The 72,089-nt window shown below is 37.2% G+C and overlaps 1 long non-coding RNA gene across 1 annotated transcript; it reads left to right on the top strand.

The window, feature by feature from the left end:
* The first annotated feature begins 22,146 nt into the window (after positions 1-22,146).
* On the top strand, positions 22,147-67,356 carry LOC119507564. Its single transcript, XR_005211306.1, has 7 exons — positions 22,147-22,395; positions 22,883-22,998; positions 23,991-24,093; positions 47,262-47,382; positions 48,390-48,474; positions 66,606-66,657; positions 67,182-67,356. It is a non-coding gene; the product is annotated as an uncharacterized LOC119507564 (long non-coding RNA).
* The last annotated feature ends 4,733 nt before the right edge of the window (positions 67,357-72,089 follow it).

The raw sequence follows: 72,089 nt of genomic DNA, 5'->3' as shown, positions 1-72,089 counted from the left end.
CTAGGCAGGCTTAGGCGGGCGCGGAGTGGCGCGGAGTGACAAAGCGGCCGCTGCAGCCGCCGGGGTGGGATCCCAGCTCGCCCGCCAGCCTTTCGACTAGAGAAGGCGTAAAAGTTTGACTCATCCAGAGCTCCAACACGCCTTCAGGTAAAGGTGGAAGTATACATTCACGCTGTATAGACAGATGAAGGGTTTGTTTTTAAAATACTGATTCTCAATTTAAATCTCACAAAGGAGTTTGGGAAGCGGTGCTGTTTGGGGTGCTTTTTGCGCTTTCGGGTCTCTCCAGCCTGCAAGTCGGGAATCGGCGACCGCCTAGTGAGCAGCAGAAGAGATGACTTTAAAGAGCAGAATAAAGGCTTTCCTGTGCCTGCCCCCCGTCCCTCCAACTCGAATAATGGAGAGACTGTCAATGCACTCTGTGAGCGGCCGCCCATTGTACACAGTTGATGGAGAGGAGACAACTGGGAGCGACAGGGACTTCTCTCCCTTGCCCGTCTCAGAAATAAACTTGCCCATGTATCCTGGTCAGTTAAAAGATGAAATAAATACGATTAAAGCAGACCCCTCAAAAGCAAACTTTCAATATACAAATTCTAAATTTTAACTCCCGAGACTGTACAGAGGCAGGGAGTGGAGGACAGAGGAAGACAGGCAGAGAGAGAGAGGGAGGGAGGGAGGGAGGGAGACAGCGAGAGGGAAAGAGCGCGGAGAGAGACGGAGCGTGTGGGAGAGGAGAAAAGAGCAGGAGGAAAGAACAAACGCCAGGCAACCGGAGGCCAGCTGGACTCTAGGTCCGCGGGCCCAGTCTCCTTCCGACCTTGGACCTTGCGTCGTGGGCACCAGAAACGAGAGTCGGCCAAGCCCTGATCCAACCAGGCGAGTAAAGCAATAATTATTGTTTCTTTTGAACTCGGGGTTGGTAACGTGGACAGGCCGGGAGGCGGCCTTGGTCCTTACAGCTGAGGCAGCCAGAGCGGAACGACGAGAACTTTCCGCGGGGTCTGCGGGGCAGCTGCCCTCGCCCGGCCTCCGTCCCCTGCGGCGCGAAGGCTGGGATCGAGGCCGCCACGTCGTCTTGGAGGTGAGGATCGCGCCGGCGGAACATCAGTGCAGATTCAAAAGAGGGCACCCCTCTCCCCGCCCCATCCTCTATCCCCTACCTCCTCTCGGCGGGAAGTGGCTGCGGGGCCTCCGGGCTCCGGCGGGGGCAGTATGACCAGTACATTTAGCTCTCCCTACGCCTCCGCCGGTGCCAAGTCCGAGCGGACTACCGAGCTAAGCCCGGCTAGCCCTAGTGCCCACGCCTAGCCTGGCTGGCCGGCCGCGCCGGGGCCAGGTGAGCTCGGCCCCCGCAGCCCACCTGCGGGCGCCGTTTATAATGCGATCCCCTAATGGAACGCTATCCCCTAACTTAACACGATCGATGGCTGCCTGTTTGATGAGGGCGATAATGTCAGCGGATTAAAAGAGGCACGAAGCCGCTCTCTTGAACCGGGAACCCGCAGCAGCGTGGCGAGAGAGCAAAGGGATCCACAGCCCCGAAGCGGAACCAGATTCCTTGCGCCTCAGCAAGCGGTTTGGGGGCGGGAGGGGGGTCGCCTCCCAAGGGTGGGGACCGAGGGGGTGTGCATGTGTGAAAAGGAGAGCCTCAATTAAAATGAACAAGAGCGCCTTCCTCGGCGTTGGGCAGCGGCGCGCGTTTGCGTCAGAGGGCGCGCAGGGCGGGCGCAGGGCGGGCGCGAGGGGCGGGGAAGCCTGCGCCGGGGGCCGCGCCCCAGAGCTGGGTGGGCAAGGGAATAAGGCGGCCTAGTCAAGCTAGGCTGTTCAGGGGTCGCGCCCTGCAGGCGAAGGGCCAGGCAAGGCGGAAGGGCCAGTTGAGCCTCTCTGGGAGCGGCGATGCCCACCCACTTCCTGGTGGGCTCCTCCCTCCACCCCTCCGCACCCAACGAGCCTCGAAACTTGGGGGAGGCCCCTGGGACCCGGCGTGACCGGGGAGGTGGGGAGAATATAGACTCTCGAGGCTGCAAGCGAAGTCACCAGCTCTTCAGGAAGGAAAGGCAGGAGGGGTGCAGCCTTGGGCCCAGTCCGGGGAGGTGCGCGGAGCTATGGAAGCTCTCTGCTTTTTTGGAGAAGGGGAGCCACTCGCGCTCCTCCGCCAACTTTCTGTAGCGATAGGGGGAAGGGAAAAACCGAGGCTTTTCAAGGAGGTGACTGTACCCCTCTGGTCTCTTTCTGCCCTAGTGGCACCTAGGGTTGAGTTTCTTCTCCCGACCCAGTGCTCCCCAACTAGGTTTGCACACCAGGAAAGAGCTTCTGCTTGCTCTCACAGCCCGGCCTCCAGCAAAATGGCTTCCGTGGAAGGACTTAGGGGGCAGCCAAGGTCTTGGGGGAGCTCAGGCTTGCTCTCTGCAGGGTCGTCGGCTGTTACTGGTCCAACTTGGAACACTCGTCCTGAGCCACATGAGCCCCTCAATGAACCAAGAGATAATACTTGTTGGTGGGCGCACCTAATAAAAAAGTGATTAAAATTGGTGAGGACACTTAGGCCCCCAAACTTTGAACTTCCACACGTCACTCAGCTGCAGGAGTAGAAAATGCAGTTGCATTTTCCACCCTTATTTCATTCATCCTCTCTTCTCCAGATCATTCTCCCTCTCTTCTCAGGCCCTTTACTCCCAGAACCTTAAACTAAGTCTTGGCGTGTGTGGACGTAGCTCTTGGACCCAGAACGTCCGTGGCCCTTGACTCAGCACCCTACCGGAAGCTGCCAGCTGGCAGCTCAACTCTTTCCCGAGGGCTGTCTCTCCTGGTTAGGCCCATCTGGGTAAGGGAAGAACCTCGCTGGGGCCTGGACCCCTGGGGCCTCCTTTCTCGAGTCTCCCTCTGTCCTCTTGATTCCCACAAGTCTGTCCTATACACACAGGGTCTCCATTGTGTCCCAGGACCCTACCAGAAAGTATCCCTCCACTTAGGGAAGAGGAATCTGGCTGTTCCCTTACAATGCCCTTTGCTCAGTGTTAATCACTTTTTAAAGGACCTAACACACAACATTTGATCCCTCCCATCTGGACAGCCAGTAAACAGTAGTGAACTGGTGGGAGAGGGAGAGAAGCAGAGATGTGGGGCCAGAGTCCCGATCTAAGCAGGTTTTATAGCTAACACTCCCTCCTCTCAATATCTTTCTTATAACAAGGCTGAATCATTCTAAACTAATCCAATGAACTCTTTGAAATTGGCATTTTGCTCTCCCAAAACTCACCCACCCTATCATTCATTTTGGCTTTTTGGTAAATCATGTGGAACAAAGGTGGTCTTGTAAAAACATTTTCTAATTCCAGTTCAAGAGCCATAAGACCTTACAAATGACCTGATGTGTGTAGAAAATTCTGCCCCATATCTCGCTCCTACCCCTAAATCATTAAAAATGGTATTATTCTGTTTAGAGAGACCACAGAACAGAAAGAATTTTGTTTTATCAAGTCCATCTGGAGAGATGAACAGGCCTGCAGTCACAGAAAGAAAGGTCAGTTCCTCTGATCTTGTTGCAGACCTTTCCCAAAGAGCTTATTTTAAAGGTGCTGAATCAATTAGTCCCCCTTGGCATGCGATTAAGGCCAGGAAGGAATGCAGTTGAAGATGATGTATTTAAAATGGTCTTGCACAGATCTTTTGGAGGAAAGGGTGAGGCACAAGAATGTCCATTTAATGTTTTGTGATTATTAAAAAAACAGAAACAAAATAAACCAAAAAACCCCAGACATCTCAGAAGTGGCTAATCTCCCCAAGATTTAACTGTCTGTATTGTGGCTGCCCAGCTGTAAAAAGTTCTGCCTTTGTCAACACAAAAACAAAGGTGGAAAGGCCAAGTTGGAAGTTGAACTTCTGCTGGACTGCCTGCTCTTAGCCTGCCACAGATCCAACAGGCTCACATGCTCACTATCACTCTGGTAGCCTAGGCACTTTGTCACCTTTGGGTCGAAACACTCAGAGTTAAGTGCAGACCCACTTTACCTTAGTAAGGGGTTGAGTTTGCTAACATGAGCCGGCCATTTAAAGCATATGTTTTGGAAAGGAGATAAGGGAAGCACTTCTCTCTTTTGTCTGGGCACTGACCTTTGGATGCAAATCAAGTCTTTTTAGAGAAGGCAAAGTGACAATCATTCCTACTACACCAGTGGAGCCAGGGCCAAATATTTACTTTTTGTAAAAAATCAAGTCTGGGCTATCTAAATACATTTATGAAAAAAGAAAGAACTAGAGACTCTTATATTGCAAACATATTTCTTTATTTTAAATGCCTTACTTGAGTGAAGAAAAACTGCATGGCTATTTTTCCCAGGGGAAGCAGGTTGTGTTTGGATGAAAAATTGAAGTTTTGAAATGAGTTTGAAGGTGGTTAGAGTACTCTGACAATATAATCAACTACACTAGATAATAATTTCCCTTAATAGTTACCTGTCAGAGCACCTATTTTTTTTTTTTTAAACTACAGTATTAGCCCATCAGAAGTAGATCCGAGTTGGACATTTCACTGACTAAAGACTGCTCGAATATATTTAAGTCTTTAATGTCACTTTATTCACTGCCTATAAGATAAACCAATGGGAAAGTATTGGCTCACAAAGTCAGCAGCTCTGCAGGTAACTACAGTTATGCTGCAATTGTAGGTACCTATCAGAAAATTGATCTAAAGAATAAACCTAATATTTCCTTCTAAACTGTCAGCGGAAAGTTATGTTTACTATAGTGTCCTTTATCAGTGAGGAGAGAGGGGGTTTAGGAAAAGTTTAAACCAAAGAGAATGAGCAGAGAATAGCACTGATGCAAACTACATGGAGCAGTAAGCAATTACACCCTCTACTATGCTATGCATATTTTATTTACCCATTTCAGAGGTAGAAAATAAACCTAGCCCATCTACTGGGGGAGTTAATAAAGTATTTCAAATGCATGATCTAACAAAACTCAGGGATAGTTCTATGTTTTATTGTTAACCCATTGCATGAAATCTTCTAAAGCTGAAAGGAAAAAGGAAAAGGCTTTTGTGTTAGTTGATCCTTGGCTATTCTAGGACTCAGGTTGGTGTGAAAGGGATGAGGAGGTCACTTGAAATCTCCTTTTATCTACTATTTTCTCTCTGGATCAGCAACTTTGAATAGACATCATCTAATCACTCTTAATGGAAAGAAACTATGGGAGCAACCAAAATGCCTTTACTCCAGAAGTGAATACATGTGTGTGGACAGCTAGCTGAGCTCACATAGACCTGCATCACTGCACACACGCGCTTAGAGATTTTTCAGGGTGCTTGGGTGTGTACATAAATTTTCTCATAAATTCTGGGGGAGGGGGTTATGATTAGGTAGATTATTTTGCTCTCACACATAAGTTTGCACATACATCTACACTAGGATTCTCTATCAAGTCCAGGCAATATTTTCAGCTGACACTTTTCCTTGCCCTCTGGGATGTCATATTTAGTCCTGGAAAAAAAAAAAAAAACAAAAAAAATGCAAACTAGTGAAAAGCCCTTTTAGTGAGGACATTTTATTTCTTTGGGGTTTTCAAATGGAAGTCCCACTGATAGGAGGATTTCTCCTCAGAGAGTGGAGACTGTGAGACAGGTGGGAGGTAATTGGTAAGACCAAGACCTTTAGTTCCAATTCCTCCCCAAGATTTTTTCCTTTTGGTCTTCCTTGGAACTGGTTAAAACACATTAAAAAGTGGAAAACAATGGCCTGACATTAGACAATTTAAGTTTTTCTTGCTATAGATACATATGTTCAAATCCTTGAAGCTGAAAAATTAGTTACAATTTATTGAAATTAGAATTATTGTAGTCAGTCTTATACGCTGACTAAAATATCATTCAAATTATCTTTCTTCGGTATTAAATTTAATTCAAAAAGGAGAAATCCCCCTTAGGTTGTTAAATATGAATGATTATCTTGAGAAGGGCATTCGATTTCTGGAATCAAGAGCACTGGGCTTTACCTCCTAAGAAGCACCCCCCCCCCCCCATGTTCTCTTAAGTAATATTTCCATTGCGCCCAGAGCCTGGGACACTTCGCTGTAAATTTCTTTACGGGAATACTCTGTTTCCAGGGCTACAAATTCCCATCTCAACCTGCCAGCCTCTCCGCCCCCTGCTCCAGATCGTAGGGACTCTTGGCTGTCAGGGATGGGCCCTTGAGTCTCCCTCCTCCGCGGCCGCCCTTCCCCCCAGCCTGCTGGCGATGGCAGTTCCAAAATTCGAGGTTGGGTGGGGGAAGATTAATCCCTCTTTAACTCCTCTCCTTCCCGCCCTCAATTCTGAACCCCAACGGATCCGTTTCCCCGGGATTCCTGGTGAATAGGAGTGTAGAAGCCGCCCTGTCCAATAAAGATTAAATTAAGTAGAAGAATCCCAGCCGCTGGATATTTGGAAGATCCGGTGGGGCGTCAAACCGACGTTTAACACATTTTTTCCACTCACTGTGCACAAATCCTGGACCTGTAGGGTTTAACTTTCGAAAGGAAGGAAGAGATAAGGAAAGAAGGAAAAGAGAAAGAAAAAAAAAGGCAAAGAAAGTCACCGAGAAAACCCAGTTTCAAGGGGGAAGTAACTTTGCGTTCAGAGCGGCTGAAAGCAGAAGTGGGGTGTCGACCTTTCCAGCCTTTCTTTTTCGGAACCACTTCGGGAGTTGGAGGCTCCCTCTCCCCGCCTAGGGCTTGGAACTTTGCTATTTTGGCGGGTCTGACCACCCCTTGTGACCGGGTGATGGCCTTGGGTTATGACTGGGTGTGCAGGCAAGGGGTGTGCTCAGAACTTAATCATCTCCTATGTGATTTTTTTTTTTTTTTTAAACCAAGGTTTTAGTAGCACAAACTGAGCAGTTACCGCCGTTTGCGTCCAGCAGGACAAACACTGGCTTTCTCTGTTGGCGTTCAGCTTGCTGGACACTGACTTGGGCGCCAAGGCCGACTGGGTGCCGCCTTGTCCGAGGGCCATCCGGGCCCACAATGCGAGCTCCTCATTCCCACCTGCTCCTTTAGTCTGTGGGCGCAGGCTGAAGGGGCAAAAGGAAAGTCCCTTCGTGGCAACGGCTTGTCCGTGCAAATACAACACTGAATAAATTAACCTCAAACCAGCTAGTTGGGGTGTAGTAGTTTAGCAGGACTAATTGCAGACAATGGAGCTGAAATGACTTTTCCAATTAGCTGCTGGTTGGAGTTTAGTTGGAGGAACTGTCAGCTCCAACGATGGGTAATTGCTTTATTGCTCACAAAACTATCATCTATTTAGAACATATGTGCTAATTGCTCTGGATGGGCGTCGAAAAAGAGACCATAAATCTAATAGCACTTAAAAAAGTCTATGGTGCTTGTAAGCAATCCCAGTCCCTTGCACATTCTCTCTACAGCTTAGGTTGGAGTGATGGATGGCTGTCTTTCAGGAAGGCGAAGTTTGTACTGGAGGCTCAGACGCGATGCTCTGGTCAAATCCGGCGCGGGAGAGCGGGCGTCCGGCGCCTACGGTGCGGAAGCGATAAATCACTGTCATCAAAACCAGCCCCCTTTTTAGCATGCACTTTTTTTTTCATTTTCGAAAAAGATTACTTCAGAAATCTTTTAATTGGATTATGCTGGGAAATTAATCTCCTTTAGCCTTGGCTAAATTTACTGTGGCCATTGTCAGGAGGAAAGCCCGTAACTGCAGTGAGAGCCACGTCTCCTTGCTCCCTCCTTTTCTCAGTCCTCCAGGGTCTCCCAGCTGCGTGCGGCAGCCTTGCCCCAAGTCCTGGAGCCTGTCCTCCCTGCCTCGGGAGTGGCTGGGGTGAGAAAAGATGGAAAGACAAGTCTGGGCCGACGGCCATGGCAGTCCCCAGTGAATTCCCTTCGTCCTAAACGCCACGTTTCTGTCCTGGATTCCCTAGCTCCATATTTGGTATCCCCACAGCACCGGGCCTTCATCCACACCTCAATTTCTGGGGTTCTCGGAACCTGCTACCATGGAAGGAGGAGGCTGGAGTGGCGGGAAGAGGCGGTGGGCTGTGTTCCGCGACAGCAGCAAGCCAAACTAACCTCTCCCGTCCCCCGATCTCCAGCAGAGCGCCGGGGCCTTGCGAACACTCTCCACTCGGGGCCCTATCTCCTGCGCTAAAAACGTACGGCTTGTTCTTGGCGTTCTCCCTGGCACAACTCTGGAGACACTTCCTGTTAACGTACAGAGCTTGAGCTCCGAGGGTCTGCCTCCCTTCCTCCCGGTTCCGGCAGCACTAGCTCAGTGTGGGACCGCGACCTCTCTTCTAGCCCCGCCGCCCCGCGCCCTCAGCCTGGTCCAGCGCCGCTCAGGCTCTGTAGCGAAACTGTGGGTCGCGCCCCGCCACCCGCGCCTCTCAGCGGGAGATAACAGCATCTGCCTGAAACGGGATACCTACTTTTGCAGCTCAATTTAGCTCTTACTAGCAGCCCTCTGAGTTGTGGTTAATTGATGGGGATAAAGGCGTAATGCCTTGACAGGGAGATGCCAACGGTCCTTTAATATACTTTCAAAAAAACAGCCACCCCAAACATCGGCGACTCAGTGCTCAGTGGGGAGGAAAGGCAGGGCTCTGGAGGCTAGAAAAGCGACGCTTGAGCTGTTTGTACCTGGAGGCGTCATTGCTGATTAAGCCCTGGCTCTAAGGGCTGGGGCACCCGGGAGCCGCCAGGGCGCGCAGCTTGGGCTGACAAAGGGGTTGTTGCATGGCTGTGAGGAGCAAAGCGAGACAGGGATCCCGAAGAGCTCGGGCTGATAGGTGACCGGAAAGACTGAAAGCGGAGATGCCGCCCCGCCAGGGCTCTGCCATTCCATCACCCCCACCCCTGAGCGGGGCTGGATCCCCCACGTCAGGCGCCTGGGTTTGCCCGCTCTACCCAGACAGAGACACCGCTACGGGCGTGAGCGAATTGGCCAACGGGCGGTGCTCAGCGGGAAAGGGTGGGGCTCCGCTGGCTCGAGAACTTCCGAGGGGCCCCAAAGCCAGGAGATAGAGGCACAAGCCCGGCTGGGGGTAGGGTGGGGCGTGTGTGGGAAGATCGTCCGAAAAGCACAGTAAGATCACAGGAGCGCAGAGCACGTGTCAGTGTTTATGCCGGGTCTGCACAGAGTCCTAGGGACTGGCGTCCTGGGATTTATCTGTGCTCCAGCTGGGTCCCGCCACTGGGTCAGGACAGCCCCCGCGCACTACCCTCTTCTCTCTCTTCAGCACTTTCCCTTCCCCTCACCTAATTTCCCTTATTTCAGATCTATCCGAGTTTCTAGACAGTCAAAGAAGTGTTTTACGCCACGCAAGCCCCGAACAAGCACTAAAATGGAAAAAAAAAAAAAAATCAAAACGCCTTTCTATTTGCAAAGGGAATCCCCTCCAGATGCTGGCGGTATAGTCCCTAGCAGGTTTTGCAAGTCGCCAGTTTTAAAGTTTGGTGACGGATAACCTTGATGCTTCAGGTTCGAGCTCCCTCTGGAAGCGGAAGGAGAAATGACTCCAATCACCGTCAGTATTTTAGCTCATTGAGCGATCGCAGGTGTTTCGGCTGGTGCTATTATCTGCTTTCCTCTGTGAGCCCATAACAGGGATGAAAAGAGTACCAAGAAACTTGGTTTCCCCAAACCCCTCTGGCAGAGAAGGCGTCCGTTGTCACACTTCGGGAAGCTTAGGTGTCAAGGATTTGAAAACATGCAATTAGGAGTCCCAACTCGCAGAGTGTGCTTGTCTTGGTGTGGTCTCGCCCTTCCGCAGTCACTGACTAACCTCATCTAGTGTGGTACTGCCCTCTGCGGATCGCTAGGAAATCGAGAGTCACTGCCGATTACCCGTCGAGCTCCCGAGCCCTCCGCAGCCGGAGCCGGACAGGAAGACGAGCTGGTTTTCGGGCGCCTCAGAGTCAGGGAGAGAACCCCGGCTCCGGGTCCATGTCCGAGCAGGCAACTCCTGCTCAAAAGTTCTCGCTCCGGACGGAGTCGGTGACCCAGGCGCAGGTCTCCTCTCGTGAGGGTGCCTGTAGCTTTCCTGAAGGCCCAATGCCTTCCGGCCGCCAGGGTTCTATGGTGCGGGTGGCGGTGCTTAGTCCGTCATGGCCCTCTGACCAGCGCGGCCCTGGGCGCTACGTGCCCCCAGATTGGCCAGGTCCTCACCGCAGTGTGCAAGGACCCTCACTCCCTCAAGGGCGATCCCTTGCGAACTACCCTCCCGCGCAGGAGATCCTCCTCACCTTTCCCTCGAGGTCAGGCAACTACAGCCTAGCGCGCGGCCCCACCGGCAGCAGCTCCCGGAAGCGAGGCCCACATCCGGGGCACGAAACCTCGCGCGCCGGGTCGGCTGCTGCGCGCTCGACGGAAGTGCGGGGTCTCGCAGCGCTTGGGGCCCGGGCCGCGGTTTCCGAGCCCTGGGGACCTAGCCCGGGGAAGAGGCCGCGTTCTCCCCGGCGACTGGGACCAAGGTTATTTGTGTGCCGAATGCCCCAACCCCGCGAGCAGGCTGAAGGGTGCGGCTCTGCGCGAGCTAAGATTCAAGAAGGAAGCCGGCCTGATGATGGGGTGTGTGTGAAGGGGAGGTGGCGCATCCTCCCGAATCCTGGCTCCGTGCTTCGCGTCGGCGCAGGCGGTTAGCTTCTCCTTGGGTCGGCGCTGCAAATCTGTTAGGAATGGGTTCCTAGGGAATGTGAGCTAGCCCTTGTCCAGCCTTGGAAGGTTCAGGGAACCACCGTCGAGCGGATCCCCTTTGCGAGTCTCCCCGTTATGTTGCTCTCCGCTCGCTGGATAAAGCGCTCTGAGCTTTGCAACTCTAAGGTTCTGCCTAACAGTTTGCCCTGCCTTGAACAACTAGCTCTACAGGTGTTGGGTTGGGGAGTAGTAGAGATCAAGGCCTGGGGCAAGGTTAGGGAACTCCAAACTCGGTTTTCTAGCTTACGGAGGAGCTTGCTGTTAAATCGCTGGAAAATCAGTGTTAGTTAACTTTGTGGCCCTCGGATATTTTTGAAATCTTCAGTTTACAATGCAGGAAACAGCACGGGGACATTGCTGTGTAGTTCATAAAAACGATCTTGAGAGACTACATCTCAAGAGTTTTCCCAGAGATTGTTTTAAAATCTCTCAAATTAGAGCCTTGGTGTATATCTCGCCACCAGTACACAAATAGTATCTTCCTTCAGACAGGGATTGAGAAACGGAAATACGAGCACCCTACGGCCAAATTCTGTGAGGACTGATTGCAGGGGAACTGGTGCTCCAGATGTTGCACTAGAGGCGCTGCAAGTGTGAGCAGGTAATGTGGAGAAGAGTGACATTGTTAACAGAAAGCATCTAATTAACAGTGACTTCATTTGATTGGAAGGATGAAAAAGCCTTTTTAAATCAATCCAGATTCACTGGCCTAAGCTCAGCCAATTTATGAATATGGAGCCTGACTGGAGTCTGCTTTCTTTCAAAGATGTCATCTTAGGGGTAATAGCATAGGTGAAGTCATTTGGTTACACTGTGGAAACTTTTATAGTACCTTCCTTGGGAATTTAATTCAGTGCTTCTTCATTTTATTAGGAACAGACTGACTCCATCAACTGTGTTCTCCCTGTTTAGAGAGAAGACTGCTTGAAACAATTAGGTTCACCAATTAGCATAGCTTTACTGACCCCAGCAGCAGCACCACTCAGATTATCCATTTCTTCAAAGACAGGGAAGAACTGGAGCACAACATGCTTCCCAGGTGTCCAGATTGGGGAAATAAGGCTACAAGCAGAGTAACATGGCAGGACAAAAACGTTCTAATAGCCCCCAAGTGTTTGTTTCAGCAACTTTGGTGCATTTTTCTCCCTTTTTCTGATTCTGGATCCTGTAGTACTTCCTTACTTGACTTAGCCTTTACAATCTCTTTCCTTTCATTTTATTTTGGCAGAATTGCTTTTAAGAAAGGGAAATGTCTTCTCTTCTGCCTTCCTGCATGCTAATGATGCTGTGGAAAATGCTAGGGTCCAAAGAGAGGCAATCACTTCTGTAACCCTGTTAGGTGACAAGGTAAGGGCTCAGGACTTTGCATTTGGGGGAGGGGAGGGATGGGGTGTCTCAAAACCTATGAGGAGAGGCCAGAGGGTGGATATGGGGGGGATAATCTATTGCTATTTCTAATTTTGCAAGGCCTTAACACATCCTCTTCATTGTAACCTCCATGAGCTGGTGGTCACTATTTTCAATAAAAGAAAATGTCTTGAACCCAAAGCAGTCTGGGAAAGAAGGGGTTTTGCTCTTGCCTCTGTCAAGGGTAGTGAAGGTACTAAATTTACATGGCTCTCTCTTGCTCCTCTAAAATATATATTCTTCTTAAAGATTTCACTAGATTAAATTGCTGACAGTTCATCAGTAGCAGCAACATTGTAATTCCTTAAACCATATTGAATCAATAAATACTAGATCCATGTGTTGAATTAAAAATGCATCAGCATGGTCAGGACTTAAAATCACATGACCTTAGAATCAAAGATGCCACTTCAACAGTGTCCAGTTAGCATTTATTTAATCTTCATTCTCTGTTTTGGGGTTTTAACATTTCAGGGACCACTGTGACAGGTTAAAAAAAAAATTTTTTTTTGTTTGTTCATTTTTCTTTCTTGAAAATCCTTTTCTTTGATTAACTTCACATTTAACCATGAAAATGCTGCATGCCTTTCACAATAGTGCTAAACTGTGACTTTATAGTTCCTGCTATTAGCTTTCATCTAGGGAATATACTTCCACTTAGAACACATTTCTCTGGTAAGACATACTCAGGTACATAAATTTCTACACAAGTATAAATAAATTTGGATGCATATATTTTTGTATATGTGTAAATAATATACTCAATGTGAATATATTGCTGAACATTCTGAGTTTATTTTTTAAAAAGAAACCACATTTACATTTATTTTTAGCACTGCCAACTGTATCATAAGCCAAATAATTATTTGTAATTTTAAAACAAGGTATTTATTCATTTATAAACCTGATTTGTTTGTTGTAATTTACACCACAAGAGGTTAAATAAAAATTTTCAAGTCTTTAAACTTAATGCAGTACTAAGGAAGTTACACGTCTTAAAGGGTTACATTTTTCACATATTCTATGTGTGAAAAAAAATACCTCAATGTGATTTACCAGGCACTGGTCAGTTAAGTTGCAGATTAGTAGGTAAATTTATCGTTAGTCCCTACTGAAAAGGGAATGTGTTTAACACCTGGAAGTTTTATGGAGAAAGTAATATCACTCTAGCCAGATATTTTCCCATACTGATTAACGATGCTAATTATTTAAAAACGTTCACCTCCTATTGATGTCAGCTAACATAAATGGGACTGAATTCTGAAGATATAGTCATTGACCATGAGTTCACCACACTGTGCAAGAAAAATCTTTATTTGATGAAATAGGCAATCAACTGAAATCTATCCTCTTTAAATAAACTGATTCCTCAGTATTTTCCCAGTGTTAGTGTGAGTTGTTGTCTGTGATGTCCCCTAGGGCTTTTTCCTCTGCTCTCTGATTTGGTATATAAAAGCAGCTCTGAATGATGGATTACTGTGTCATTGCAGCCTGCAAAGGATTAATTTGTTTCATTGATTTCTCTTTAGGCAGATTGCCAGAATTTGCTGCTTCCCACCTTTCCTCAAGACTTCTAGGAGTAATAGCCTAAGACAAATCAGTTCCTTCTTGTAAAAATAGATTCATGAAACTGAGAGTCCTAGGAAAGCTATGGCAAACTTTTTTATTGGTATGCTGGAATAGCATTTAATAGGCTACTTTATTTGCTTTAAAATATTTTTAATTGAAAAATTTATTTGAATTAATGACTTAAAAATATCATATTAGTAGATCTTAAGTAAGCATCTATGTTTTCCCTAATTTTTAAGAATTCTGTTTAACTCAGAAAAAAAATCTTGTCTAAGTGATTGACAAATATTTTTTCTTTCTGTTCCAGATTCCAGCATCAAAAAACATGTCAACATAACTGTAAGTCAGTTTGCCTGTATTTATAAGATTACTTAACCTAAAGAATTTTTAGAACTTTTGGATAAGGACTGACAGCATTAAAATATAGAAATAGAATTCTTTTAAAAAATCACATTTTCTGACTTAAAAAGTAATATTTGATCATAATAGAGAATTTGCAAAAATTAGACATTACATTTTGTGTATTTTCTCTAAATTTTTTTCCTCCAAGCATTTATATGTTAACTATATATATTTTAAACTGTTGATACTGCTTTGTATCCTGTTTTTTTTTCAGTTAATATTAATCCAATGAAAAATTTCCTATCTCTTTAAAATTATTATTTTTTTATACTGACTGTATAATGCTTTAATATATCTAACTTAATCATTGCTTTACTATTGGAGAGTTAAATTTCTACTTTTCTATTATTATAAATGAAATTGTGATGAATAGTATTTCAAATAAATATTTAATCATCCTTCTGGTTATTTACTCAAAACATATTTTTAGAAAAGAAATTACTTGGACTGAGGGTAAGGACTTTTTTTTTTTAAATGTTGATTGCCAAATTGTTTTTCAGACAGTTCTACCAGTTAATACTGATAGTATTTAGAAAAAAAAATCTCCGTAGATGCAGCATTCTAATTCATGTTGCATGAGCAGAGAACACGAACAACACTCTTTTCCTTGTGTTCTGAAAGCAATAGTAGCATTTTGCATATGCTTAAACTCTCAGAAGTATTTTTCCAACTGCAGATGTGAAATAGGCTGGTTATACAAATCTATTTGTTTCCCTTCCGTAGTGCTGATAATTATATTGATTTAATGATCTCAAGTTATACTTTTTATGCAATTAGTTGTGTAGTAAAAACTAATATTGTCATGTGATAATGTCTTTTTTCCCTCTATTGTGCTGTGGTAGTAGTCCATGCAATATCAGCAAGTTTATGCTTTTCTTGTGCTTTTTTGAAAGGAAAAAGGAACATCTGTTTCCATTGTATATCTACATCATAATGATAACAATTAAATACCTTTTACAGTAGTATACAGTAAATATATTTTGCAGAATGACCTATACTTTCTTGATGGAAAACTTCAGAGATTTTAGAGGCACTTAATTATTTAGGTAGATTCCATGTAGAGTTTTAGAAAGGCCGTGCTTATTTTAGGTAAATCATTGCAGATGCCGTTTATCTCTGAAAACAAACACACAAACAAACAAATCTGTTGATTAAATACTAGGTTTTCAGATGTGACTCCTGGATATATTTCTGTTAGGCATATGTTTAGAGTACAATTTATTAGGTATCTCTCCCAATATTCTTAAATGAATTAATCATGTTGCTAATAGTGGTTTGCATTTACAGTTTATTTTGTGTTTTGTGCCATTTATGTAATTTTTATATTTTACTCAGCTGTAATACTGGAGATGGTTATAAATTTCTTTATAGCCTATTTCTTTTTTTTCTTACATTAGGAGGATGCATTGATATTTACCTTTTAAGCTTGGTGGCAGAATGTTTGAAATCACACATATAGCTACTTCCATTGGTCTTTAAAATTCCAGAGAAATGTTTTCATTCATTTCAGCTTTTGGTTAAAGATGTTTTGGTGGTTACTTAAAAAAAATTATTAGACAATATGTTAGACAAAAATGGTATATATAAAAAAATAAATGCCCGTGCACCCTAAACCCAGTTTGAGAAATTAAATGTTACAAGTACAATTGAAGCCCTTCCTGATTGGATGCCCTTATGACTTCTTGAAGAGATAATCATCATCCTAAATTTGATAGTTATTTTTAATGCTTTTTAGGTACTTTTTTACATGGTCTAAAAATTTGACATGGGAGACTTGTCCTTTTACATGAATTTATTTTAAAACATTGGAGCTGTGTCTGCTGTTGGGATTCTTTTAGTCTTGTGACTTTGGGTATATTTCTCTGCTTTAATGTCTTCATCTGTGAAGTTGGTGGTAAGTATACGTGATCTCTGATGTCCTTCTAGCCATAATTACAAATTTTGATTACCTCTTTTTTCCATATGAAACAAAATAAAATAAAACCAGACAAACAAAGAAAGAGGCCCAGAGTGGTTAAGTAACTTGCCCAAAACCAAATCATATTAAAACTCAGTTCTCTTAACTTGCATTCAGGTACTCTTTTTTCACTCTCCATTGCCTGTCATTTTTGTGTACTGACTGACATTGCTATAGCCTGTGATTAAAGACTATCCACAGGCTTGTAGGATTTTGTTATTGTACTTAAGACAACTGAGAGAGAGATGCTTTTTTCTCAGAATATCTTTTCTGTAGGGAAAAACACTGAAGTCACATTAGTCTGAAGCTACTTACAGAATGAGAAGACTCTGTGTCTCTGCAGAACCTGTGAATCCCTTCTGTATTTGCTGGAAAAAATGGTATTTTTGTATATAATGAGGCTTTTCCTAGGCTCCTTATCCTACAGTTAATTTTCTGATCTCTTCAATGTTACTGGACCAGGAAGATAGGGATGGGCACAAATACAAATGTCCCTTTATATGTACATGTATCTAAATTGCAATGTATTTTGGCCATCAGGACTTTAACAAATTACTTTCTCCTTTCTTATTTGGCTTATGCTATGGTCAAATCACAGATGACTTTTCATTTGAAAATGTGTTTGTTTTTTGTTTGTATTTAGCTGTCAACTTACCAGAGCACTAAAGCAAAAATAGCACAGAATAATGTGGAAACACATTCTTAAAATCTCTTTGGAGAAAAACCCCATTCTAAAAATGGCAACTTAGAATTACATGCACGTACTTTCTCTTTCAGGTTTTTACTCTTACAAATTTAATTCATTCTTTGTTGAGATGAGTAAGCTTGAGTCATAACATTCACACAGTGCCATGCTGCTCCTATGAAAAAATAGCAACATAACTGGAGGTTGGATTTATATATCTTATTATAAAAGCATCTTTTCCCAAATCTGTTGCCTCAAGATCAAAAAGTTGGTTTAATAAATTATTTGCTTTCTTCTATAAATATGTATTTGGAAGCTTATAAAAGTATTAATCGTTCTCTTTAGGGAGAGCAAAGCTACTACTAGTACTGTTAGTAGCTTTGTCAGTGCTATAAATATTCTCAAGGTAGTTCTGTTTTAACAGGTAAACCATGTAATACCTCTGTCTCTGAGTACTGTAGCTCAGATTATCTTATGTGGTCAGCAGCCCCTAGTAGAAAAATTTCTTTACTATTTTAGTTTGTGGGCAAGTTACCTATTGTTACCTATTGGGCAATTACCTATTGTAATCAGGTACTGGTCTTCAGCACCCCTTTTATTTAGGCAACGCTTTATTTGCTCATACTCAATATGTTTTCTTTCATTTCTGTAGCATTTCTGTCTGGAGGGAAAAGTTTTTTTTGCAGTGTGTGTGAGAATATTTCAAAGGCTAATTCTTGTCGAGTTGAAACTTCTGGTGAACATCTGTAATGTGTAATATAAGGAATTTTCTACAATGGTTAAATTTTTTTATATTGCCTCAGCAGGTAGGTGGAATTCAAGAGAAAAGGTATGGATAAAGGAAACTAGTCTGTGAGAAACAAATTTTCTCCCTGACAAGACTATGAACCTGGATGATGGTGGTGAGAATACCATACTTTAACCAAACCAGCAATGCTGAAACCAGAGACTCCAATGAGACGCAAGAATATGTAGTCAATATATAGTCTACATCTGTTATCTCACTCTCTTAGTTATAATAACTCTCTGTAGAAAGGTGGTATGATGTTTACAGAAACTGCAACATAATCTGGTTAAAAGGTCACTTTTTGCCATATATATTACCATGGTTATAGGGACTTAAATATCTGCACTGCTTTTACTTACATTTTCAATGACATCACTTTAGACTAAGTTGAGATTATTTCTAAACTAGCAAGGACTATTTACCATTGACACAGCTACACAATTTCAGCTATGACTTCAGAACTAGTTTGTGAGTAAAAGAGGGGGAGAATATTCTTTTACCAATGTTAGATTTGCACATTGTAAAAATTTTCTCACGTCCTGTTTTGAATTCCCAACACTTCAGGTTTTTCCCATTATTTGATTCTTAGGAGAATTATGTTACTGTTTTGATTATTGTTCTTGAAATACAGAAAGTCAACACATATTTATGGAGTTTTTGTCATGCTTAAGGTATGTGAGGTAGATAAAGGCAAAGACTTTTACCAGTAATTTAACAGATTATATTTTCTTAATATGATGTATTCATGTGATTTTATTAATATTACTATACTTTAAGATAAAAATTACTATACTTTAAGATAAAAAAGGATTTATATTTAGTTTTTCCTTACTGTGCTCTTTTTTACCTTTTGAAAAAAAATTCTTGGAATTGTAACTTTGGCAACAGCCAAAATTATATTAATTGTGATAATAAGAAGTAGAATAAATTGAATAAATAGAATATGGCATTTACTAACTTTAAATCACTTTTTTAAAATAAATAAGATCTTAAAAGTTTTCTTAGTACTCTAAAGCATTTTGTTTAGATTAAATATGCCAATTTAATTAATTTCTCTGCAAATAAAAAACATTGCATAACAATGTTTTCTGGAAATTGGTCTTTATGTTGCTTATTTAGCTAGAAGCAGGTTCACTTTTTAAAAACTCGGCTAACAAAGTCTGTTTGAGTGAGTTAGGAATTGCACATTTCGTAAATTTTTTTATGAATATGTATTTTTAAAAAATACACCTTCATAAATTTTTTAAAAATACCTATGTTTGGTCCTGACCACACATTAGCTTTAATTCTAATACTATTGAATTTATTGTAGCATTGAAAATGTTTTTGTATTTCACCAAAGTTTGTTAAATGATGCTAAGAATAATTATCACTTGGCTGTCTCACAAGGAGAATTGAATGGGTTGTTGATAGTTTTTCCAACAAATTTGACCAGTGCAGTTAGCTGTTTTAGATAGAATTGTTAACAAAAATACCAACATTCTCTCTATAACAGTTGCAGTCTTTTGGAACTTTATTTGTAATTGCCTCTATTTGTTTATATGTAGATGTAGACATAAAGTTTCAGTTTACAAGTATTGTAATTAACAGTGGGAGTATAACATGTCTTGTGCTGAGTGTTTGCATGCTATACCAAGATCTGTTTGAATTTTGGTTTTCTGGGTTTTGCATTATTTATACATTTCTCAAAACAAGTATATGAATTCCAGATTAAGTCCCTTTTTAATCAGTTACATTTTTGAGATGTTTAAGATTTATATTTAAAAAGAGGCAAATAAACACATCATTGATACCTGGTAGAAGGTTAAAGAGGATTTGCTATATTATTAGAATTAACTTGATGTCAGTCTAGATTGTAAAAGTGTTCTTTTTTCTTTGCGGGGGGGAGCTGACTAGAGCTTAGTGATTTTAGGGAATAATGGTTTGTTATTGTAGAGCTTTGAAAGCTGTATACCAACTAAGGCCTAGCCAGAGTCAAAAGTCACAAAGATTCTATTTGTATTTCAGTTTTACAATTAGTGAGTTTCAATGTGCTTTAAGTTTTGACAAATAGTTTCAAATTTCTGAAAATCCTGCATTATATAGTGAGGAATTAGCCCCAAACAGTATTTTGATGTATAGTATGTATGATTGAGACTTTGATTCTTACATAAGCATGCTTAATTATTTGTGCCTACCCAGGAGAAATGTAAAAAACCCTTAATTTATGAATTTCACTTTTTATATAAATAGTAAAATCCTGTTATTACATGCTAAGAATGTTATATATATTATTTAATTTAATCCATTTATGTAACATGGAAAATCCCTAGTTTACTGATGAAGAATTTGGAGATCAAAAGTGGTTAAGTAATTTGCTCAAGTCACATAGTAAGAGACAGAGGAAAGATTTGCATTGAGGTATGTGTCACTCCAGAGCCCGTTCCTGTCATTGCTGATGTCATTGCCCCTTATCAAGTAACTCATTATGCTATGTTTTGATTCTATCATGGATCAAGTCATATTCTTACAGGTATATAAAAGTGCATAGAGCAACTCTCTCAAAATAAAGGAAAAGCTGTATGAATTCATGTTATGTTCATGTCCCAATATTTATAGGATGATAATATTCTCCAGGGTTTGTGTAACATTGAATGTGTAAATGGTATTATATGGGATGAAGGATGAATCATTATCCATCCTTGAACTTTTTGGCACTTGGTTGACTTAGCTATTAAGTAGCTGATGGCAGTGAATTTCATCTTTTCTGCTTTCTAATCTTCAGAATGTTTTTGTCTTTAGTGACTGTCAGGGAAAAAAATCATTGTTTGCTTCAGTAGGCATGTTTTCTGAGATAATAGATATGGAAAGCCTTTGGTGGTGCTTGTATATATGTTGGCAGTTTATAAGAGTATTGGTATAATTATATGCATGTATATCCATAAATGAGTCGTAGCTGAATGTTTGTTTTGAAATAGAACTGATTGTGCACATAGTCTGTCCTTGTAAGAATTATAGGGAGAAGAAATTGGAGAATTATTCAAGGTAGTTTTCAATAAATTAAATATGAGTGGATGTCAAAATGTGTGGGACAGGTATTGCACGATTGATAATGCACATAAGACATCAGTGTAGCTGAGCCTATGATGAAGTTGAGGTGGGGGCAGGAGCATGTTGCAGAAGCAGAAAGAACACGGGTTAAGGGCCTGGTGTGCAAATGAGTATTTTATGTGTAGTGGGCTGTGGGGGTGAATGGAGGTTTTGGGGCTAATTATGTTGTCAAGTAATTCTGGCTCTTGCTCTTTAGGGTTAATGCCAGTTTTAGCTATTTAACTTCAAGCAGTTGCTCCAAAACTTATTTTAAATTCTAATGTGTAGAAAATTTGGAATGTATCAGTAACAAAAAAATGACTTGTTAGCCCCACTGCTCAGAGCTAGTCATTTTCAATATTTTGGCATCATGATGTAATTCTTGTTAAATTCCTGCCATGCCTTTTCAATGAGATACTATCACACAAACAGTTTTCTGAAATAAATTAGAGTCTTTAGTACTCTTTAAATATATATCTGAATTTGAGACCCATTGAGTAACAGATCTAATGGCCATTGGTGAGGGTTGGGTCACTATAATTCCATATACCCTTAGGTCATGCCTGCTCTGTCTCTTGTCAGGTTTGGTCTTTTGCCTTGTCCTTCCTCCAGTCTTCCATACGGCTGCCAAGTTCTTTTTAGTGAATGTTTCACTCTTCCGGGTTAACTCCTTTAGTAATGTCCTACTAACAGGATAAAGGTCCATCTTTTTAGCATACAGGACATCTCTATGATCTTTCCCATGCCTTTTTCTTCTGCGTCACCTCCTATTTTACTAAAAGCTACTTGTAGTTCTCATAATATTGTGTACCCTTTTGCACCTTTTTAATTTTTCACTTCTCTACCAGGAATGCCCTTTCTCCACTTGTCCCTGTATTCAGCTACTACTCATTCTTTTGCTCTCATCTTAAATTATATTTCCGCTTTGAAGCCTTTATTCTAAAGCAGTCTTTCCTTCCTTTTAGTATGTGTAGCATCTTCTACAAAACCTGTTGTAGAACTGATTATAGCATATCATAGTGGCCAGTTTTCATCTTTAAGACTTCTTACTATACTGGGTTATAGAAAGGAGGAATTATGTTATTCAAATTATGTGTTATTCAAAATTAGTATCAAACCAAATTAGTGTCCATGGCAGTTAGCATGGTACTTAATAGGTATTTGTGCAAATATTTGCAAAAATGAATAATAATAGTATATTTTCATCTAACATTGCCCTGCCAGGAATAGTGGCTGTAGTTAGAGGCAGTGATAAATTTTAGATTGACAGGTGAGGATGTGAGATGGCTGGTTTCAATTTGCCAAACATTTATTAAGCATTTATAATTTGTAAGGTCCTCTACTGGGCATTGTAGGAATGGGAAACCAAAATGAAGAGGAACTATAGGCGTTTGCAAGCTAGTAGAGGACTCCTAGTCTTGGTTTGGCAAGTTGGTGGGTGTGCTGGTTTGAAACTGTTATGGATGCCAGAAGAGCCGTGATCTTTTAATCCAGTCTTGTTGAGTGGAACTTTCTGATTGAATGTTTCCATGGAGAAGTGACTCACTCAACTGTGGGTGAGACCTTAGGATTGGATCATTTCCATGGAGATATGGACCCCGCCCATTCAGAGTGGGTCTTGATTAGATTACTGGAGCCCCTTAAGGAAGCTGACAGAGAGAAGGAGCTTAGGAGAAGCTGAGAGAAACATTTTGAAGAGAAACTAAGATCTACAATCCAGAGTTTGCGCTGGAATAAGCTGGGAGCCAACACAAGCCCACTCCCTTGGAGACACTTGGAGATGCTTGGAGATGAAGACGGAAAGACATTTGGAGATGCTATTTTAAGAGGTAAAGCCCAGAGTTTGCCCCAGAGAAGCTAAGAGAGGACCCCCAGATGCTTAGAGAGAGACGTCCTGGGAGAACAAGCTGGGATGTATGGAGGCTGAGAGAGAGAAGCTGAGAGTGTAGAAGCCCAGAGACATTTTGGAGAAAGCCATTTTGTAACCGGACACCAGCCACATGCCTTCTCAGCTGACAGAGGTGTTCTAGATGCCATAGGCCTTTCTTTAGTCCTCTTGTTGATGCCTTAGTATGAACACTTTTATGGCCTTGGAACTGTAGATTTTTAACCTAATAAATCCACTTTATAAAAGCCAGTCCATTTCTGGTATTTTGCATAACGGCAGCTCTAGCAAATTGAAACAGTGGGGATGGTGGTAAGGAGTATGATGAAGAGTTGTTAAGGAGAATGTGCCTGAAGGGCCACTAAAACTGAATGGTGACAGGAAGCGTTTGCATAATGCTTTAAAGTGAAAAAGTTTATTTTTTTTTACAGGTGGCTTTTGACCTGCATCACATGTAGCAGATGTTCTCCACGTTTCTTGAATTTTCTTACCTTTACCTGCAAGGGGAGCCCAAGAACCTCATCCTGTTGGTAGTTACCATTCTCTGGTATGATGCTGCACTTTTCCACTTCATCCTTCCTGTTTTGGCAGAGGATCTGGGTTAGATTTTAGCTTTTGCTATTGCAAACAATTGTGTAGAAGTGAAAGAGGATATTAGTGGAATGTTTCAATAATACTGACATTGTGACTTCTTTGAGATTTTATACTATGTTTTGTTATTTTTATACCTGTTTACAGAGCCCCCAAATGTGCTTTGCTCATTATAGGCGCTTAGCAATGTGATTTTGTTTGAATTGGATCTAGATGTTAACTGCTTCTTACTGATTTTTGACAGTTATCAATCTAATTTATTATTCCCTTAAATAAATAAAGAATCACATAACATTCATTTTACTTATATGCTGTGTCCTCCAGTAATATTTAACTAGCTCCTCAATATTAATGAGGGAGATTGAACTGGCAGCTGATAAAATTCCATAGCAGTGGAAATATTTTATTACAAAACCTCTGTCTGTGTTAACCAGAATGAACACTGTAGCTAGTAACTAAAGCATTTTTTCTTCATAAAGAGTGGAATTATTTTTCAGAATTCTGGGAAATGTTAAAGTAATTTTGGCTGTGGTCTTACTGCATTTAGCGCTATTGAGAATATTGCTAACATTAACAAAAATATTCTGTAATTTCCACAGTTATTGCTACTGTTGATGAGGGATGCAGAGTTGGCATGCTTTCATGTCTTGAGCATTATCATTATATACTTCTGATTTTCATGTCAGAAACAATATTTGTTTTAGTTAAGAACATTTTTAGTTAGGGATGGAGCTCAGGCTCTAATTATTTGTATTTTTGGGCCAGTGATATATAGAATACAATGAATAATTTTGTATATATGTATTACACAATATTTATATATTCTTGGGACTTTTTATTTTGGTTGATCAGAACACAGTGGTTTGGGACCAAATACACAGTTTCACATTTATATTGATCATTTTATTTTGTCATTTTCCTTGACCACTGGTAATACTTATCTTGCAGATGTAAGCTATTATTCACCAGGGTGTTTTGGCAAGGGAACTGGTTAGATCAGCAAGTCTGTCTTCACTGTGAAAAAACAACTTGAAGCTCATCTCTCTTGATGGTAAGTCAGTCAGTCATTATCATATGTGAAAGATCACATTATTATTATTGTTTTGTTTGCAGTGTTATCAAACAATAATTTGGTTTAAACAGTTTCATTTTATGAGACATTCCTGGGATGCTGAATCATAATGCTTCATTACTTGAGTCTAAAGGATAGCACAGAAATCAACCTAACAGTGAAAAAGAATGGAAGTTGTTATTTGGCATTTACGAATATACCTAAAAGTAGTTTGATTAGTTTCTTTCTCCCATTCTCATTCTCATCTCCATATAACACATGCTAGCTCACTTATACTTCATGACTCTTATTTGAATGGATATTAGCTAGACCAGAATCACATGTGGTATACTTATTTTCAAATATATTACTGATTTCAGGAAATTTCAGGATAACTGCAGGATCGATGTAAAGATTCTCTTTGATTCTCTAATGAATTATCTTGTCTGTCAACTAGTAGCCATGTTAATGCTTGCCACAGGCTTGATATTCCAAAGATATGGTGAATGACTGTATAAGTTTAATATTACTAGAAGAGTCAGTAGTGTATCGACATAGCAATCTGCAGTGCATGTCAGTATCATTTAATGTGGATTTAATAATCATAGTTTATTTTACTGCACTAATTACATTTGTGACTTGACCCAATTTTACCTATGAGATATATGTATATTTATGAATATGTATATATGTGTACACAAACATTTACATCTATGTATATACACATGAGTGTATATAAGTAACTTGATACAGTTACTGTTACTTTGGCATACTTTATTCTAGTTGCTTTCACTTGAGTTATCTCCATTGTAAGGTTGTCAAAAGTAAATTTTCTTTTACAAACTTGATTTTCTAGTGTTCTGCCCCTTTTTCTTTGGATTATCTTTTTATTTTTTATATTTTGGAGTATAAACAAATCCCTGATGCTCAACGGAAGTCAAAAGAAAGACCTAACTTTCAGGAGAGGATCCTCATAGTGTGGTTGCATAACATTACATGATTATAACCAGCCTTATCATATTAAAAGTTTTTGAAAGAGGCCATGAAGTAAAAAACATGGAACTGTATTTGGAGAAATGTTTGACTGTATAATTTTCTTTCCCCAAAAAGTTTCTCAGTATTTCTATAGAAAGATAGGACTCTCCTTTCCCATGCTCTCCAGGTAGTTATTAGGCATAACTTGATGCATTTAAAAAAATCTTGTTCCTTGGAAACATTATTTTTAGAAGATTTGTCTCATTATTATTATTATTGTTTTCATATTGAGTGTACCCAAATATTTTCAGTGGAACTTGGGAAATTTCTTTGATATTAAATGCAAGTCAATCAAAAATTATTTAGTATATAAATTTGAGTTTTATCCCTAACTAGAATCATTTCTATTATAGTTATAAAAAAGCTTGCTTTATTGAATAATTAATATTTGCTTATCTGTATGCTAAGTGTTTTCTATATCTCATTATAGCTTCACAACAAATGTATGGGGTAAGAGTAATCACTCCAGATGTATAGATAAGCAAACTAAGACTCAGTTTAATTCATTTGCCTAAGGCCAGTGACTGACCTAGTGTGCCAGTTTGAATATATTGTGTCCCCCAAACGCCATTATCTTTGATGTAGTGTTGTGTGGGCAGATGTTATCAGTGTTGATTAGATTATAATTCTTTGTTTCTTTGGAGATGCGCCTCACCCAGCTGTGGGTGATGACTTTGATGAGATAATTTCCATGGAGGTGTGGCCCCACCCATTCAGGGTGGGCCTTGATCAGTGGAGCCATATAAATGGGCTGACAAACAGAAGGAAAACTCAGTGCAGCTGTGAGTGAACTTTTGAAGAGGAGCCACAGCCAAGAGGGACACTTTGAAGAAAGCACAGGAACTGCAGATGAGAGACAGTTTGAAGACAGCTGTTGAAAGCAGACTCTTGCTCCGGAGAAGCTAAGAGAGGACAAATACCCCAAGTGCAACTAAGAGTGACATTTTTGAGGAACTGCAGCCTAGAGAGGAACGTCCTGGGAGAAAGCCATTTTGAAACCAGAACTTTGGAGCAGATGCCAGCCACGTGCCTTCCCAGCTAACAGAGGTTTTCCTGACACCATTGGCCATCCTCCAGTGAAGGTACCCGATTGCTGATGTGTTACGTTGAATATTTTATGGCCTTAAGACTGTAACTGTGTAACCAAGTAAACCCCCTTTAATAAAAGCCAATCCATCTCTGGTGTTTTGCGTCCCGGCAGCATTAGCGAACCGGAAGACCTAGGATCCAAACTTTGGACTATCTAATATCTAACCTCAGTGCTTCTGCTCAAAGCTCCTGCAAGTGCTATGTTAAGCTACATTTTATGTATGCAGCTATAAACTGGGCTGTTTCACTCTTGATCTATAGTCTGGTTAGTTCAAAATAGATTTGTATTACTGATTGAGGACACCAAAATGTGTCTAGCCCAAACATTTGCTTTTGTTAAGTTTATGTGGACATAACTTTGACAGTCTGGCAATATATTATGTATACTTATTGTTGTGCATGTATGCATATATAGTACGTGTGAATTCTTTAAATACCCCAATTTTTAGCACAATACTTGGCATATAGTAGGTATTTAATTAGCATTTGTTGTTGAATGAATGGCTAGTCTCTAAGGGAAAGAAAAATTACCCTGGCAGTTTGTGTGATAATAGCCATCATTTCAACGAATTCGAAGGTGGAGTGCTGCTGCTCTTTTCAGGGAATGTTCAGTGTGGAAAACAGTATTTTTCCTGAGTCCCACCATAATCATACTAGCTTCCTGAAGTCAATGTATAGTGTGTGTCCAGAGTCTTGTTATCATGAATAACCAAATAAGAATTATTGGAAAATTATCCACAAAATTTAGATAGTTGAATTTTCTCATAAATATTAGATTTTAGTAATGAGTAGGATAGATCTTGACATAAAGACTCTTTTAGCTTCCTTAAGGAGATCCACATGTGTTCTAGTGTTATCCTGAGTTTAAAGTAGGAGGCCTTCTGCTTGAAAATTATGAAAAGTAAATCAAAGGATGAGCCCATTTGTTATCATATATAAAAGTTCCGTTTACTTTAGAACTGTATAATTCTTATGACATGCAATCCTGATTAAAAATGCTTGTAAGGACCAGTATTATCAGAATGGCAAATTCTTAAATAGCTCAGTAGTTTTACATCTGGAAAGAACACTCATTTATCATATTGCCCCTTTGGTAATATGCCAAGCTTTAAGTTGATTTTACATTTTATCTATTTATAATTTAATAAGATTATATTATTTAGAGGTCCAGTGTTTCTTTGACCCTCAGATTAAATATACTTATAGTTTTAACCGAGGAAATACTATACAATGATGGTATTAAAAGGAAGCTTAAGGCTTCTAATATTAACTGGATTTTATTAAATGATTTTATTTGTTTTAGAATATATAGAAACAGCTCAAGAAAATGTACTGAATTAGAATGAGTTATGCTTAAATAGCATTTTCACTAAATAATTTCAGTGAAATGGTGGGAAGCGTTGAGGGGGTTGGAAGGAATGAAGTTTTTCTTGCTCAAGCTGTATTAATTACTCTGGTCATTCAGTTGTATAGGCTTTAGACTATTAAATAGTAAAAAACTTCTAAGTAAATATGTGTAATTTAATTTGTTGCTGCTGAGAAACAGCGATCAAAAATGGTGACAAAAGTCACATGATGAAATAAGAATACTAGAAAAATCCAGGGATTTTACTGTGGCCCATTATTCATTCAATTTCTGACAGCCTTCATGATTACAAATCACTTGATTGACTGACTAGACATTATCATAGTGAATTATGAATCAGGTTCATTTTTCCTGGTTGATAGTTGGCACATGCTGTAACTCTTTCACTTTGTGATATATCAAATTCTTGTAACAGTAATAAGAGATATAATCAACTCTTTATTTCAGGAAAAATAAATTGCCTTTTCAAAAAATGAAATGTGGTTGCTAACATTTTAACAGCACAGTGTAATTCTTGCCTTCATGTCCCAGGGTGGAATCCACAATGATGACGTTATTTTTTCAGATTAAAAAAAAAATCTTTGGGATGATTTTCCATCAGGCATAAAACTCCTATTGATATGAGTTCTGTAGGCTGCTGGGCAGTTGCCTGAGCCTAGGTTGCAAAAACAGTTACATTTGCTTTCCTTAGTATTTAAAATATGCATGATGGAGGAATTGTGCATTTTTAGCATTTTTTCTTTGAAAGAATTGTTGTTTTTCCTAAGTACTAGTTTGTAATGAGGTTGTGATGTTGCAAGTTGAAAAATGTGGTGCATTTTAATGCTTATTAATGGGAGGGTCTGTTTTTGAGTAGGGAAAAGGGTCTATGGTGATCTGAATCTTGAGTCTTGCCTTTTGTAAAACTGAATCCATGGGGTCAATTCTGCTTTCAGATGAGTTGTTCTCTTTTAACTTAATAAGAATTCTTCATGCATAACTACACTTGCAATTGAGTGGCAGAAAATTCCTTTAGTACAAAAGCGTTTTCTTTAATCCCATCCACCGAGGTAATTGAAAATAAAATGGGTGCTCTTTAATGTGATATATTAAAAATTTGGGAATCCTGTACAAAATTCAGTCATTGCCTCAGTAAAAGCAAGCCCCCTTTGCTGAAAATTCTCATGCATGGGAATGTAGGACCCAAACTGTTTAACAGTGTTACTGTTACACATGAGAAAGCAATTCTGATGTCCCTATGGAGGTAAAATTCATCAAAGTTAATGGAAGCTTCGCGTATATAAGGACCACAGGATTGGACTACCATACTTTCCCCCTATGTACAAGCAAAGTAATTAGTACCTCAGAATTCCAGAGCATCTTCACTTATTGCTTTCTTTTCCTTCATGAAATATGACTTATTTATATTAGAACTAAAAATTGTTTTATTGCTGTTTCATGTCTTTAAAAAGATATATTTTACAAATTCTTTCAAATCTCCACTGTATTGATTTATGCTACTATGTAGAATAGTAATGTAAAATTAGTAGTGTAAAATTACACAGAATTATATAACACATTTATATGTTTTTTATCTTAGTGTTTATCCTCTTTAAAATTGTCTAAAGTTCTTGAATTTATACTCTGGGCACCTTGGAATTTAATTTTTAATCTTCTAACAATTAATTATGTGCTTAGTAGTTCAGATTGTTTTTAAACACTTTTTATGGAGTTAAATTTTATTCTTGATTAGGATGTGAATCATAAATATATAAGTAAAATCAATTATTACATTTGTTTACAAATTATGACTAAAAGATTAGTCCTCCAAAGATGTTTTTAACAATATAAGCCACTTGGTAGAACTGAAATTAAGGAATTAGAAATGGAGAGCCGAAACAATTTCTTAGTTATAGACAAAGCGTATAACTGGTAGGTTCTTGTGAAATGAGCACAAGCTAAACTGGGGCCATAAAACATTGCCATCTTGGCTCGGTGCTTCTTACCTGTATGACATATCTGTACACTTGGAATCTGGAAGTGTTGTACTTCTTTAGGCATATTGAGGTAATATATGGTAAATTGGACTTTTGTTGCTGTGAACTGGCTAGAAGAGACTACGGAATAAAAGAGGTCTGGGGGAAAGAGACAAAAAGTATTTTTTAGACCACAGAAATTGACTGAATTATTATGGTCGGTGGTTTATGTTGATTAAATAAAATGGAATGCTAAATTGTCTCTGTTTTGCGAAGTATAGCCTGATGCTTAATTGCTTCCACTGAATAATTTAGCATTAGAACAATCTAATGTGAGAGGGAAAGAAGTATCTAAAGCTTTTGGGAAATTTGAAGGAAAATATTCAAGAAGAAATTTCTGGTATTTGCCTTTCTAGATAAGTGGACAAAGGTGACAGGCTGTCCTGCATAAATAAAATCTGCCAAAGACTTGTGTTCCACAATTTACACTATAACCCTTGCCATGCACTCTCTCTACCTTTTCCCATTAAATGTACAAAACCATACACTTTGAATTTTGTTACATGGTCCAAATGCCTCATATTACATAAATATTTATTGCATCTCTTAATATCAGCATTACATTGGTATTTCTATTCTAGTTTTGTAGGTTAAAACTGACATTTTCTATATTGATGATAGAGTGGGTTTTAAAATAGCACCTGGTGGGTTCAATTAATATTTATAGTCCTTTTGAATATTTCTGTTTAAATGCTTCGTTAGCCTGGATCTGAAGAGCTCTTTATTTCTCTTGTTTAGGAATATACTAAAAGTTGGAACTACCGTTTCATAGATAGAGTACACATATATGATATTTTACTCTTTATTACATGAACACTAATATATTGTAATTGCATTCTATATGATTTTAATCTTTGCTATTGATATTATGGATAATCTTTAAAATAAGTATTTCTTTTAGTCTTTTAATTGGATTCAATATTTGGTTTCAATTCTGAGAAATCTACATTATTATGCAAAAAGATTCAAGGGACATGGATGTTAAAAGTGATAGGTGCTGTTTGGAATCAGTAATTTGGGAGTGAGATCAAAGAAGAACATAAAAAGGCATATCATTTTAGTTAAAACTAAGAGTCTAAAGCAACATATAATAGCATTTGGTGCTTTTTATTTTTTTTGTCTACTTAGTACTTTTAAGCCTCAAATAACATCACTCAGTTTTGTTATATTTTAAAAAATATTTGTCAAAAGTAAAAAATATTTGTCAAACTATCAAATTATCACCATGGAACATACTAGTTAATTTCCTTGAAAATGAAAACTATCAGTTCCAGAGATAATAGCCAGTTTTTCAATTTTTTGTTAATAATAATTAAGTGCTCTGTGCCAGTACTGGAAAAGAATGGCATGCAAAACCATCTGTGGACCCTGCTCTCGTGAGTTCACTAATTAGTGTTAATACCTAAGAAAGAGGCAAAAAGTGGTTGTTACTCAAAGACAAACCCATCAGTAAAAGTCTGATTTCCCTTTGGCTTGCTTTATGTGATTGTTCTCATAAATTTTATGATATTCTCAATGTATAGAATCATCAACTTTCTCTTTAAATAAATAAATTATTATTTTGATAGAATTCTTTAGAGATTTCTGAGAACAGTTTTGGAATATTTTCATATTTGAGTTCGTTGATTCTGTGGAACTCAATGTTCTTAAAGCACCATGCCCTTTAATTTTTAAGTAGAAACTCCTGTCTTCCTGTATCAGCTTACATTGCCCTTATGTTTATCATTCCATTGTCACAGTAATAATAAAAACACCTTTTAAAAACTTAAATGCTAGATACTTTAGCAGTCTTCTCTCTAGTTCTTCCAATCATAGTTCCATTTTAGCAATGAGGAAACACATTCAGAGTTTGCCCATTATTACACAATCAGTAAGTGATGGAGCTGGAATTTACTCAGTTCCTTCTGAATCTGAAGTATATGGTCTTTTTTTCCTACCTCACTCAGCTTGTCTTTAAATAAAACTTGGCTAGGCTAATTGATCTCTTGAGACAACCTCTTGTCTGCATGCAGACAGATTCCCAGACTTCTGTGAATGAAGTTTCCACTCCTTTGGGGACTACAGGTGAGCTCCCTTGACTGACTTTCTCTCCTGAGTTGTAACCGCAATGTGAGTTCTTTTGTAAATTCAGTGAGTAGAGTAAAACTTTTAGCAAGTTAGGTTAAGGCAAATTAATGGGACTATCAGCAAAAGGACAAAAGGTTAAGTTTGTGCTAGGAAAGGTGGTATAGTATATCTAGGCTTGGTCCACAAATGGCTCAAGTTTAAAGAAAAGAGTGGGGGCAAAAGTGTGAGAGAGGGAGAAGAGAAAAAGCAGCTTGTCTAATGGGCAAAACTATGGATTTATGCCTACCTACTCCCTTTTATTCTTTTATAGAACTTTAGCATATATTGAAATGAAGTTGGCCCTAATAATAGTGGATGTTTCTTTTTGGTGAGTTTTCCAAAACATTAAGTCATTTTCTGTGAGAGAAGCAGTAATAGATGAGAACAGTTACAGAGATACTGCTCACCAAATAACCATGTACTCCTCTACATTTTTAAGGGGGTTGGGGTGGGGGAGTCATGTTATTAATTCTTGTCAATGGACTATGAGAAGAAATGATATGTATCACTTCCTGGCCAAAGCATTTAAGAACCTCTAGTTTCTCTCTTCTCTGACTGCCGAGGCTTAAGGAAGCCATCTATACTATACGGTTTGGCCACAAAATGGCAGAACTTCTGTTCCTGGGGACTCTAATGGCATCTAATGTAAACTTGGCTGTTTTGAGATATGTTTCTATCCCAGGGTTAAATTATACAATGCCATGACCTGTGTAATTATGCATATACATATAAAGATCCATGTCAGTTTTTATTATAATTTAGGGCTATAAATATAGGACTTTCAGTGTCATCTAATGAATATGCAGTTTTTATCAAATGACTATAATGTGTCATTTCCCTTTTTACATTGGCTGCCTCTAAGCTCATAGTTAAAATTAATACTTACTTTTTGTAAATGCCTGATCTCTGGTTCCTAGTATAATCACTTCTTGCATTTGTTCATTTAATTACTGAGCTCTCACTTATATCTTTATTTTTATTTTTAATTAACCTGTTATAGAAATATGTTTTAAATTATAAATCACACACTCTTTTAAAGAAGGGAGGTATGAATTATAGTTAGAAAAAAATGAATAAAAAACATTCATTTATTACTAATCTGTAGTTTCATTGCCTTGTTTTGTTCATTGACGTGTCCAAGCACCGAAAACAGTGCATTCCACATAGTATGATGTTAGTGAATGAATGGATTGAATTATTATACCTTCTCTCAGACATATAGTTGACTGTTAGTAGGGTTTAAATTTATTTACATTTAATGTAATAACTGATGTGATTGACTTTAAATCTGCCATCTTTGTGCTTTCTGTTTGACATGACTTTTCATTTTTTTCCCTCCCTTTTTGCTTTCTTTGGATTGGTTATTTATTATTCCATTTTCGCTCTAAAAGTTTAGGAGTTACACACTCTATTTCTATTCTTTTAGTGCTTACTTACTTTAGAAATTATGACAAACATAATTATCGAAGTCTAAAGTTAAATAATACCTTGAACATCCTTCTGGTTAATATAAAGACTTTAGAACACTTTAACCCCATTTATCCCCTCTCTTGACTAATTGTTGTTGTGTCGTATTTTTTTTTAACCTCATGAAAATTTATATTACTATTTTTTATATTTGGTATTTATGTATGTATGGCCATATATTTGTCTCTTTCTTTGCTGTTGATTCTTTCTTGCATCTTAGGTCTTGTATCTAGGAACTCATTCCTGCTCTGTGTAGTTTATTCTTTAGCATTTCTTCTAGTGAGTCCTGTTGGTGACTAACTCTTTTTTTACTTTTCCAAAAAGGTATTTATTTTGTGATTACTCTTGAAAGATATTTTAACTGGGTATAAAAATCATGGTTGACATTTATTTTTGTCATCATATTTAAGATCTCATTCCACTGTTTTCTGGTTTTCACTATTGTTTTTGTGATGTCAGTTATTGTCTGGCCTCCATATATAGATATGTAGAACTTTATTGAGGCGTATTTTACATATCATATAATGTACTCATTTCAAGCATAGAATTCAGTGATTTTTTAAAAGTAAATTTAGCAAGTTGTGAGGCCATCATCATTAGTTTTAGAAAATTTCAGTCACCCCAGTAAGATCCCTCATGTCAAGTAACTGTTAATCCTGATCTCACCTTCCTCCACTCCAGACAACCAGTAATCTATTTTCTGTCTCTGTAGATTTTCCTGGGAGTTTTGTGTAAATGGAACCACACAATTATGTGGTCTCTTGTGTTGGACTTCTTTCACTTAGCATAATGTTTTTGAGGTTCTCCTCTCCTCTCTTCTCCTCCCCTCCCTTCTCCCTTAAGTATTGCTATCAAGTATGAAAAATTGAACATTGGTATAAAGCCGACAGTCTTTATTCCGATATTTTCACATGTCTCAGTAATGTCCTTCTGAGCATTTAATTGTCATTGTCTATTTAGTTGCTCTTTTTGTTTTTAATTGTGGAAACGTATATATACATAAAATTTCCCATCTCAACTACTGCCAAGCATACTCTTCAGTGAGATTAATCATATTCACAGTGTTTTGCTAACCTCACCATCATCCATTACCAGAACTTTCCCATCACCCCAAACAGAAGTCCTACACCCATTATGTATTAACTCCCCATTTCCCCTCCCTCCCTGCCCCTGGTATCCTGTTATCTACTTTCTGTCTCTATGAGTTTGCCTATTCTAGCTATTTAATATAAGTAGAATCATACAATATTTGTCCCTTTATGTCTGACTTTGTGGTGGCTTGGAGTTATGTACCCCAGAAAAACATGTTCTTAATCTTAATCCATTCCTGTTGGTGTGAACCCGCTGTAAATAGGACCTTTTGATGAGGTTACTTTACTTAAGGTGTGGGCCAACTAAACCAGGATGGGTCTTAATCTTATTACTGGAGGCCTTATAGAGAAGGCCACAGAGGGAGAAGCCACAGGAGAAACAAGAAGGTGAAAGTCAGCAGAACCTGGAAGATAAAGGAGAAGAAAGATCTAGGAATTTCAGAGATTGCCAGCCAGCCAGAAGATATGGACCCTAGGAGTAATCAAGCCTTCTGGCCTTGGAAATCGTGAGCCAATAAATTCCTGTTATTAACCTGTTGTATGGTGTTTGTTTTAGCAGCAGAAAACTAAAACAGATGTGTTTCTGTCAACATGATGTCTTCACTGTTCATTTGTGTAGTGGCATATTTCAGAACTTCATTCTTTTTTAAGGTTGAGTAATATTCCATTGTAGGAATATACCATATTTTGTTTATCCATTCATCTGTTGGTTGACATTTGGATTGCTTCCACCTTTAGACTATTGTAAAAAATGCTGCTATGAACATTGGTGTACAAATATCTGTTCAAGTCCCTGCTTTTAATTCTTTTGGGTATATGCCTAAAAGTGGGATTGATGGGTCATGTGGTAGCTCTGTGTTTAACTTTTTGAGAAACCAGTAAACTATTTTTGGTGCACCACAGCAGCCGCACCATTTTGCATTCCCACCAACAATGTACAAGGGCTCTTATTTCTTTGCATCCTAGTCAGTACTTATTATTTTCTGTTTTTAAAATAGTAGCCATTCTTGTGAGTGTGAGGTGGTTTCTCATTGTGGATTTGATTTGCATTTCCCTAGTGGCCAATGATGTTGAACATCTTTTCATGTGATTATCAGCCATTTGTATATCTTCTTTGGAGAAATGTCTATTCAAGTCCTTTGCCCATTTTTTAATTGGGTTGTTTGTCTTTTGGTTGTTGAACTGTAGGAGTTCTTTATATATTCTGGATATTAAACTGTTTCCTCATATATGGTTTCCAAATATTTTCTCTCTTTCTGTCAGTTTTCTTTTTACTTTCTTGATAATATCCTTAGATACATGAAAGTTTTAAATTTTCATAAAGTCCAATTTATCTATTTTTTTCCTTGCTGCTCATGCTTTTGGTGTAAAGTTCAAGAATGTATTGCCTGAAATAAGGTCCTGAAGCTATTTCCCTACATTTTCCTCTAAGAGTGTTATAGTTTTAGCTCTTATATGTAGGTCTTCGATTCATTTTGAGTTAATTTTTGTATATCATGTGAGGTATGGGTACACTTTCTTTTGCATTTGGATATCCAGTTTCCCCAGCATCATTTATTAGACTATTCTTTCCCCTTGAGTGGAAACCCTTGGCAAAAACCAATTGGCCATAGTAGTCTGGGTAATTTAATTATATTTTGAGTACAGTAAGGGAATTCAGAAAATAAATCCTAAAAATAAAGCCATTGAAAAATAAAGGATCCTTTGAAAAGTATCCACCAATTTATTCATTCTTAATATAAATTTTCATATTAAAAAAAACTGGCTGCATTTGTACTCCCTCATTATTTTGGGGGATTGCTTAATTAATTTAAAAGGAGTCACCAAAATTGTTATAGAGATAATGGGTTCAATCGAGTAATTTCTTCAGGTAAGTGCCTAGTGTAAGGTAAAGTCTGACTAAAACCAAAACTGGAGTTTTGAAAACAATGAATAGCTAACTAAAAAGGTTGGTGTTTTTTGTTGTGAACTGATAAACTTAGCAAGCTGTAGGACTGCGTAATAGTTGAGATTAACTTGTAATATTTGGGTTAAAAATTTATGCTTTTTCTCCCTTCCATGCAAGATATAACATAACACTTACAGTTCAAGTATGATTGCTTTCACATTTTGTGTGTTAAGACTTTGGTGAAGTGTGCAACATAAAAGTGAATTAAATGATTGATGATTGCTACACAATCCAGCACTGATTTCAGCCAGTCAGAATGTTGCAGTTTGGGCTTAACTATAAGAAGAGTCTGCAGCTCAGTTTCTGTGACTACCCAAGGTCAGGTGGCCTGGATATATCCTGCCAAGTTGTTCCTGTGGAATAAATGGGCTGTTTGTAAACAGGATGGCTAAGCATTCTAGCACAAGATTTCAAGTTCGCAAAGCATGAGGCAGCTGGCTGAAGGGTCAGAGGTGAAAGGTAATAAGTCATTTTGGGCCTGTTCTTTTGTGGAGCCTTTGGCTGCCTCTCAGAAGGAGGTCTTGGAGATAGTTAACACACAGGCCTTCTGCCAATAGACTACTGAGAGTTGCCTCAGGCAGTGTTCTATTACAAAAATCCTCTCTCTTTTTTCTTTTTCCTATGTCCTGGTGTCTGAAACTTATAAACATGCAAGGAATTTTATAAAAACTAAGGATATGAATTAAGAAACCAGGTAATTTCATGTTTTACATAAAATAAATTTAGAATGACTTCTTAGGAGCAGAGGTCAAAAATTGAATTTATTTTGGTAAATACTTGCAAAATTGAGTACGAAGTACATTTTAGAAAAAGTAAATATCTTAAAATAAATAAAGATGAAAAATATTGGCAGAAAAACGTGGGGGCAGTTGTGGGCTTTTTAAGAGACAGTATATCTCTCTTCCAACCAAGTCACCAAGAGGCAGTCTTTAAATAGCTCAGTGAGATATTGTCATTAATGGCTCATCTGCTATTATAAGCTATGCTGTTGAGTGTTAAGATTTGGTGTGTATTATGAAGAAAAAAGGTAAAATTAGGCTTCCTCAAAACTTCTTGTCATCCTTTAGATTTATTGCTATAATTGTTGTTCAGAGTAGGAATTCATTCCAGGAGCCTAAAAAAAGCAAATTTAATATTAGATTTAGCTTCTCTGACACAAGAGCTTGACTTTAAAGAGTCTTCTTCAGTTCCTTGGCTATCATATTTGTTTGCCTTATTATTTTGTTTTCTCCTTCCTGTTTGTACTCTACTATGGCATTACAACTTTTACCTTGGTCAATTTTAGTATATTTTCATCCCTGGATTTGAAATACTTTGTTAATAAAGATTTCACAGACTGGAAACCCTTAAGGTTTAAAAGGGTGAAGAAACGGACAGTGAAAAGAGGGCAAAAGAGCCCTCCCCAAACATGAAGTATGAATTATAGGCCATTTTAATGCTAAATACACTTCTTTGGGATGGTAGCAATTACAAAGAAATTACTTAGCTAAATGGAAAAATAAAAATGTTTCATTAAGAAATTTAGTGTACTTCCTAATAGAAACCAAAGCATGTAGTTTGGATCATAACCAGTTAGAGCTTGTCTTTCATTATTCTATCTGAGGATAGGCCTGGGAAGGATGGGACTTTCCAATATGTTTCACAAAATCTAATCTCTATTCTCCTTGCAGAACAATGTAACAAACCAATTTTGTCTTTTAAAAAGAGTGTTCTGAGAATATCTTAATTCAAAGACGCCATTGTCTTTACTTTCTTTAGGAAACCCTAAAAGAAAAAAATTTCCCCATAGTTTGGGAAGTCATTCGCCATTATTTTTCCTTTAATTTAATTTCTTGAGGTCATGAATGCTGCTGTAGTGTGAGGTATTTTACATATTGATAAACAGGTTTCTCTTCTGTTTTTATTCAGCATAGTGCCAAGTTCCTTTTTCCTTATTTTATTGGCTTCCGACAATACTGTATTGGATGAATTAGAAAATGGAAACCTTTCAAAGAATATATTTTTTAAAAAATTGGGCAGGTCTTTATTTTTCTCTTGCAAAGTTATCAAAGAAAAACTTCAAAAATTTTACTCTTTTTTTTTTTGAAAATTTAAACATAAGAAATGTGGCTTTGTACAAATCACTGAGTCTCTCTGAATCTGTTTTTTTGTATGTAAAATGAAGGCTTGAACTCAGTCTTTAAGGTTTCTCCCAGCTCCAAGCAATCATGCATTTGACTAGTTTCAAGGATTGCAGACTATCTGACTTGCTATCAAATTTGGTATTTCTTTCATTTTTCTGAGTGAATGAAATATTAGGGAGAATGTAAGTCAGGACCCGGAGTTATAAAATGTACCATGAATCCATTTTAAGAGGGCATCTGGTCCTGTATCCCCTTGTTTACATGTTTCCCTTCGCCAGTCTTACTTGTACTGAAGTTACTACCATCATGCCTGCTACTGCTTCTGCCACCTCTGTTGAGAGGCTAAGACTAGGCATGAGGCTGGGAAGTGAAATCTCTCTCTCTCTGGACCCTGAAGGAGAAGAGTGAGCTGATGCATGGTGGAATCAGAGATTCATCTTCCCAGGTGCAGAAATCCCTAAGGAGGCATGATTAAAAAGAACGTTTTAAAACTTCCAAATTGCAGGTGAGAGGGAGGCCATCTAATCTAAATTAAAAGCACAGGTATTAAAATCTGAATTTGAGTCTATCAGTTATGACTTCTGTGATTTCTTTTTGGGCTAATCATTTACATGTTGGAACCAGTTTAATTTGTAAAATGTGAGGATACAATGAGTCAATTAATGTGAAAGCAGTTTTTAAACTATAAAGCTTATTACAGTAGTTACCCACTGTTTTTGCTAAGTGTGAAAAGTTGTATTTGTACAAAATAGTTAAAATAACTTTTTTACTTTTTCTCCTACAGCATAGCAATTTTTTTATATTAACAGATTTACATGAATAAAAGTGGTTAGAGTTTTAATGTAGTATCACTTCTGAATTGGGAGCCAGGAGACCTCAATCTACAACATCCCCATGATAAAAATTCATTTGTGTTATTGAAAATGAGGCACCATGTGATAAAATAATTCACCTATGCTTACATTAGCTTTGACTCCCTAGGGGAAGAGAAGTAGATAATTGCAAGTGAAAAACTATTACAGAGAAAAAAGAGGATTTTTAATGTTTTTGGTCCAATCTTTGGTTCAATTAAGATAATTGCCAAATTTTTCACTATTTCTGTAATCCAAGTCTTATTGTATTAGCAGTAGGTCCTAATAGACTTGAAGCTTCTGGACTCCTTTATCTTCCTTCTAGCATACATTAGTTAGCAATTGGCCCCTTTTAGCAATTTACCAGTAATTTTGGTGCCCCCCCCCCATATTTTTAATATAGGACTGCTTCAGGAAATTTTATTTCCTTATTTCTCTAGCAGTAATAAAAACAGGTTTATCAACTCTCTTACACTATGTGAGAAATAAATAATATTTAACATTACTAATCCATGCTGACCAACATATGTCTAAGAAGACTACACTTACTATATATTTATTTATGTATTTCTTGTTTATTACTTACATCCTGTTTTGAGTTGTGCTAAGCCAAAAATAAAAATTGCTCACCATGCTGTTCATTTTTACTAATAGTTGTATTATTTGGAAAATGAATACTTATTTCCTCACTCTTTAAATTCAGGAATACAGTATAGAACATTGTAAATTCATACTATGACTTGTTCTTTTTGAATGAGTGTTTAGAGGATGCAAAATGTAAAACGTTTTTAAGTATCATTTCATTTGTTTATTGATGAAGTTTTGCAACATTACCAAATGTTCAGTTTTATATTTTACATTCTTATTTTAGTCAAAGAAATATAAAAATCACAGCTTTATTTTTTGACTAGGGATATGTAGAAGCTTTATTATTTTTATATTGTCATGAAAGGGAAGTACTATATTATTTTGGTGTTTTAGCTATGTCTGTCATCTACCTCTTGGTCATTTAAACAATTTGTTTTTGATGGAAGACGGGAACTTATTTGGAACTATTGGAGTCTCTGTCACAAAGGGTTCAAATCCACTTAAGAACTGGCTGTGCTACTCTTGAGAATTTTCTTAGAATTTATAGGATGACAGTCTGGTCCTATATTACATACATTCTAATTTAGATTAAAGCTTTCTTCATTTAATGAGAACATGTATATTTCTTCCTGTTGAATAAAAGGGGGAATACTAATACAATAAAATTAATATTTTGTTTGATTTTATTAAAATTATGGTGATTAGTCTACTCGTCTAGGAACTTTCCTTTAGATACTGGGGCTTTATCATGTGAAGATGGAACTGTGGAGTTATCAGCCTGTTCAAATGGTGTCTATTTCCAAGCTTAAAAGATGCAAAAGTAAACAATTAAACTTGAATGTTAAAAACTAAAATTTTAAACAATCTTTAGTTTTGAGCACAGGAACACTATAATATGTATGTATTAGGTTCTGTTTTTAAATAGGTTGAGCCACATTTTTCTTTTTGAATTACATGAATTACATGAAATTTAGTAGCTCTATACGTTACTATAAGAGAATGGTAAATTTGTCTCTTAAAATTCCTGATTCTTAACAGTGAGACTTTAGACACAGTAATACTCACTTCGTTTTTCCCTAAATAGAGTGGATCTTTGAAAACCTCTGTTAGGAGAAATGTCAGTTTGTACTGAATCATTATAGATGAGTAATATTCTAGAAATTCTTTTTCTTAGTTTAGACTTCTTAAATGTTACTTTAGTCTAAAATTTCAAGCACATTATATTGTATTTTAAGTGTTATATTTAACAGTACTTGTAGTAGCAGTTACTGAAGAATGCTTTCCTATAAAAGGTCACACACATCTTGGATTCAAGTTGAATACTTTCCTTTATGTTAAGCGTTAAGAATTACTGGGCATAGCAACAGGTGTGGGGCTCTAACGTGCATGTCTAAATAAAGAATTGCTTTAGAGGTTCTTCCTTTGGAGATTTTAATATACACTTATGTATATTTTCATGTCCTTTAATGGGGATGATATATAGACTAACAAGTAAGTTATTACCAAAAATGTATAGTGTAGAAATAGAAATTAAGGGTTCTCCCAGCCTCATGTAGTTGTGGGCACAGTTTTTTGAGTACGTCTTAATTTCTACACATGTGAATATTAGTGTGGCTTTTTGTCTTCGTGTTTTCTATTTTAATGACTTATGCAATAGAGCCATACCATGTCCTTTACTTAAATTGCTATATACAAGTTTGGCCAAAAAGAAAGGCAGAGAAATTAAAATATTCCACTTAATGAGTATGTGCCCTGGGGTGAATGTGAGATGTGAATCTGTTGTTGCTCAGTCAGCCTCAGTTCCTTTATGTGTGTCAGACTGAGTGTGGATCCCAGGTTTAAAGAGATGCATTTTTTTTTTTTTTCATACAATATGAAATGCAAGCCAACTAATTCATCTGGTATTCAATTAAAGAGAAAGATAATGGCTATGAGAGAAAGTATGTTCGTCTTCAGTGTGCCATTCTAAGAGATTTTGACCATATATGCTTTTTTCTTGTGTACTGACTTAGATCCTAACCTCTGAGAAACAGGCCACTTAATAGTTGTGCTTTTTCTGTTTAATTAAAAAACTTTAAAACTCTGCTAGATTTTTGTGCCAGCCTGAACATTATGATTCATTTTCACTCATATGTATATTGTAGGGATCTCAAGGAGCATAATCAACTCTGAGGAAAATGATCAACTTTGAAAAGAATCCCTTTAAACCCAGACCAGTTTCTTTACTGCTACCACCCTACATTGGTGTCTGTTTTTTCAAAATACGGTGTCCAAAGTACCTTCACCATGCATATCATTTAATGTTGTCTGTCATGTATTTGATACTTACTAAATATTTGAGGAATAAATGAGTAACCATGTCACATAGGTTTAAGTTTCCCCATTTTAAATATAAAGAAATGGAAGTAACAGATGAAGACAAATACATTGTCTTGTAATTAGAAAATCTTGGCTCATATCCCACTTCTGAAATTATATGATCTTTGGAAAATGTTAGTCTTTTTGAATATCTGTTTTCTCATCTGTAAAATGGAGGTGTTATGCCTTAGAGGGTTATCAGGAAGACTGAATGAAATCATCTATGGGAAAATGCAAAAATTCCAGATAATGAATGTTTCTTTTCTTTTCACCCTAGTTGAAACTTATTCTAGTTTGTAAACCACAAAAAAATGTATGTCTTAGGTCACCCACAGTCTCCTTCTTCCTGCCTTAACCTGGCCCTTCCTGGAATAAGGGATAAAAGTCTTGGAAACCATTTTTTTTTTTTTTTAATTTCATTCTTCTCTTCTGAAATGAAGAATATGAATTAGCTTAGTTATGACAAATAATGCTTCCTAATTATTGCCAGTAACATCCTAAAATCAGGAAGGAAAGTACCTCCTGCTTCATATTTCTTATATTTGTTTCTCTTTCTGATGAAATCTTTAGATACTCTGCAATTATATAGGTAACTTTTTGTCTTAAATACCTAATACATTGAACTTTGTAATAATGGGAAAATAATCTGAAACCTACAACAAACTAACAAAACAGTAAACCACAGGAAAAAACATGGAAATGGAAGTATATAATCAAATAAATGAAAAACAGTTTTGAGGATTGTAGAGGAATAACAGGAGATACCAGTAACCAGTGCATTTCTTACTTGGCAGTTGTTTTCTTTCAGGAAAAGTCTTATCAGCTGGAGAGAGTTGCTCTTTTCTTTGAACTAAGCTCTGGTTTTTCTGAAATCAGATTTTGTATTCCCAAGGCTCCACTCTGCAGTGCCAGCAGAAACACATCAGCAGCTGCACAGCACTTTAAAGAGTTAGCAAGAAGGTATCAAGCAATTACTTATTCCATTTTAGAACCCTAACCATGACTGTTTAAAAACTTCTAGAGTTTTAGAGAGGAGGAAGAATAAAACAGAGTAAATATACTTTGTGAAAAGTATTTATTAAATGATAGCATGGATTAATTAAAAAGATTGCATTCTATCAGTGAGGGGTTCAGGAAAATATCCCCATTATGTACTTCCTTAAACAAAACTACTCAATGGTTTGTATTAACTGTGTAATTCAGTGAATCTGCTACAAGGTTTCTTTTCAGTTAGGTAAGTAGGTACTAGTCTAGTGAATCTATTATTGACTGTGCACTGCACAGTGAAAGAAATGTAAGACTTCTAAATAAAATAATGAGATTTTTTTTTTGGTGATGTGAAGTACTCAGATTTTTTGCCCTAGTTTCTAAACTCCACAGATGTGTACTGCTGGTTAATACTTGGTATTGGTGCTATACAATTCACATAAATCTGACTTGATGTTATTGTTTGTGTTACAGTGTAAAGAAGTGTCAGAACATTTGGGTTACAGTCCTGGCTTTTCTACTTATGACTTTGTGTCTTTGACAGTTTATGTAATTTCTCTGCTCTTAGTGTCCTCATTTGTAAAATAGGACTAATAGTAGTTACTCATATAACTCCCAGGGTTGCTGGGTAGTTTAAATGAGAATTTATGTGAAAATGCCTAGTAAATTGTAAAGTGCTGTTAAATGTAGCACCCAAAATATTTCCTTTGGAATGAGAAGGAATTTTTAAAAAGTACAAATGTAATTATTTACTATTATTTCTCTTTATTAACATTAATATGAGAGCTACTCTGTTAAGGTTCTCCAGAAAAACGGAATTGACAGGATATACACACACACACACATATGTGTGTATGTATGTATGTATATATGTAAGTAAATATTATAAGATTTATTAAAGGAATTGGCTCATGCAACCATGGAGATTGGCAAGTCTGAATTCCCTAGGGCAGGCCGCAAGTTGGGAACTCTGATGAAAGTTTTGATGAATTCCCTGTGAAAAGCTGGCTGGCTAAAGTAGAGATAAAAATCCTCCATTCTGACTGCTGAAATTATCACTTCTTCTTTTAAGGCCTTCAGCTGATTGGATGAGACTTCTTTCATTGCTGAAGGCAGTCTTCTTTGTTGATTGTAGATATAATCAGCTGTACATACAATCAACTGACTAATGATTTAAATCCCTGAAACGCCCTCACTGTAACGATCAGGCTTGCTTGACCAAACAACTGGATAGCATGACTCTAGCCAAGCTGACACATAAACTTAAGCATCACAGACACCAATCATAATCATTATTAATTAGGGTGGGAATACTCTAGAAAAGTCAATTGCTTTGTCTCTTGTCAGTAGAGGATTAGGGAGAGGTTAAATATAGGGCCCAGATTTCATATCCTGTGTGCTCTTGTATATACAAATTATTTCAACTCTAGAAATAGAGGTTACTTTGTGACCTTGTTTATATGTGTACTGCATATGAAAATATGTGTGTATGTGTGTGGTGTATATATGTGTAGTATGTATGTATGTTGTGTTTGGGTATAGAAAACTAATTCAGTAGGCATGGTAAGATATTTACTTTTCAGGAGAAAACTAGCTTGCTTTCTGCCTAAGTTATAAGTGCCAGGTACAAGTTAATTGTCCTTACTCCAATACTTGACCACTTTAAGTATGAAAATTTAGTCCTCAGTTTATTGTTTACATGATTTTTGGTTTTTGTTCTTATGTCTTTACAACAGATCCTTGACATCTTCATTGGATATAGCTATTGCTAGGGATGCACTCTGTTTCCAGTTTATTACCTTAAATTTAACCATAAAGAGAGAAAAATGGTATACATTTATGTCTTTTCTTTCTTGGCTGTACAGTCAGACTTTGAAGAAGGTGTTCTGGTGTTATTCAATTGCCTGTTTAGTAAGGCCCAATTTAAATATAGCGGACAGGTGAAATTTTCTAAAAGTAGAGGAAATGACAACAAAGACGTTTGTTAATATCATTTGTTGATTAACACATTTTAACTGATCATCCACCCTTAACCAGACACTATGCTAGATGCTGAGGATAAAACAGGAGTGAAGAGACACATGGTTCCTGCTCTTGTGGAACCTATAGTCTAGTGGGGGAGATAGACACTAATCAAATAATTTAAAATTGAAAGTTATAAATACCAAAGAAAGGTATGAGGTCTTTGGAGAACATGCATCACTTGGGAGAATAGAAAAAATAATAGCTACATGTTTGACAAAACGAAGTGAGAAACTACCCTTAGTAATCAATAATAACATTATTACATGTATCTTGTATATCACAGAGTTCTATTGGTAAGATTTTGGGTTTTTTAGAAAATTATAATAAAATTATGGATGGAGTAATTTTCCATTGACTAAGTGAACTTAAGCAGTTTTGAAGTAATAAAAAATTATGTGCCACAAGATTATAGAAGTAATGTTAAATGTAAAAACTGGAACATTAAATAAAAAACTCATAATTTTATTTTATATGCTTGGAATAGGTGAAATAAATCCATATGCTAAATTACTATCCTTTACACATCTTACTTTCTTATATACGGTGTATTTTTGTCCTTGAAAAGTAGGGAAATATGACTTTGGGAACTATGAGGCTGACCAAAAGTTTTCCTAAGATATTAACGGAAACATTCAATATTTATATTATTTTTTTCATTGATGTTTTTACTTTTGTTTGAAATTGAACTTGTAAAGGGAAACCATTAATTTCACTTTAGTCAATTTTGCTTTTTTAACATGAACTGTTTATACTGTTCTTTGAATTGCAGTGCTTATAGGAAATTTTTAAAAATTTCAAAAAGATTTTTACTTCTATAAAATAACTACATATTCCTGTCTTCATTGTTTTTTTTTTTTTTAATAAATAGAATCTAAATCTAAGCTTTAAAGTTCTTTAAAATTAATTGTTTAGCGTATCTGATTCCTGGTTATATTGTTAGATAATAATACATCTGTTTCCCCAAGCATTTAATTCGATGAGTTAGCAAGAATTGCCCTAACAAAAATATTTATTTCTCTTGGTTAAGTGTAATAAATGAGATATTTTAATAATATTTAAGTTCTTATTAATTACTGAAGCTGCAAGTAATTTATAAATAATGGCAAAGTTTGTACACTATCAGCCTTTCCTCAGTGTGCAGAGAAAACTGGCATACTATGGCCCACCTCACTTCATCGCTCACAGGGCTCTCTGAATGCATTTCATTTTTTAAATGGGTGCTGGAGGTAAAGATCCTTTAGTGAGTTGGAAGCAGGGGGAAGAAAAATGTATGCTTTTGGGTTGTATATTTTACTTATCGAAATAGTGTAGCTTGCACTCATTTTTCCCCCTTTTATTTGGCTATTTTCAATTTAGATTTAGGAAAGAAGAGTAACAATTTATTTCATGTTAGTATTTGATATGGAATATTCAGTACTAGGTATTACCAGAAATACCAAACTGAAAATATTTTTTTTTCTCTCTTTTCCCTCTCATTCTTTGGACTTAAAAAAAAAAAAAAAGTGTTCCTTTAAAAGTAGCCCTGCATTTAACATCCAGCAGTGTTATGCTGACTTGAATATATAATCAAACATGAAAAAAAGTTGAGTGTTTCAAACTGCATTGTAGTTCTATACTCAAATGTACCGTAATTTTATCTATCAACTCCTGGTTTATGTGGCCTCCATGAGGGTCACCTTCAGTAATTAGGATTAATGGAACATTAAATGCCTTTTTCCCTTTTGGGTAGGGGGCATTTTGTTCCCTAATTCTCAATCCTTGTACTTTACAAGCTAGGATTTTCCCCTATGCTAAAAACAACTTATGTTCAGTAAGTAGAATTGCCCCTTCCCCTCCAGTCAAGGGGGGAGGATAATTAATCACAGGAGGCATTTGTTAACTTAGTTCTATATATTTTATAAAAGGTGATAGAGGTCAGGGATGTCTCAATTTTGCCACAAAGTAAGTTAAAAGGAGATAGATAATTACTGTCATTTCCTGCCATTTGTACCACTATCAACAAATAGCTTAATCCTCAAACCTCACCATTTAATAACAGTCATGCAGGCCAGTCATTATTAAGAAGTTCAGAACATATCATAAACAGCCAAACTGATCTGGTCCTTCCTGCTGCACACAGAGTGATGTAACTAAAAGTTGTGTGGATGAATAGCACAGAGAGACCCAATTTCTCCACATTCTTTGAATGTGTGATAACACAGGGAGTTGAATGAATCAACATGTCTGCTAATGTCATACATGTAAGTAGATGTATTTGCCTTTCTTATTATGATTTTCAATATTTTTATGAAATGAACCATAATATATATTGGAACTATGTATAAGTTTTAGATTTTTGAGGGTTAAAAACATTCATGTGAGCAAAGGTGCAGTTCATGATCACATTTTCTTGCGAGGGTCTTGGAATACCCACAAGGAAATCGCTTGAGGATTTTATATTTTGAACATAAGATCCATTAAAAGTTACAACAACCTAGTGAGAAAGCTTCCATTTTTGTAAAATAAGGTTAATATTAAAGTTCTTAGAGAGCCACAGATCATTGACTAGCTGATCATGGATTTACTCCTGTCTCTCTTTCTATTCTATGGGTAGCCAGAGTGAGGGAAGAGAATTTCGATTTCAGATGTGTAGATTTTTAACACTTTGATGTAAAGGAATGATCATTCTAAATAACTTATTAAGCATATATTTGAAAGAAGAAATGAAATCAGTTAAAAGTTCAGCCCAAACAAATGAGGAGACTGAGGTGACTAGAGTACAGAAAATTAGTATAAATTGGTACAAGTAGTATAAACTGCTCTGACCCTTGGTTCAGTGCTCTTTTAAATATTTTATTTAATATATTTTTGATAGTTGCATTTAGAATAAAAGTAAATTAACATGTTTTCGAAGTATCTTTGTTGGACCTTTGAAAATTAACTGTAAAAATCATGAATGTGTCTTATTTTTTGCTTTGCTTTCTGCTTTTCTCAGACTTGTATGTATTGAGACTGTAAATATGACAGTTAACCCCCTGGGTTTATCTGCAGGTATGATATAGATTTAAATACTGTTTATTTTCAAAAAGTTATTTAAACATTTAAACTAGGAAATATTTCAAAGAAACTAAAATGAAACATTTACGTTAGGAAATATTAAAAAAATTAAATTGGAAAATATTTCAAACAGTTAAAATAAAAACCTAGAGAGTAACTGACTTTAAAAAATATTAGTGTTTTAACATATTTGCTTTGTATCTTTTTGTAGTTATAAAGAAGTGAAAGGTCACAGAGACTGTTGAATCCCTTCATATCCTATTCCAGCCCAATTCTCCTCTACTTCTTCCCCAGAGGTAACAACTCTCTTTCCCAAATTGAAATGTATTTTTCCTTCCTGTTTTTATGTTTCCATGTATTTTGTATTCATAAATTATATATACCTGCTCTATCCAATAGTAACCACTAGCCACATGTGGCTATTTTAATTTAATTTTAAATTAATTAAAAAATAAATTTATTTCCTCAGGAATATTAGCCACATTTCAAGTGCACAGAGCCCACGTATGGTTAGAGGCTACTGTATTGGATAGTGCCGATATAGAACATTTCCACCATTGCAGAAAGATCTGTTGGACAGTGCTGTTATTGCATGTTCTTAAACTTTATATAAATGGTATAGTATATATATTCTGAAGATTGTGTTCTCAGTGTTGTTGTTGTTTCTTTTTTAAATATTCATTTTATTGAGATGTATTCACATACCATGCAGTCATACAAAACAGTTGTACATTTAATTGTTCACAGTACCATTACATAGTTGTGCCTTCATCACCAAAATCAATCCCTGACACCTTCATTACCACACACACAAAAATGACAAGAATAATAATTAAAGTGAAAAAGAGCAATGAAAGTAAAAAAGAACACTGGGTGCCTTTGTTGTTTGTTTGTTTCCTTCCCCCATTTTTCTACTTATCTATCCATAAACTAGACAAAGGGGAGTGTGGTCCTTATGGCTTTCCCAATCCCATTGTCATCCCTCATAAGCTACGTTTCTATACAATCGTCTTCAAGATTCATGGGTTCTGGGTTGTAGTTTGATAGTTTCAGGTATCTACCGCCAGCTACCCCAATTCATTAGAACCTAAAACGGGTTGTCTATATTGTGCATAAGAGTGCCCACCAGAGTGACCTCTCGGCTCCCTTTGGAATCTCTCTGCCACTGAAGCTTATTTCATTTCCTTTCATTTCCCCCTTTTGGTCAAGAAGATGTTCTGCATCCCATGATGCCGGGTCTGCATTCCTCCCCGGGAGTCATATTCCACGTTGCCAGGGAGATTCACTCCCCTGGGTGTCTGACCCCACGTAGTGGGGGAGGGCAGTGACTTCACCCTCCAAGCTGGCTTAGCTAGAGAGAGAAGGCCACATCTGAGCAACAAAGAGGCATTCAGGAGGCACAGTTATAGGGAGGCCTACCCTCTCCTTGGCAGCAACAGTCTTCCTAAGGGCAAGTCCTGTGGTAGAGGGCTCAACCCATGAAACCACCAGTCCCTTATGTCTGTGGGCACATTAGCAACCATCAAGGTGGGGCAGGCCAATACCCCTGCATTCTCCACCAGCTCCTCAAAGGGGCTCTGCATATTTTTTCCTTTTTTTTTTAATTAACACTTTTTTTTAAATCAACTGTATAAAAAAATAAAAAAAATAAAAAATATTTAAAAAAAAACATGCAATAAAAGAACATTTCAAACAGACCATAATAAGGGAGTAAGAAAAAGACAACTAAGCTAAGATTACTTTACTTCCAACATGTTCCTACTCTACCCCAAGAAAGTAACCTAATACAGCAACATTTCTGTGAACTTGTTCCTACTATACCCATCAGAAATTAACAGACCATAGTCATTCCTGGGCATTCCCAGAATGTTAAATTTACCTGCGTTAGCCTATCTGTTCTTATTGGATTATCTTTCCCCCTTCCTTAATTCCTCTCTATTGCTAGTTCCCCTACTTTCTACATTACAAACCTTTTGTTTTACATTTTTCAAAGTTCACATTAGTGGTAGCATATAATATTTCTCTCTTTGTGCCTGGCTTATTTTGCTCAGTATTATGTCTTCAGGGTTCATCCATGCTGTCATATGTTTCACGACATCATTCCTTCCTACTGCCGCATAGCATTCCATAGTGTGTGTATACCACATTTTATTTATCCACTCATCTGTTGAAGGACATTTGGGTTGTTTCCATCTCTTGGCAATTGTGAATAATGCTGCTATGAACATTGGCTTGGAGATATCTGTTCATGTCACTGCTTTCAGATCTTCTGGGTATATACCGAGAAGTGCAATCGCTGGATTGAAGGGTAACTCTATACCTAGTTTTATAAGGAAGTGCCGGACTGACTTCCAGAGTGGTTGAACCATTAAACAGTCCCACCAACAATGAATAAGAGTTCCAATTTCTCCACATCCCCTCCAGCATTTGTAGTTTCCTGTTTGTTTAATGGCAGCCATTCTAATTGGTGTGAGATGGTATCTCATTGTGGTCTTAATTTGCATCTCTCTAATAGCTAGTGAAGCTGACATTTTTTCATGTGTTTCTTGGCCATTTGTGTTTCCTCTTCAGAGAACTGTCTTTTCATATCTTTTGCCCATTTTATAATTGGGCTGTCTGTACTATTGTCACTGAGTTGTAGGATTTCTTTATATACGCAAGATATCAGTCTTTTGTCAGATACATAGTTTCCAAAAATGTTTTCCCATTGAGTTGGCTGCCTCTTTACCTTTTTGACAAATTCCTTTGAGGTACAGAAACTTCTAAGCTTGAGGAGTTCCCATTTATCTCTTTTTTCTTTTGTTGCTTGTGCTTTGGGTGTAAAGTCTAGGAAGTGGCCGCCTAATACAAGGTCTTGAAGATGTTTCCCTACATTATCTTCTAGGAGTTTTATGGTACTTTCTTTTATATTGAGATCTTTGGTCCATTTTGAGTTAATTTTTGTGTAGGGTGTGAGGTAGGGGTCCTCTTTCATTCTTTTGGATATGGATATCCAACTCTCCCAGCCCCATTTGTTGAAAAGACTGTTATGACCCAGTTCAGTGACTTTGGGGGCCTTATCAAAGATCAATCAGCCATAGATCTGGGAGTCTATCTCCGAATTCTCAATTAAATTCCATTGATCAATATGTTTATCTTTGTGCCAGTACCATGCTGTTTTGACTACTGTGGCTTTATAATAAGCTTCAAAGTGAGGGAGTGTAAGTCCTCCCACTTCATTTTTCTTTTTTAGAGTGTCTTTAGCAATTTGAGGCATCTTCCCTTTCCAAATAAATTTGATTGCTAGCTTTTCCTAGTCTGCAAAGTAGGTTGTTGGAATTTTGATTGGGATTGCATTGAATCTGTAGATGAGTTTGGGTAGAATTGACATCTTAATGACTGTTCTAGTTCGCTAATGTTGCTGGAATGCAAAACACCAGAGATGGATTGGCTTTTATAAAAAGGGGTATATTTGGTTACACAGTTACAGTCTTAAGGCCATAAAATGTCCAAGGTAACACATCGGTAATCGGGTACCTTCACTGGAGGATGGCCAGTGGTGTCTGGAAAACCTCTGTTAGCTGGGAAGCCACGTGGCTGGCATCTGTTCCAAAGTTCTGGTTTCAAAATGGCTTTCTCCCAGGACGTTTCTCTCTAGGCTGCAGTTCCTCAAAAACATCACTCTTAGTTGCACTTGGGGTATTTGTCCTCTCTCAGCTTCTCCGGAGCAAAAGTCTGCTTTCAACAGCTGTCTCTCATCTGTAGCTCCTGTGCTTTCTTCAAGTGTCCCTCTTGGCTGTAGCTCCTCTTCAAAACATCACTCACAGCTGCACTGTAGCAAGCTAGCTCCTTCTGTCTGATCTTATATAGTGCACCAGTAATTTAATTCAGACCCACCCAATGGGCGGCCAGCACCTCCATGGAAAATATCCAATCAGAGTTATCACCCACAGTTGAGTGGGGCACATTGCAAAGAAACACTCAAAGAATTACAATCTAATCAACACTGATAATGTCTGCCCACACAAGCTTACATCAAAGATAATGGCATTTGGGGGACACAATATATTCAAACTGGCACAGTGACATTTAGCCTTCCTATCCATGAACATGGAATATTTTTCCATCTTTTAAGGTCCCCTTCTATTTCTTTTAGAAAAGTTATGTAGTTTTCTTTGTAAAGGTCTTTTACATCTTTGGTTAAGTTTATTCCTAGGTACTTGATTTTTTTAGTTGCTATTGAAAAAGATATCTTTTTCTTGAGTGTCTCTTCAGTTTGTTCATTTCTAGCATATAGAAACATTACTGACTTATGTGCATTAATCTTGTATCCCGCTACTTTGCTAAACTTGTTCATTAGCTCTAGTAGCTGTATCATCGATTTCTCAGGGTTTTCCAGATATAAGATCATATCATCTGCAAACAATGACAGTTTTACTTACTCCTTTCTAACCTGGAGGCCTTTTATTTCTTTGTCTTGCCAGATTGCCCTGGCTAGCACTTCCAGCACAATGTTGAATAACAGTGGTGATAGCGGGCATCCTTGTCTCATTCCTGATCTTCTTAGAGGGAAGGCGTTCAGTCTCTCACCATTGAGTACTATGCTGGCTGTGGGTTTTTCATACATGCTCTTTATCATATTGAGGAAGTTTCCTTCAATTCCTACCTTTTGAACTGTTTTTATCAAAAAGGAATGTTGAATTTTGTCAAATGCTTTTTTCAGCATCTATTGAGATGATCATTTGGTTTTTCCCTTTTGATTTGTTAATGTGTTGTAATATATTGATTGATTTTCTTATGCTGAATCATCCTTGCATGCCTGGAATGAACCCCACTTGGTCATGGTGTATGATTTTTTAGTTGTGTCTTTGGATTTGATTTGCAAGTATTTTGTTGAGAATTTTTGCATCTATATTCATTAGGGAGATTGGCCAGTAGCTTTCCTTTTTTGTAGCATCTTTGCCTGGTTTTGGTATTAGATTGATGTTAGCTTCATAAAATAAGTTAGGTAGTGTTCCATTTTCTTTGATGTTTTGAAAGAGTTTAAGTAAGATTGGTGTCAGTTCTTTTTGGAAAGTTTGGTAGAATTCCCCTGTGAAGCCATCTGGCCCTGGCATTTATTTGTGGGAAGCTTTTTGATGACTGATTGGATCTCTTTGCTTATGATTGGTTGGTTGAGGTCTTCTGTTTCTTCTCTGGTCAGTCTAGGTTGTTCATATGTTTCCAGGAAATTGTCCATTTCCTCTACATTATCCAGTTTGTTGGCATACAGTTGTTCATAGTATCGTCTTATAATTTTTTTAATTTCTTCGGGATCTGCAGTAATGTCACCTTTCTCATTCATTATTTTGTTTATATGGGTCTTCTCTCTTTTTGATTTTGTCAGTCTAGCTAGGGGCTTGTCAATCTTGTTGATCTTTTCAAAGAACCAACTTTTGGTGTTGTTTATCCTCTATATTGTTTTTTTTTTGTTCTCTATGTCATTTATTTCTGCTTTAATCCTCGTTATTTCTTTTCTTCTACTTGGTTTAGGATTGGTTTGCTGTTCATTTTCTAGCTTCTTCAGTTGATCCATTAGTTCTTTGATTTTGGCTTTTTCCTCCTTTTTAATATACGTGTTTAGTGCTATAAATTTCCCCCTCAGTACCACTTTTGCTGCATCCCATAGGTTTTGGTATGTTGTGTTCTCATTTTCATTCATCTCTATATATTTAGCAATTTCTCTTGCTATTTCTTCTTTAACACACTGATTGTTTAGGAGCATATTGTTTAACCTCCAGGTATTTGTGAATTTTCTAAGTCTCTGATGGTTATTGACTTCTAATTGTATTCCATTGTGGTCAGAGAAGGTGCTTTGAATAATTTCAATTTTTTTAAATTTGTTGAGGCTTGTTTTATGTCCCAGCATATGATCTATTCTGGAGAAAGTTCCATGAGCACTAGAGAAGTATGTGTATCCTGGTGATTTGGGATGTAATGTTCCACATATGTCTGTTAAATGCAATTCATTTATCAGATTGTTTAGGTTTTCAGTTTCCTTATTGGTCTTCTGTCTGGTTGATCTATCTATAGGAGAGAGTGATGTGTTGAAGTCTCCCACAATTATTGTGGAAACATCAGTTGCTTCCTTTAGTTTTGCCAGTGTTTCTCTCATGTATTTTGTGGCACCTTGATTGGGTGCATAAACATTTATGATTGTTATTTTTTCTTGTTGAATTGCCCCTTTTATTAGTACATAGTGGCCTTCTTTGTCTCTCAAAACATCCTTGCATTTAAAGTCTGTTTTATCTGAGATTAATATTGCTACACCTGCTTTCTTTTGGCTGTAGCTTGCATGAAATATTTTTTTCCATCCTTTCACTTTCAATTTCTTTGTGTCCCTGTGTCTAAGATGAATCTCTTGTAAGCAACATATTGATGGTTCATTTTTTTTGATCCATTCTGCGAATCTATATCTTTTAATTGGGGAGTTTAATCCATTTACATTCAACATTATAACTGTGAAGGCATTTCTTGAATCAGCCGTCTTATCCTTTGGCTTATGTTTGTCATATATATGTTTTCCCCTCTTTCTATTAATGTCCCTTAATGTACCCATACCGAATCTCTTTAGTACTGAACCTTTCTCCATGTCTCTCTCTCCTTTCTTTGTTTCTCTGTCTGTAGGGCTCCCTTTAGTATCTTCAGTAGGGCAGGTCTCTTGTTCGCATATTCTCTCAGCATTTGTTTGTCTGTGAAAAATTTAAGCTCTCCCTCAAATTTGAAGGAGAGTTTTGCTGGGTAAAGTATTCTTGGTTGGAAATTTTTGTCGCTCAGAATTTTAAATATGTCATGCCACTGCCTTGTTGCCTCCATGGTGGCTGCTGAGTAGTCACTGCTTAGTCTTATGCTGTTTCCTTTGTATGTGGTGAGTTTTCTCTTGCTTCTTTCAGAACTTGCTCCTTCTCTTCTGTATTTGACAGTGTGATCAGAATATGTATTGGAGTGGGTTTATTTGGATTTATTCTATTTGGAGTTCACTGGGCATTTATGATTTGTGTATTTATGTTGTTTAGAAGATTTGGGAAGTTTTCCCCAACAATTTCTTTGAATACTCTTCCTAGACCTTTACCTTTCTCTTCCCCTTCTGGAACACTAATGAGTCTTATATTTGGACATTTTATATTTTCTATCATATCCCTGAGGTCCATTTCGATTTTTTCGATGTTTTTCCCCATTCTTTTGTTCTTTCATTTACCGTTCTGTCATCTTTGAGGTCACTGATTCGTTGTTCAACTTCCTCTAGTCTTGTACTATGAGTATCCAGAATCTTTTTAATTTGGTCAATAGTTTCTTTAATTTCCATAAGATTATCTGTTTTATTATTTACCCTTGCAATGTTTTCTTTATGCTCCTCTAGGGTCTTCTTGATGTTCTTTGTATCCTATGTCATGCTCTTCTTCATGTCCTTTATATCCTGTGCCATGGTCTCATCGTTCATCTTTAGTTCTTTGATTAATTGCTCCAGGTACTGTGTCTCCTCTGATCTTTTGATTTGGGTGCTTGGGCTTGGGTTATCCATATTGTCTGGTTTTTTCATATGCTTTAAAATTTTCTGTTGTTTTTGGCCTCTTGGCATTTGCTTAATTTATAGGGTTCTTTTAGGATTTCTAGACAGATTGAAATCCTTATCTCTTAGTTTGTCAGATCTACAGCTTCGTGGAATGCACTTTATCTAACTAACCAGCAGGTGGTGTCCACGAACCACCTATTCCCCTCAAGCCAGTTCTCCCCTGCTTTGTCTTTGTGGTGAGTGGGGGCGTGAGTCTTGTGGGGTCCAATTGGTGTACCAAGCTTGCGTGTGTAGTTGATGTTGCCTGCCCTGTATATGGGGCTTGTGTCTGGGCAGTCGGGGGTGCGGGGCGGTTCTAACAATCACATTTCCCTGGTGTTCCTGGAGATTTAATAGTCTAATCCTTCAGTTCAGTCCTGCCACAATTTGTCTCTGCCGCTGACCCACAAGTCCTTGGTATTGGCATGTGGCCCCTGAGACTTGCGAGTGGGTCGTTCTTCCAGGCCATGCACCCCCAGGTCCTCTGTTGAGGGATGACTGTGCTATGTCACAGATGAGTGCCATCCCACCTTTCAGTGTTTTTTTCTAAAGATTTATCTACAGTGATACATGTAGGTGTAATTCATATTCATTGTATAAATAAACTGTAATTTCTTTATGTATCTACTGATTTAGGGACATTGAGACTGTTTCTGATTTTTAAATGTTAAAATAATGCTGTACTGAACACTCATGTGCATATTCTTTTGCACATATGTGAGAGAGTTTCTTTAGGGTATGTGTTTATTTGTTGTAATCATTGTCAGCTTTACATGATGTGGCCAAATCATTCCCCAAAACAACTGAACCGGTTTATGCTTTACCAGCAGTGCATAAGATTTCCTTTTCCTCATATCCTTGCCAACATTTAGTATTATTAGACAAATGTTCTTTTGTTTTAATTTGTGTTTCCTTAGTATCTAGTAAGAATGAGCAACCTTTCATATGTTTATTGGCCATATGGGTTTCCTTTTCTCTCAGATGCCTGTTCACATTTTTCTTCTTTTTTCCCATTATCTTTTTCTTTTGACTTAGGAGTTCTTCATGTAGTCTGGATAATAATTCATTTTTGTTTATATGCGTTGTCAATTTGTCCCATTTTGGGACTTCTTGTTACTTTGTTAATAGTTGTCTTAATGTATAGAAGTTTTAAAACTTACTGTGTAAATATTTTCAATCTTTCCGTTAAGACCTGTACGTTTTTGGGTCTTGTTTAAGAAAGATTTTCCTATTTTGATGCCATATGGTTAATTTCTTGGAAATTCTTCTAAAACTTATAATTTTGATTTCTAGATTTAGGGTTTTTAATCCACCTGGGATTTATTTTGGGAGTTTGGGCTTTAATTTTTTCTCCAAATGGATAATTTGTTCTCTCAGTACTGTTTTTTGAATAATTTATCCTTTCCTCAATGATTTGTATTACCAATGTTGTCACATACAAGTTGGTATATATACCAAGTTGTCGTATATACACTGGTCTTTTTCTGGGTTTTCTGCTTTGTTGTTGATTTGTTTATCTTTATGCCAGTATACCAAGCTATCTTAATTATCAAAACTTTATAATATGATGATGTTTGTTAGGGTAATATTAGGGTAAGTCTTCTCACATTATTCATCTTATTCAAAATTGTCCTATTTTCAGTCTGTTCTCTTACATGTGAATTCTAGGGTCACCTTGTCAAATTCTGTCAACCACTTTTGTGGGATTTCTGTTGAAATTGTGTTATAAAGTATTTTAGGGAGAATGGACTATTTTTATGGTACTGAGTCTTCCTGGCCAGCAACATGGTATACATCCCCATTCATTTAAGTTTCCTTTTATGCTTGACAATAAAGTTTTAAAATTTCCCCCATAAAGGCCTTACTCAGATTTTGTTAGAGATTATTCTTATGTATCTTATGATTTTGTTTCTATTGTGAATGATATTTTAATTACATTTTTACTTCGTTGTTGATGTATATGAATGCTATTAATTTTTTGTATGTTGATCTTGTATCTAGTAACCTTGTTGAACTGTCTCATTAGTTTTGACAATTTGCAGATTCTCTTGAATCTTCTGTTTAATCATGTTATCTGCAAATGGTGCCCATTTTTTCAATCTTTTTCCTTTTAATATTTTAAAATTGGTTAGAATTTCCTGTACAGGATTGAATAGAAGTAGTAGTAAACAAACATTCTTATCTTGTTCCTGATAAAGGGAATGCTATGAAGTTTTACCATTAAATATAAGGTTAAGGAAATTTCCTTCTATTCTTAGCTTGTTAAGTGATTCTTAATAAAAAATAATTTATTGAAGTTGAGTTTTTCCTTTATTTTTTGAATGATCATATGAGTTTCTTCTTTAATATGTGAATGTGGCAAATTATATTAATCAATTTTCTTAATGTTAGTCCTTCCTTGAATTCCTGGGATAAACCATACTTGATCATGATGTAGTTATATAGATGTATGTATGTATGCTTATATATGTAGACATGTAGATGATGTAGACACACACACACACACTTTGATTAACTTTATGAAATTTACTAATATTTGATGTATAATTTTTTCATCTATGTTAGTAAATGAGATTGACCTATACAGCTCTTGTCATTTTGAGCATCAAGATTATACTAGCCTTATAGTTGGACTATAAGGGACAGCCCCACCTCCCCCTTTTTTTTTTCCTATTCCCTGGAACATCTTGTTTAAAATAGGGGTGGTATGTTTCTTTAAGATTTGGTAATACTGGTCTGTAAGCCACCTTGGCCTAATGCTTTCTTGTGGGTAGATATTTTTGTCTGCTGATTTTTAATTTCTTTGATGGTCATGGGTATATTTAGGTTTCTATATTCTTCTTTTTTTTTTTTTTTTTTTAATCATCATTTTATTGAGATATATTCACATACCACGCAGTCATACAAAACAAATCGTACTTTCGATTGTTTACGGTACCATTACATAGTTGTACATTCATCACCTAAATCAATCCCTGACACCTTCATTAGCACACACACAAAAATAACAAGAATAATAATTAGAGTGAAAAAGAGCAATTGAAGTAAAAAAGAACACTGGGTACCTTTGTCTGTTTGTTTCCTTCCCCTATTTTTCTACTCATCCATCCATAAACTAGACAAAGTGGAGTGTGGTCCTTATGGCTTTCCCAATCCCATTGTCACCCCTCATAAGCTACATTTTTATACAACTGTCTTCGAGATTCATGGGTTCTGGGTTGTAGTTTGATAGTTTCAGGTATCCACCACCAGCTACCCCAATTCTTTGGAACCTAAAAAGGGTTGTCTAAAGTGTGCGTAAGAGTGCCCTCCAGAGTGACCTCTCGGCTCGTTTTGGAATCTCTCTGCCACTGAAGCTTATTTCATTTCCTTCCACATCCCCCTTTTGGTCAAGAAGATGTTCTCCGTCCCACGATGCCGGCTCTACATTCCTCCCCGGGAGTCATATTCTATGTTGCCAGGGAGATTCACTCCCCTGGGTGTCTGATCCCACGTAGGGGGGAGGGCAGTGATTTCACCTTTCAAGTTGGCTTAGCCAGAGAGACAGGGCCACATCTGAGCAACAAAGAGGCATTCAGGAGGAGACTCTTAGGCACAAATATAGGGAGGCCTAGCCTCTCCTTTGCAGCAACCGTCTTCCCAAGGGTAAAACTTATGGTAGAGGGCTCAACCCATCAAACCACCAGTCCCCTATGTCTGTGGTCATGTTAGCAACCATGGAGGTGGGTTAGGCGAATACCCCTGCACTCTCCACAGGCTCCTCAAGGGGGCACTACATCTTTTTTTTTTTTCCTTGTTTTTCTTTCTTTCTTTTTTTTTTTTTAACTTTCCCTTCTTTTTTAAATCAACTGTATGAAAAAAAAAGTTAAAAAGAAAACGAACATACAATAAAAGAACATTTCAAAGAGACCATAACAAGGGAGTAAGAAAAAGACAACTAACCTAAGATAACTGCTTAACTTCCAACATGTTCCTACGTTACCCCAAGAAAGTTACCTACTATAGCAACATTTCTGTGAACTTGTTCCTACTATATCCATCAGAATTTAACAGACCATAGTCATTTCTGGGCATCCCCAGAACGTTAAATAGCTTATCTGTTCTTCTTGGATTATTGTTCCCCCTTCCTTAATAGCTCTCTACTGCTAGTTCCCCTACATTCTACATTATAAACCATTTGTTTTACATTTTTCAAAGTTCACATTAGTGGTAGCATATAATATTTCTCTTTTTGTGCCTGGCTTATTTCGCTCAGCATTATGTCTTCAAGGTTCATCCATGTTGTCATATGTTTCACGAGATCATTCCTTCTTACTGCCGCGTAGTATTCCATCGTGTGTATATACCACATTTTATTTATCCACTCATCTGTTGAAGGACATTTGGGTTGTTTCCATCTCTTGGCAATTGTGAATAATGCTGCTATGAACACTGGCGTGCAGATATCTGTTCGTGTCACTGCTTTCCGACCTTCCGGGTATATACCGAGAAGTGCAATCGCTGGATCGAATGGTAACTCTATATCTAGTTTTCTAAGGAACTGCCAGACTGACTTCCAGAGTGGCTGAACCATTATACAGTCCCACCAACAATGAATAAGAGTTCCAATTTCTCCACATCCCCTCCAGCATTTGTAGTTTCCTGTTTGTTTAATGGCAGCCATTCTAACCGGTGTTAGATGGTATCTCATTGTGGTTTTAATTTGCATCTCTCTAATAGCTAGTGAAGCTGAACATTTTTTCATGTGTTTCTTGGCCATTTGTATTTCCTCTTCAGAGAACTGTCTTTTCTTATCTTTTGCCCATTTTATAATTGGGCTGTCTGTACTATTGTCATTGAGTTGTAGGATTTCTTTATATATGCAAGATATCAGTCTTTTGTCAGATACATGGTTTCCAAAAATTTTTTCCCATTGAGTTGGCTGCCTCTTTACCTTTTTGAGAAATTCCTTTGAGGTGCAGAAGCTGCTAAGCTTGAGGAGTTCCCATTTATCTATTTTCTCTTTTGTTGCTTGTGCTTTGGGTGTAAAGTTTAGGAAGTGGCCGCCTAATACAAGGTCTTGAAGATGTTTTCCTACATTATCTTCTAGGAGTTTTATGGTACTTTCTTTTATATTGAGATCTTTGGTCCATTTTGAGTTAATTTTTGTGTAGGGGGTGAGGTAGGGGTCCTCTTTCATTCTTTTGGATATGGATATCCAACTCTCCCAGCCCCATTTGTTGAAAAGACCATTATGGCTCAGTTCAGTGACTTTGGGGGCCTTATCAAAGATCAGTCGGCCATAGATCTGAGGGTCTATCTCTGAATTCTCAGTTCGATTCCATTGATCTATATGTCTATCTTTGTGCCAGTACCATGCTGTTTTGGCAACTGTGGCTTTATAATAAGCTTGAAAGTCAGGGAGTGTAAGTCCTCCCACTTCGTTTTTCTTTTTTAGAGTGTCTTTAGCAATTCGAGGCATCTTCCCTTTCCAAATAAATTTGATAACTAGCTTTTCCAAGTCTGCAAAGTAGGTTGTTGGAATTTTGATTGGGATTGCATTGAATCTGTAGATGAGTTTGGGTAGAATTGACATCTTAATGACATTTAGCCTTCCTATCCATGAACATGGAATATTTTTCCATCTTTTAAGGTCCCCTTCTATTTCTTTTAGTAGAGTTATGTAGTTTTCTTTGTATAGGTCTTTTACATCTTTGGTTAAGTTTATTCCTAGGTACTTGATTTTTTTAGTTGCTATTGAAAATGGTATCTTTTTCTTGAGTGTCTCTATATTCTTTTTGAGTCAAATTTAAGTTATTTATACAGGATGTCCCAAAAATTTTAGTGCAGTTCAAATAACTTAGTGCAGCTTGAGTAACTTTGCCACAGGCTTATACAATTATTTGAGTTTGTTTATATTCTTTTTATGTTTTGTGATTTTTAATAACAAATTTTTAATTTTTTTGTTTCAGTCAGTGTTTGCCATCTTTAATCAGAGGAAGCGAAATGAAAAATTAAAATTAAACATTTATTATTAAGTTTCTTTGTAGATTTTTCCCTCTTATTTTGTTTCTTGTGAAATTTGTTTGTTAAAGAAACAAGTATATTATTCTGGAAAGTTTCCCACTGTGTTGGGAGTACTCAAGACCACCCCCAAGTTCAGTGATTCGCTAGGAGAACTCATAAGACTCAGCTGATACCTATACTCACAGCGATGATTTATCACAATGAAAGGACACAAAGAAATGTCAACAAAGGGAAAAGGCATATGGGACAAAGTCTGGAGGAAACCAGGCACAAGCTTCCATGAGTCCTGTCCCAGTGGGGTCACACAGGACATGCTTAATCCCCCCAGCAAGGAGTTGTGACGAGTTTGAAATGTTTACCAGGAAAGCTCCTTGGAGATTCTTTTCTGGTCTGGGGGCTGGTCATGTAGGTGCCCTCTGCCTACACGTGGAGGTGTTCAGTATAAACCACATTGTACAAAAAGTTTTTTTCTTTCCTAATCATCTTTTTTCCTAATATTGTCCTGTCTTTCTACACTGGGAGTCCCTAAATAAAGTTGGCTCCTGAGCTTTTGATACTTCATTAACCTTGGATGACATCCCTGTTTTCTGGCACAGAAGATGTTTTCTGGCATAGTAAGACCACAATCTGGATGCTAGGGGTTCTCATTGCTCTGGATTTGTCATTGTTTTTAAGCCTTTTTAGTGGACAGAACTAGGAAATAAGAACTTTTTTTAAAGAGAAAATACTGCATGAGTTCATCATAATATTTCCAATTCAAATTTGAGATTATTGGGTTTTTACTTCTTTTGGTTTTATGTTTGTATTTATTTTCTCTTATGCTGGAAGTGTTAGTTCCTAGCAACACTAAAATTATTTGCTCGATCTGTATTAACATGGGTTTAACAGTGCCAATGCCATTACTAACAATGTGGTAACTGAAAACGGTTCAAATTTTCATTGCAGTTCTTTTGGTCCTTGTGGTATATCTCATTAAGGATTTATAATCTAATTTCTCTATTTGAAGTCACTTGAAAAAATTTCTGTGTGTTTCAGCCACCAACTTGATTCATGGGATAGTTTGTTTTGTTTTGCTTTAAAATTTGGGGGATAGCTTTTTAAATTCTTGATTAAATTTTTTTAAAATAATTATGTTAGAAATTTACGTAGTTTCAAAGTCAAATGTACTTAACAAAAGGTACATTTGGAGAAGTCTAGCTTCTGTCCCTCTCCCCTCTCCCGTTATCTTCTTTTCTGTAGGAAGCAATTCAATTAATTTTTGACTTACCTTTCCTTTGTTGTTGTTATTTTTTAATGGAACCATATATGTATGTTTATATATTTGTATTTTCTTTGTTAGATAAATGCAAACATATTATTTACATTGTTCTGCACCTTGCTTTTTCATTTAAAATATTTCCTGGAGATTATACCAAAGAAGCATTTGGGAATTCCTTATTAGGATCTGAATTGTGTGTGTGTGTTTGTGTGTTTGGCACGATATTGCTATACCATCCAGGTAATGTAAGTTGTGTAAATTTTGTCCCAAACCCATCTTTAGGTTTGGTTCTTTCATGGGAAACGTTTTTCCTCATATCCTGTCCTTACATGTATGGATCTTACAACCTCAGCTACCAACCCCTAGGCCCTGTTTCTACTTTATACTGCCTTAAGTTGTCATGCTGTCAGCTTGAATGCTTGTAACTCTGGTTTTGAGTTCCCTGTTTGTTTCTAGTGCCTGGGTATTTCTAAGCTCTGTGTTAATTTTTTTGTTTGTTTGTATTTTGCCCAGCATTTCTGTGTGTTTGGAGCAGGAACAATTCAGTTTGTCATATCATCAGAAAAAGATTAACTGCATTTACTTTCTCTCACTCATGTCTGTCCATCTTTTTCTATACTTTAGCTAGCTGAAGGAAAACATACACTCTAACACATATTAACCAATTTTGTAAGTTGTAGTATCTTATAATTAAAATTATGACATTTCCTAGCAAACCTTCTCCACTTTCTTTCACTTGAGAAGATTCTGTAATAGTAATTTTAAGATGTTTTTCAGTGTATGCTTTTCTTTTTTCTCCTCTTTGCCTTGCTTATTTTCCTCTTTTTTCTTCTTTCTTTAAATCAAGAAAAATTTATGTGAGGAATTGAGGTCAACTAATCTCAGTGCCTCTTTCAAAAGGACAGTAAAGTCACAAGGCATTTAGGCAATAATGTTATGGTGAATATAAATTATTTTTAATAAAATAGAAAAATTACCTAAGTAAAATTTGTGGACACTACTACAGATTCCTAATTCAGGATATTTTTTGAGTCTTTAAAGAGTTTACCCAGTTGTATTCATTCCTGTTTGATTTTATGTCTTTGTTCTGTCCTCCAGCTTGTCTCTTCCCTGTTGCTTTCTTTTACGCTCCTCCTCTGTTTGCGGTGCAGGTGTTTCATTAAAACTGCATCTGGTATTGGCATGCAACACAGAGGAACTTTGTATTTCATAAATGTCAACTAGATATTTTGTTCTGTGCATTTTTGCGAGTTTAAATATAGATGCAATATTGATAAGAAGTAAATAGCTTAGAAGTGTACAAGTATAGTTAAATCTTCAGCTCCCTCAAAGAGATCTGTAGCTTACAGAAAAATTCTTTGGGGATCACACATTTACTTGAAACCTTTAGCAGAGGTAAACATTTTGCAAAAGTATGAGAAAAATTGTTTCAATCATTTTTGAGTTTCTTAATAGTAATTTATTCAAACTTGTTTTTGTTAGCTTTTCATTTACATAATGTTTTAGCCAGGAAAAAAATCATTTATTCAATCATTTATTAAATCTTTCTTTAGACTACTTTAAGTCTTTCCAAGGAAAGTTAATTTTCAGGGTCCCCCAAAGATGTTCTCACTATGTTTTTTTTAAAAAGACACTTTGAAGCATAATACTTCTTTAGTTTTTTTTTTTTTTAAAGCACACGTAGAAAATCCAATACAAACATGGTATGCCTACTATTTTAAAGCTGTGCATTAAAAGACATCACTAAATGTGAAAGGCAGATGTTTTCTAATAGACCTTTAATTCAACTTATATAGAGTTGATGCAGTGAAGGCATTTCCTGACATGTTTAATGAAAACTTGGATGTGAGAAGCCTAATGAGAACTTTAACTTTGAATTTTCCTGATTTTTCAGGCTATGACATGTGCCGTTATATTTTTCTTCACACATTCCTTATGTCATTAGTATCAAAGTTACGTCAACTTAGATTTATGCATATATATTACACTGAATGTACCTCTGAGTGTAGTCTGTTCACTGAGGTATGAATTTATAGGTGGAGACAAGAAATATACATCAATTAATAAGTAAAAACAAGATTAAAGTTTATGATAATCTCAGGTCCTCTAGTTGTCACTGTTCTACAGTGATGTGGAATTAAGAGAATGAGCTCAATTTTCCATTTAATTGAATTTTCCAAAGCAAGATCTTTCATCCACATGTTGAAAACAGGAGCGTATCTTTTTTTTTTTTTTTTTTTTTTGGAAAATGCAAACAAACTAGTTGAAAGATTGACAGCTAGGTGAAGAGAACACAACCTTAGATTTGCTTTCAGGCAGCCAGAGTTTTTATCACAGCTCTGGTGGTGAGGGGGGTGGAAAGGCTTGCCTTTCACACAGCAACTTAAACACAGCATAATATCTCCACTGCTATCCAGGTCATTTCCTGTTTCACTATTCTTCTTGCACATCCTACACATTGCATTAATAAAAACTCAACCGGAGAGCTGGGCTTTGAGTTATTTTGAATCTATCACAGTCTGTGGGAATGACAAGATAAAGCTGTCATTAATCATGGAAGCACGTGGAAGAATTTCATCTTTAAAAAGTCCTCTATTAAATGAATTACAAAAATTTAAGAAAGGGGAACATTTTAGAACATTTTAGAAGTCCACTCATTTAGACAGAATATTTCAGAATATTGAGTTTTCTCTGTGTGTTGGCTGCCTTTTGATAATTGGCACCATTTAATGCAGATGTCTGTATTCACAGAGAGAAGGCTAACTAAACAAACACTTAGAAAATAACCTATACAGCTGCATATAGAATGTCTTTCTTTTGTCGCAAGGAAGTGACTGTCTCTTTATCATGCACCCAAGGACCATGAGTTCTATAAAATGATCAGAATTAGGAGAAAAGTTTGTTGTGCTTTGAGAAAACAAATAAGCATGTTCAATTAACAAGAACAACACAAGAAAAAAATCACAAAAGTCATGGTGTATAAATTAAGAACGCCTGGGAGCAATTTCTTTATATGACAAAACCAGAAAGACATTAAAAACACCTTGTATTTCTTTGTTTTCAACTCATGAACAAATAAACATAGGGAACATGTTTATCTGTTTAACAGCGAGAACAGCTTTCATAATGCATATATTAAAAGGGGATGCCTAACTATTTCTTAATTCCTTAGGTAGGGAAACATGTTAAAGAGAGAAGATAATAATGACAGAAGTCCTTGAATAAAAGCAATTCTGACAAAGGGGGGAGCCTCTTACAAGGGCGAAGCCATGTCCCACATGCTGATTTTTTGAATAGTCTTCTTACCAAGATGTATTTTCCCTGAACTCTAGAATTTATAGGATGTGCTTAGCTAGCATTAAAAACACAGCAGTTTCTTTTCCCTCACAGACCAGCCTGCTTGAGCAAAGCAGGACATACAAAGTTAGAATGTTTTAACTAATTATTTACATAAAGACAAAGATAAATGCAAGTGGGTTTTGTGTTTATAAGTGGGTTTTGTGTTTATTTCGTATTACTGCCTGGTCTATGAATGAATAAAAAAATTGAGAATTTCTTTTTGTTTGTTTCAATTTGATTTTATTAATTTTCAGGAATACCTAATAGTGGTATTTGGAAAACAGCTGGATACCTAGTCCTGGAGAGGTAATTCATTCATTCATTTATTTTTTTCTTCTACTGTTTCAGCATGGCAGTATTGAGTTTATTCTTTATGCTCAGATCATAGTCATAATATATGGCAATAATGCTGTCTATCTTCTACAGTAGATTTGAGAAATGTACACTATGCTTAGTTTATAGTATTCACAAAACTTTCTTTCCTGTATTGTAAAGTTTTACAATAAATTCAGAACACTTGTTTGAGGAGAACATTTCCAAAATAAGTCATAACTAGTGTTCTGGTTTGCTAATGCTGCTGTTATGCAAAACACCTGAAATAGATTGGCTCTTATAAAGGGGGTTTATTTGGTTATAATGTTACAGTCTTAAGGCCATAAAAGTGTCCAAGCTAAAGCGTCAACAATAGGATACCTTCACTGAAGGATGGCTGATGGCATCCAGAAATCTGTTAGCTGGGAAGGCATGTGGGTGAAATCTGCTGATCCTGGATTGTGTTCCAAAATGGCATTTTCCAAAATGTTGCTGTTGGGTGTTTCGTCCTCTCTTAGATTTTCCGGAGCAAACTCTGTGCTAGCATCTCCAAAGCGTCAGCAGAAGTCTGCTTTCAATGGCCGTCTACAAAACATCTCTGTTAGCTGCAGCACCAATCTCCTGTCTGAGCTCTTATAGGGCTCTAGTAAACTAATCAAGACCCACACTGAATGGGCGGGGCCACACCTCCATGGAAATAATCTAATCAAAGATTTTACCCACAGTTGGATGGGTCACATCTCCATGGAAACAATCTTATCCAATGATTCCAACCTAATCAACACTAATATGTTTGCCCCTACAATATTGCATTAAAGAACATGGCATTTTGGGGGACATAATACATCCAAACTGGCACAACTAGTAATGTTGATTAAGTAGTCTTTTGAAATAGTTATTTTCTCTTACAAATTAGATGTTTACTAATAGCCATATTTGTATATATAAATAGAACCTTACAAAATTTTATATAATATATACTTACATAGTAAAGAAAAGAATGTTTTTTTCCAAATAGGATGAAAAGTAAGTATTGTCTTAGGATTCTTAACTTATGTCCTATTATGGATTGAATCATTCCCCCACAGAGATGTGTTCAAGTCCTAACACCTTGTCCTGTGTATGTGAACCCATTTGTAAATAGGATTTTTGAAGATATTGTTAGTTAAGATGAAGCTAAACTGAATCAGGGTGGGCCTTAATCTGATATGACTGGGGTCCTCATAAGCAGAGGAAGTTTGGACACAGTAGTAGGAGACAAGAGGAGACAGATGGGGAGAGAGACAGCCATGTGACAGAGGCAAAGCTGAGCTATGGATTGCTGCCTAGCCATTACCAGAATGCTTCAGACTTTGGAGAAAGCATGATTCTGATGACATCTTGATTTTGGACTTCCAGTCTCCAAAACTGTGAGATGATAAATTCCTGTTGTTTAAGCCGACCAGTATTGGTACTTTGTTTAGCAGCCCTGACAGACTAAGATACCTCCATTACGTGTCCTTGGCTAAACCTAGGTTTTCTTGTGTCTTGGTGAAAAGTCTGTAAACATTTACATTTCAGTATAGAAATTGTATGATTTTATGACTTGCAGATTACTTTGAATTTTAGTGCTGCTCTCCCTTTATTTTCACTTTTCCCATGTGCTTGGTCTTATTTTCCCACTTTAAAATAGCTGTAGTTTGATGCTAGATTTGGGCATATAATTCTACTTTTATTTTTTGTTAATGAGAAAGGACAAAAATCAAGCATCAGAGAAGAGACTAAGATAGAAGAGACTAAAGTACTGAAAAGAAGAACCATATATAGGCAAACCCTGTGGAGACTGACTTAAATCCACGTAAGTACAGTATCACTATTTGCAAACTGCATGGTGTTTGAAAAGATCAAAGAAACTGCACCAAACCTTATAAGCATTATTTAAGTAGATAGATAATGTATAATACATATATTCACATAGTAAATGCTGATTCTATCTTGGAATTTTTCTTGTTTGGAAGAAAGAAATGATAGTGTGCCACAGCAGAAGAGTGATCTTACAACATCCTGTGTAATATGACCTACTCAGAGATCAGAAAGACTTAGTGAAAGGTTTTCCATGCTCCCTGTTTCCTAATTCTATAGGCTGGAGAGAATTCTGTTCTCTAGTTAGTTAAACTACATGTTTTAAATACCCATTTCATATATTTTACTGTATTTTTTGAAGTAAATTGGGAAATATCTTGGAATATGTATAAAAAGACAAACAAGTACAAATTAATGTATTACAAAGTGAATACAAAGACAACAAAATATGAGAAATAAGAATTGAAAGTGCCAGTGTTTTGATGATATACTCAAAACACAGTTGGGGAAGTTAGTTGATAAATGGAAAGGGAGGGTCCGGTTTTAAAAAGAGTGGTAGTTGAATAAAGCCCATCTGCTCATTTTTTGCTTTTTGGGGAGTTTTCACAGTGATGAATATTTATTATGCTACATAGATCATGCTTACATACTGCCCTAGAGTGATTTAAAAGTTAGATGAGTAACTTTTAAAAGTAGAGTTGGTGGTCATTAAGATATTCAAATATTTTCTTTTACCTTTGTTCAAATTTACTAGTTCTCTCTTCCATTGAAAAGAAAATGAGGTTATATTTAGACAAATTTTATCCCTGATTCCTGTCCTTGCTAGCTTTCAGGTTAGAATTGGAAATGACTAAACTTTACAATGAAAAGTAAAAGTTATGTCTATCCTTCAATTAGTGATATAAATGAAGCAGATCTGGTTAAGACTAGGGCAAACCGGGTCAAGGGGTAAAGGGCAAAACTGACTGTGTTTTACAACTTCAGCTTCCATGTGAGACCAAGGGAAGAGATGTCTATTTGGTGCAGGATCTATATTTTCTAAACAGTAGAACTCTCCATTCGGTTTGTTCAAACACAAGTGCATGGAGCTTTGAATAGGAAGTGAGATATGGTAGGTTAGTATAGGTTAGAGTGAAATAGTGACACATCCCAAAGTAATTTGGTCAGAGAATAAAAAATATATTTACAGTCCCCCTCCTCCCCCGAGGAGCTGGGGGAAGGTGCAGAAGTGTTGGACTTCCTCACCTGGACTGGTGTTGATATTGTCACAAGCATTGGGACTGGCGGTTTGATGTGCCGAGCCCTCTATTGTGGGTCTTGCTTTTATGCAGCTCTTTACTGCAAAGGAGAGGCTAAACTTGCATATAATTGTGCCTAAGAGTCTCCCCCTGAGTACCTCTTTGTTGCTCAGATGTGGCCCTCTCTCTCTAACTGAGCCACCTTGGCAGGTGAACTCACTGCCCTCCCCCCTACGTGGGACCCAACTCCCAGGGGTGTAAATCTCCCTGGCAATGCAGGATATGACTCCCGGGGATGTATCTGGACCTGGCATTGTGGGACTGAGAATATCTTCTTGTCCAAAAGGGGGATGCAAAATGAGATGAAATACTTTCAGTGGCTGAGAGATTTCAAATGGAGTCGAGAGGTCACTCTGGTGGACATTCTTATGCGCTGTATAGCTAACACCTCTTAGGTTTTAATGTATTGGAATAGCTAGAAGTAAATACCTGAAACTACCAAACTCCAACCCAGTAGTCTGGACTCCTGAAGATGATTGTATAGTAATGTAGATTACAAAGGGTGACAGTGTGATTGTGAAAACCTTGTGGATCACACTCCCTTTATCTAGTGTATGGATGGATGAGTAGAAAAATGGGGACAAAAACTAAATGACAAATAGGGTGGGATGGGGGGGATAGTTTGGGTGTTCTTTTTTCACTTTTATTTTTTATTCTGATTCTTTCTGATATAAGGAAAGTGTTCATAAAGAGATCGTGGTGATGAATGCATAACTGTATGATTGTATGTGAACAGTTGATTGTATATCATGGATGATTGTATGGTATGTGAATATATTTCAATAAAACTGAATTAAAAAAAAAGTTATGTCTATCAGTTGTAGTCTCGTAATAGTAAATGATAGAACTCAGCTTAAACTAACTGAATCAAAAAAAGAGAATTTGTTGACTCACACAACTGAAAAGTCTGAGGGAAGGCTTGACAGGAGCCATCACTGAATTCAGGGGCTCCACTGATACCCTCAGGACTCAGACTCTTTCCATCTCTCAACAACTCTTTCCTCTATATTAGTTTCATTTCAGGCTATAAGGAGTGGCCTCTGGCAGTGGCAAATTTACAAAAATACTTATTTACCCAGGATAGTTTCAGTAGAAATTCTAGAATTGAGTGTTATTAAACTAGTTAAATAATATCCGTTCTTGAACCAGTCACTGTGGCCATAGGGCTGGAAAACATTGATTTTCCAGCCTGATTCTGGGCCTATGAGCTGGGCAATAAAAATGTCATGGTACCACATAAACTTAGAATGGGGGGATGCATGGTTTCCCAAGAAAAATTGAGATGTGGTGTCCAGAAAAGGAAACAAAGGAAGGCAAAATGACAGAGGTCAACCAAACCTTGTAAATCAAATAGTAGGTAATTGTAATAGTATGAGTACATAAATACTGTAGCACCTTCAAGTAGCAGTTCCATTTAGATTCTCTTGGTACCATAATGTCTCTGAACCCAAAGTAAATATATTTTCTGTATTTGTTGTAAATTTGCTTTGATATTATAGTGATAAATTAGCAAAGCAGAGGCCAAAATTAAAAATTTTTCTTTCCACATTATCCTGATGTATATAGAACGGAGTTAAATTCTGTATATAGAGCAGAGTTAAAATTAATGGTATAAACTCAACCATTTCCAAATGCCTTATTTTTCTCATATTTAAATGGAAGTGTGAGTCTAGAATTAGATGACTGGACTTCTGCTTTGGTCTTTTAGTAGAGTGATCATATATCCCAGTTTGCTTGAGACAATCTTGTGTTATGGTTATTTTCTTTCTCTTGTCATGTTCATTCTTAAAAGTGTTCCAGTTTGGATAATAAACAGTATGGTTACCCATTGGTAACTGAATGAAAGGGGCAAGAGAATGAGATGAAAAGTTCTTATAAGAAGATATAAACCATGAGGATCATCAACAAATGTTTACTGAATGCTCAAAGAGTATCAGGCATCAGATGATCAGGGCTACAGGATTGCCCTGATTTTGGATTCTGCTCTTCAGGAAGTCTTTGTACTAGTGCAGAAACTGGTACAGTGAAGGCCTTTGGAAGGGCTAATAGATGACGTTGATTTGCATCCTGGGTTTAGATATGGGGTATTGTCTTTCTAAAGGTGACTTGAGGGGTAGTGTCTGTGAAACAGCCTTATCTCTTGTTGCTGACACAGGTGCCTTGTTGTCAGTCTTTCCACTTGCTCCCCCTTCCCAAATCTGGGGGTGGATCATGAACAATTGCTTCATGGCTGTGTGCAGTCTGCAGGCCTTGTGTTGTATAGGACTACTATAGACAGTGCTCTTT

The sequence above is a fragment of the Choloepus didactylus genome, chromosome 13 (assembly GCF_015220235.1).
Source record: "Choloepus didactylus isolate mChoDid1 chromosome 13, mChoDid1.pri, whole genome shotgun sequence".
NCBI classification, from domain to species: domain Eukaryota; kingdom Metazoa; phylum Chordata; class Mammalia; order Pilosa; family Megalonychidae; genus Choloepus; species Choloepus didactylus.
Note: the sequence above shows the minus strand (reverse complement) of the source record. Positions and strands in the feature narration are given on the sequence as shown.